At 45.4% G+C, this 70,981-nt stretch overlaps 1 protein-coding gene, 1 long non-coding RNA gene and 2 pseudogenes across 8 annotated transcripts; 1 reads left to right on the forward strand and 3 right to left on the reverse strand.

Moving 5' to 3' along the window:
• Positions 1-1,592: 1,592 nt before the first annotated feature.
• LOC309621703 (uncharacterized protein) lies at positions 1,593-59,209 on the forward strand. 5 transcript variants are annotated; one of them, XR_014240194.1, is made up of 7 exons: positions 1,593-1,877; positions 8,745-8,882; positions 50,869-50,929; positions 52,059-52,400; positions 56,898-57,071; positions 57,229-57,275; positions 57,986-59,209. XR_014240194.1 is itself a non-coding variant. In XM_082409073.1 (7 exons), exons 1-7 carry the CDS (start codon positions 14,478-14,480, stop codon positions 58,051-58,053), a joined length of 603 nt encoding a protein of 200 aa, XP_082265199.1. In that variant the 5' UTR covers positions 14,463-14,477; the 3' UTR covers positions 58,054-59,209. The 5 variants fall into 5 exon arrangements, 1 of the variants encoding a protein (XP_082265199.1); XM_082409073.1 differs by lacking the exons at positions 1,593-1,877; positions 8,745-8,882; positions 52,059-52,400; positions 56,898-57,071 and adding exons at positions 14,463-14,490; positions 26,678-26,815; positions 35,254-35,391; positions 47,939-48,076; XR_014240195.1 differs by lacking the exons at positions 1,593-1,877; positions 8,745-8,882 and adding an exon at positions 49,956-50,688.
• LOC309621706 lies at positions 26,548-35,331 on the reverse strand. The gene is made up of 2 exons (XR_014240199.1): positions 35,267-35,331; positions 26,548-26,690 (listed from the first exon to the last, which is right to left on the reverse strand). It is a non-coding gene; the product is annotated as an uncharacterized lncRNA (long non-coding RNA).
• Positions 37,521-44,402, reverse strand: LOC309621702 (uncharacterized protein C2orf78 pseudogene; annotated as a pseudogene). The gene is made up of 3 exons: positions 44,363-44,402; positions 40,715-41,464; positions 37,521-39,436 (listed from the first exon to the last, which is right to left on the reverse strand). The product of its transcript is annotated as an uncharacterized protein C2orf78 pseudogene (transcript).
• LOC309621704 (RING finger protein 11 pseudogene) lies at positions 52,418-56,898 on the reverse strand (annotated as a pseudogene). The gene has a single exon. The product of its transcript is annotated as an RING finger protein 11 pseudogene (transcript).
• Positions 59,210-70,981: the final 11,772 nt, after the last annotated feature.

A 70,981-nucleotide genomic window follows, 5' to 3' on the forward strand; every position in this document is an offset into this window, starting at 1 on the left:
CAAATGAAAAATCTCAGAATTCAAAAAAAAAAAAACAAAAGAACAGAGCTGGGAGCGCGATTGGCGCTGCCTGCGGGGGAGGAGCGCCGCCGCCGCCGCGAGCTGGGAGCTCGATTGGCGCTCCCTGCGGGGGAGGAGCGCCGCCGCCGCCGCCGCCGCCGCGAGCTGGGAGCTCGACTGGCGCTCCCTGCGGGGGAGGAGCGCCGCCGTCGCCGCCGCGAGCCGGGAGCTCGATTGTCGCTGCCTGCGGGGGAGGAGCGCCGCCGCCGCGAGCTGGGAGCTCGCTTGGCACTGCCTGCGGGGGAGGAGCGCCGCCGCCGCCGCCGCCGCGAGCTGGATTGGCGCTGCCTGCGGGGGAGGAGCGCCGCCGCGGCCGCCGCCGCGAGCTGGGAGCTCGTTTGGCGCTGCCTGCGGGGGAGGAGCGCCGCCGCCGCCGCCGCCGCCGCGAGCTGGGAGCTCCATTGGCGCTGCCTGCGGGGGAGAAGCGCCGCCGCCGCCGCCGCCGCCGCCGCCGCCGCCGCCGCCGCCGCCGCCGCGAGCTGGGAGCTCGACTGGCGCTCCCTGCGGGGGAGGAGCGCCGCCGCCGCCGCCGCCGCGAGCTGGGAGCTCGATTGGCGCTGCCTGTGGGGGAGGAGCGCCGCCGCCGTCGCCGCCGCGAGCTGGGAGCTCGCTTGGCGCTGCCTGCGGGGGAGGAGCGCCGCCGCCGCGAGCTGGGAGCTCGCTTGGCACTGCCTGCGGGGGAGGAGCGCCGCCGCCGCCGCCGCCGCCGCCGCCGCCGCCGCCGCGAGCTGGATTGGCGCTGCCTGCGGGGGAGGAGCGCCGCCGCCGCCGCCGCCGCCGCGAGCTGGGAGCTCGTTTGGCGCTGCCTGCGGGGGAGGAGCGCCGCCGCCGCCGCCGCGAACTGGGAGCTCGATTGGCGCTGCCCTGCGGGGGAGGAGCGCCGCCGCCGCCGCCGCCGCCGCCGCCGCCGCCGCCACGAGCTGGGAGCTCGATTGGCGCTGCCTGCGGGGGAGGAGCGCCGCCGCCGCGAGCTGGGAGCTCGATTGGCGCTGCCTGCGTGGGAGGAGCGCCGCCGCCGTCGCCGCCACGAGCTGGGAGCTCGGTTGGCGCTGCCTGCGGGGGAGGAGCGCCGCCGCCGCCGCCGCGAGCTGGGAGCTCGACTGGCGCTCCCTGCGGGGGAGGAGCGCCGCCGTCGCCGCCGCGAGCCGGGAGCTCGATTGTCGCTGCCTGCGGGGGAGGAGCGCCGCCGCCGCGAGCTGGGAGCTCGCTTGGCACTGCCTGCGGGGGAGGAGCGCCGCCGCCGCCGCCGCCGCCGCCGCCGCGAGCTGGATTGGCGCTGCTTGCGGGGGAGGAGCGCCGCCGCCGCCGCCGCCGCGAGCTGGGAGCTCGATTGGCGCTGCCTGCGGGGGAGGAGCGCCGCCGCGGCCGCGAGCTGGGAGCTCGATTGGCGCTGCCTGCGGGGGAGGAGCGCCGCCGCCGTCGCCGCCGCGAGCTGGGAGCTCGATTGGCGCTCCCTGCGTGGGAGGAGCGCCGCCGCCGTCGCCGCCGCGAGCTGGGAGCTCGATTGGCGCTGCCTGCGTGGGAGGAGCGCCGCCGCCGTCGCCGCCGCGAGCTGGGAGCTCGATTGGCGCTGCCTGCGTGGGAGGAGCGCCGCCGCCGCCGCCGCCCCCGCCGTCGCAGTCGTCGTGAGTGAAGAAGCGCCTCGGTGACGCCTGGTGAGGGCCCTCGCCGACGCCTGGGCTTACCTGCCGCCCGGCCAGCTCCGCTCGTTTCCCGTCCCCCGCGGCCCGGCGCGGGGCAGGCCTGCCAGGGCCATGGAGGACGAGGTGGTCCGCATTGCCAAGAAGATGGACAAGATGGTGCAGAAGAAAAACGCGGTGAGCGCGGCGGGCGGCGCGGGCCGGAGGGAGGCCGGGCGGCGGGCGGGGGCCAGTCGGCCTGAGGGGGCTCCCGGCCCGCGGTGAGCGCGGCGGGTGCTGCGAGACGGCGGCGAGGCCCGCGCTCTGGGGAGGGGTTCCTGGGGAGGGGGGAGCTTCGTGTCCCGCGGCCGCGTCCCGGGCAGGGGTTCTGGGGGGCGTCCTGTCCCGCAGCTGCGTCCCGGGCAGGGGTCTGGGGGGCGTCCTGTCCCGCAGCTGCGTCCCGGGCAGGGGTTCTGGGGGGCGTCCTGTCCCGCGGCCGCGTCCCGGGGAGGGGGTCCTGGGGGGGTCCCGGGGAGGGCGTCCGGTCCCGCGGCCACCGGCGCTGGGATCCGCCCTGGGCGCCCGAGGCCCCTCGTGATTAGCGCAGCCCGGTAAACTCTATGGAGGCATCCTCCTCATTATTTTAAACGTGACGGTGGTAAAGCCTCGCTGGTTTAGCTGAAGAGTGCAGAGAGCCCTCCCTGTTTGAAAGAATTGGTTCTCTTTCCCGGGCTCATTGGCCAGCAGCGAGAAAACAACATCAAACAGAGGTTTGTGATCAGTTTTAGACATGAAACTGTTCAAGCAAAACGTGAATTTCCTGGATCTTATTTTTGAGGAAGGCTGAACATTCCCTTGATTGTCTCAACTCCCCTGCATGTTTGCTTAGCAATTAAAAAAGGTGAACTACGCCAGTGTACTTGGCAAGTTGCTAAACTTTTTGGAAAAAGTGGATCTTGTTAGGCCGCGGAGTGCGGGGAGCTGTGTTTAAGGCATTGCCGCCGACGAGGCTGTGCTGCCGGCTGGATTTGGACACATGTCGTTGCTGGTCCTCTCAGTGGTTTACAGTTGCTACCGGTGGCGTTTTCTGTCACTGATAACGTGTGCACGTGAACGTGGTCTCTTGCGGTTTGTATGAGGTGCTCCAGTTTCTGCATTTCTTTCCACCTGTGTGGGCCACTCTCAGTCCCTTGCTTCCGAGTCGTCTGTATTTTCAGCTAAACTTCTGAAATTCTAAGTCCAACGAATGTGAAGGAGAGAAGGGCTGCTCTGATTTGCACAGCACTTTGGAGTTACAAAGCGTTTGTGCAGAATTCTTTGGGGACTCACGACAGCTGTGTTGCATTCATTTTACAGAATAAGAAACTGAGTCAGACCAAGCAGTTCACCTCCTTAAATGAAGTGTGCGTTGTGGATTAAGCCAGGACCCGAGTTTTCTGCTGGGCAGCATGCAGAAGTAGTGTTAAACACCGAATTCTTAAGACTTCAGACTTGGTGTGCGCCTCTTTTCCTTTAACAGGTGCATTGCCCGGCGTGTAATTTCATACCCTGTTCATCTGTCTTTGCAATTTTGGCTTTTTAAAGGATTTCCTGTTTGTTTTCTGTTGCAGACGTTGCCGGTGCCATTTATTTTTTCTGTTGATACAGGCCTTTCATTCCTCACTGCAAGTGATGAGTTCTGTATATTTGATTGGCTGAACGTTTCTGTTATTCTGTTTAAACTGGCAAGTTTTTTTTCTTTGCCTAGAGAACCCTAGACTCCCCTAGTAGAAGCTGGCTCCTAGGGAAAAAGGCCGTTTCTTGGGTAATTTTTTTCTCGAACTCAGGCTATAAAATGTGTACCTTTTAATCATCTAGTGCACTAGGTGTTTTTGTTTGTTTCCTTTCCTTGAAATAGACGTTTCCTAGAAATGAGGAATTCCTTAGTGAGCAAGTATGGAGAAGACCAGTTTGTATTTATCTGCAGTTCTCAAATTATAAACACATAATGCGTCAGCAGGAGAATGAGGATAAGCTCCACAGATGATCCTCAAGTCTCACTTTTCTTTTCAAATCTTATATTTCTAGTAGTACAGAACTTTACCAATATAAAAACTTGCCCCCCCCCCCCCCAAAAAAAAGAACACAACTGCAGGAAAGAACAAAGAGCACTTAAAGTGTGTGTGTGTCTAATATATACATGTACATATACCCAGGTACATACACCTTTATATTTATATGTTATTTTGTAAATAAGTGACAATAATAATGTCTTGTGGAGATGTAGAACAGAAGTATACAACGAAAGCACAAACAGCAGGAGGGGCAAATGGAGTTAAACTGTTCAACCTCCATGGGATGGTTCCATGGAGGAGGCAGAGAGGGGGATGGGATCCTCGAAGAGCTGCTGAAGACCTTGCATTTTTTGCAGATCTCTTTAGAATGCTACTTGCATATTGTGCTCTCACTGAATGCACCTGGCTGAGCTATGGCACATTAGCACGGTAAACATTTGTCAGATTTGCCCTAGTCAGAAAATTTTCTATACCTGCCATCCTGCTTGGCACTTAAAAAAAAATTTTTTTTTTTTAAGCTCTCTATGATATAGGGATGATGGGTGAAGAAGGTAGGCTGCAGGGTAATATGTAGTATGTATGATCCCATTTTGATGCAGTAAACAGAAAGTATTAAATGCATGCCTGTTTGTATGAGCAGTGAGTTTGCATGGTTATCTCAAGAGGGAGGGAATGGGACGGGTAGAGAAAGAGACTGACCACAGACTATTGTTTTACTTGTTACAAGAGGCATGTGTTGCCTTCATTTCTGATTAAACTTTTTGTGTCCAGATTATTGTAGGTTTACATGCAGTTGTAAGAAATAATAGTGCGATAGCTCCTGTGTGTCCTTTACCCAGTTTTCCCCAATGGTAACATCTTACAGAATCATAGTATACTGTCACAACCTGGGTATTGCCATTGACACAGTCAAGATAGAGAACATTTCCATCCCACAGGATCTCTCCTGATGCCATTTTATAGCCACTGCTGCTCCCCCACTCCCCACCAAATCATAATGATCTGATAGTGCAGTGGATAAAGTTGCAATAAAGTTTTTGTGCAGATGATCAAGGGAAAATACCCCCTGGGGAAGATGGCCCGTCTCCCACTCCCCCGGCCCTATCTGTCCCTGGCAACCTGTCATTTCAAGAATGTTATGTGGGACTTCCCTGGTGGCGCAGCGGTTAAGAATCTGCCTGCCATTGCAGGGGACATGGGTTTGATCCCTTGTCCGGGAAGATCCCACATGCCGCGGAGCAACTAAGCCCATGCCACAACGACTGAGCCTGCGCTTTAGAGCCCGGGAGCCACAACTACTGAGCCCACGTGCCACAACTACTGAAGCCCGCGTGCCTAGAGCCCGTGCTCTGCAACAAGAGAAGCCACCGCAGCGAGAAGCCCGCACACTGCAACAAAGAGTAGCCCCCGCTCGCCGCAACTAGAGAAAGCCCACACGCAGCAACGAAGACCCAACGCAGCCAAAAATAAAATAAATTAACTAATTAATTAAAAAAAAAGAATGTTATGTGAATAAAATCATATAGTGTGTAACCTTTTTTTTTTTTTAAGTAAAAAAAATTTTTTTTTGGCTGCGCTGCCGGTTGTGCGATCTTAGTTCCCCGACCAAGGATTGAACCCAGCCCAGGTAGTGAAAGTGCTGAGTGCTAAACACTGGACCGCCAGGGAATTCCCAGTATGCAACCTTTTGGATTGGCCTTTTTCAATCAGTGTAATTCCCTGGAGAGTCATCCAAATTGCATGAATCAACAGTGCTCCTCTTTTTTAAAAAAAATATTTATTTATTTATTTGGCTGTGCGGGTCTTTAGTTGCAGCATGCGGGATCTAGTTCCCTGACCAGGGATGGAACCTGGGCCCCCTGCATTGAGAGTGCAGAGTCTTAACCGCTGGAACACCAGAGAGGTCCCAGTGCCGCTTTCTTTTTAATTGCTGAGTAGTATTCCATGGTTTGGCTGTACTTCAGTTTGTTTAATCACTTGCCCATTGAAGAACATCTGAGTTTTTTTCCCATTTCCTGACTATTACTGATAGAGATGCTGTGGACATTTGTGTACCTTTTTTTGTGCGAACATGCGTTCTCTGGGATAAATGCCGTAGGGTATGTGTTGCTTTTTTTGTTTTTTTTCCGGCTACGCTGTGCCACATGTGGGATCTTGGTTCCCCAATCAGGGATCGAGCCCGTGCCCCCTGCATTGGGAGCTTGGAGTCTTAACCACTGGACTGCCAGGGAAATTCCTGTATTGCTCCCCCCGCCCCACTTGATTGATTGATTGGTTGATTGGCTGTATTGGGTCTTAGTTGCGGCACGCGGGACCTTCGTTAAGGCATGTGGGATCTTTATTGTCGTTGCGGCGCACGGGCTCTTCGTTGCAGCATGAGAGCTTCTCTCTAGTTGTGGCGTGCGGGTTTTCTCTCTCTAGTTGTGGCACGTGGGCTCTGTAGTTGTGGCGTGCAGGCTCCAGAGCGCGTGGGCTCTGTAGTTTGCTGCACGTGGGCTACCTCATTGAGGTGTGCGAGCTCAGTAGTTTGGTGCGAGGGCTTAGTTGCCCCGCGGCATGTGGGATCTTAGTTCCCCGACCGGGAATCGAACCCGCGTCCCCTGCATTGCAGGACGGATTCTTTACCACTGAACCACCAGGGAAGTCCCTGTATTGCTTTTTTAAATTCAAAAAAAAAAAAAAGGAAAAGCAATTAGAGGTGAAACAACTAATTATATGATGGCCTTTCAAAGTACATATTCAAACCCTACATTCTTGGTGTACATAAGTTATTTATGTTGATTTGTGGTGTTTAGCTCTAGCAACAAGGCAATAATAATAACGCTGTAGTTTTCCTTGTTTCTTTCAACTGATGATCTGTGTATTTATTACAAATATTAATTAACACTCACAAGCTACCAGGAGGCAAGTAATGGTTAGCGCTGGTGTGGTTAACTCCTTTATAGATAGGGAGGTTGAGGCATGGGTATTGTGGAATTTGCCATGTTGAGGCATGGGTATTGTGGAATTTGCCTAAGGTTATATAGCACTGTGTTCTGACTCAGATTCATTCAGATTTATTCCTTCCCTTTCTGTCTCCTGAATTAACGCTTTGTAATTTTGACCTAGGTGTGAGGACACGAAAAGGGTTTTTTTCTGTATCTGAGGTTTAGTGCTTGTTTTATAGAAGCAATATAGTATAGTGGTTAGAGTAGGCACTTTAGCATCTGAGTTTTGTTTTTTTCTTAAGTCTTTAATGAATTTGTTACAATATTGCTTCTGTTTTATGTTTTGCACATGCCGGAAAGGTAATAGGCCTTGGCCCCTGGGCCTGGGCTTCGTCTCTTGTGCTGTCTCCTGTCCCTGTTGCCCCCGCGCGCTGGCCCGTCCGCGCTGTGCCAGGGGGTATTGGCCGTCTCGCGGCTCAGTTCACAGTAGCTGAAAGGGACTGTGTGTGATGGTCTCATTTCTGCCCATCGTTTTCAAAGGGAGGCTCTGGCCATTGCTCCTCGGGTAAAATGCAGAGGGAGTGCTTTTTAAGATGGGACTGTCAGTGTTGGGGACACTCCTTAATTACCAAAACGGAATCCCCTTCAGTTCCTCCAGCTGTGTTGTTTTGGCACAGAAGATGTGAGTAATAGGAACTGGAGCTAAGTTGGAGTGAAAAAACGCACCGGTCCCGCCGAATTTTCCATCGAAACAGTTGATTTGTGTTGTCTGTAGGAATTCTAAAGGGCGTACCGTTGCTTCCTAACCGGAGTCATTTGAGAGATCTACCTCTGTACGTTCAAATGATTAATTTTGAGACTTTGCTCATGTGTGCAGTAAACCCTTTAATTCCCTAAGACCTTCCTTTCCTCCATCTCCTACCCCATTAAGCCCGCTTCAGTTCATCTCCTGAATTTCTTTGGAATCTGTCAGCTCTCCCTCAACACCCTAATACTGAACTTGCCTGTGTGTTGCGATTAGGTCCTAACTAGTGTCCATATATCTTGTTTCCTTCCAATCCATTCTTCACACAAAAAACCTTCAAGGCAAGTTGGAACATTGCTCATAAACATCGCTCACAAACATTGTTTTGAGAATAGAAAACACAGTGTTTGTTGGCCTTTAAGACTCTGCGTGGTCTAGAATCCTCTCTGCTTCTCTAGCCCCATCTTGTGCCACTTGTGCCCTCACTTTCTATGCTTCAGATACACTGAATTAACCTTAGTTCTCACTCATCTGACAGAAGTCAGTTCAGATATTATTTTTCACTGTGATCCCTAGCATTAAGCAAGTTGATTATCACGTTTTGTATGAGGACTAAAACTAAACTGGGAAGTGGAAGAATTGAGTTTCAACTGTTTCAGTCAACACGCATGTATTAATGATACCTACATATTGAACACCGGGCTAGGTTTCATGAGGGATACAGAAGTTCTGGCCATCTCTGGTTTTGGATATCCCTTATTTGTTGAGACCTTTGCGTTGTTTGGTTGCCTTTTGTCTGTTTTCAAGATGGGAAAACAGGAACGAGGGAAGTATAGGTTATTACTAGGTGGGGTTGAACAAGTGGAGCAGCAAACTGCAAGGCAGAAAGAAGAGGGACGTACTATAGAGGGATATGATTTCCATTCTCAAGGCGCCTGCATCCTGTGCAGGGAGACAGCCTAACATAAAATGTGCCTAACAAAAAATATATTGACTTCTTACTAAAAGTCTGCAGTTCATATAACCAAGGGGTTTATAACTTCTCCTTTAAAAGTGATATTCCTGGGACTTCCCTGGTGGTCCAGTGGTGAAGACTCTGCGCTTCCAATGCAGCAGGCGTGGGTTCAATTCCTGGTTGGGGAGCTAAGATCCCACATGCTGCGCAGCCAAAGAAATTTTTTTCAAAAGTTATACTCCTGTATTATTGAATTTAGTGGTTTAGATTTTGTTTTAATGTTAAGAAGATTTCAGTTTATTTACCAGGAACAAACAAAACATAATGTAAAAATAGTTTCCCAGAAACGATTTCCATCATTCTCTTCTTCCCTTTCTCCCGCAGACTGGTGTTTCATCTTTACAAGCTCTCTGTCTTTCCATAGGAAAGCTGTCTGGCTTGGAGGTTGCAATCCCAGGGAATTTTTCATCAGCGGGGAAGTCTCCATCACTACAGAGGGATCAAGGGAGAAGTCAGTCCCTGGTAAGTGAGATGCTCCCCCTAAACACCAACACAGCAGTCGTGTACCTTTTAAGGGGTTCAAGGGCAAGATGGGCTAGGCATTTCTACTAACTCTTCTTAAGGACCATGGACAGTGCCGTAAGCTACGAGGTAAGCGGTGACTGTTGTAATTCTTACTGGTGATCATTTCCTGTCACTGATTCTCGGCTTTCTTTGTATTTCATAGGACTGTTGTCAGTCCAATAGAAAATGAGTCTTATTTTTAAAAAACTGAAATGTTTTACAAAGCCTAGCATTCTCATATAGAGTCCTTTCAATTCTCCCCACTTTCCCAAGAGGCTATGAACGCTTCACACCATGAACTAGGAGAGGGGGTAGAGCCCTTTCTGATGAAATACATCAACAAAGACAGAGTCTTAGCCTGCTTGCTCTCTGGACAGGATCTCGGACTACAAGGTCTTCAATCCTGGTATAAATGAAGGAAGTGAGGACAGTTCAACTGGCACTCTCATAACAAGAGTTGTGAAACACCTTCCAAAGAGACTATAGCAGTAGATGAGGGAAGGGAGTGCTACAGTGTGGTAGTACAGGGGGAATGATCGGCTACAGCAGTGAAAAATGTGGTACCTATTGGTGTGCTCTCGGGGTTCTTGTACATGTAGCATAGATGACCTTTACAGTGGCCCTCTCACCTTCCCACCTGCATTAGGTGTTCTTTTTTTTTTAAATTTATGTTTATTTATTTATTTATTGTTTGAACTTATTTATTCTATGTGTTTATTTTTTTGGCTGCACTGGGTCTTCATTGCTGTGCACGGGCTTTCTCTAGTTGGCGGCTAGCGGGGGCTACTCTTGGTTGCGGTGTGCGGGCGTCTCATCGCGGTGGCGTCTATTGTTGCGGAGCATGCGCTCTAGGCGCGTGGGCTTCGGTAGTTGCGGCTCACGGGCTCTAGAATGCAGGCTCAGTAGTTGTGGCACATGGGCTTAGTTGCTCCACGGCATGTGGGATCTTCGCAGACCAGGGCTCGAACCCGTGTCCCCCGCATTGCATTGGCAGGTGGATTCTTAACCACTGCGCCACCAGGGAAGCCCTATTCTGTATACTTTTAAAATATTTTTTAAAATTTTACTTCTGAGTCCACAGAGTTAAAAATCTTTTATTATTAAACCAAATAATATTTCTCTTTTAAAGGAGTCCTTTCTACCAAGTACCTGTATGTAAAGGTAAGACCGTGAACTGTGGGCTCTATGTAGACCGATCCATTTGATGTCAGAAGAGGTATAAAATACACTTTCACAGTTGGATTTCCTCTCCTGTGCTCTGCCACCAACATGAAAACAGCATACCCAGAGTAGCCTGGGTTTCAGTACAAGGCATGTGGAACAGACCCAAACCGTTTTTGCATCCTGATGCCAAACTCCAACTGACTCATAAGCCCATGAGTGAGGAAAGCAAATGTCTGTTGTTACGAAGCACTGAGATTTTCGAGGTTCTTATACAGTATCACGGTGGCAATAGGTAACTGACACATTAAAGGTGTTCTGTGTGATATTGATTAGACTATACATTTGGGGGGCATAATTTTATATCACAATAAAAATGTATAAGATATATAACCATCTCGGGTTTCCCTGATAGCGCAGTGGTTAAGAATCCGCCTGCCAATGCAGGGGACACGGGTGCCAGCCCTGGTCCGGGAAGATCCCCCATGCCGCGGAGCAACTAAGCCCATGTGCCACAACTACTGAGCCTGCGCTCTAGAGCCCGCGAGCCACAACTACTGAGCCCATGCACCGAAGCCCACGCGCCTAGAGCCCGTGCTCCACCACAAGAGAAGCCACCGCAATGAGAAGCCCGTGCACCGCAACGAAGAGTAGCCCCCGCTCGCCGCAACTAGAGAAAGGCTGCACGCAGCGATGAAGACCCAACACAGCCAAAAATAAAATAAATAAAAGTAAAAAAAAAAAAAAGAAAAGAAATATAACCATTTCAACATATAAATGTATTTATTCAAATTAAATTCAGTGCAATTTACATGTGGAACTAAGCAATTTTCTTTATACATTTAGGCATATTCCATTTATACCTACAGACAGATAAACTTTTTGCACAAGTAGGAAAACTTAAAATATATTTTGAATAGATTTGTACAAACTGTTGAATACTTTAAAATTAGTAATTGAAAGTTCCCACCCTCATTTGGAGGTAGAATGGGAACTTAACTTTCCAGTTACTGGTCTGAAAAAGAAAATAACTTGCTATAATTTTGAATGTTATATAGTATAAGCACTATAAAAATATCACTGTCATGATAGCATAGGAACACTCTAAATGTAGACCTTATGGTAGAAATTGCTAGCTGTTCACCAAAACTCATTTCTTCTTCATCCTGGAAAGCACAGCTAAACTATTCCTAGTCAGTGGAAAGTGATGTGGGCCACACCTAGGCCTAGCCCATAAAAGCCTCCCAACATGTGCTCCTCCATGCTTTTCGTCCCTTCCAGTTGACTATGATGATGAATCCAAGGTTCCATGTTTTAAAGAAAGCAGAGTCACAGTCAACCTGGGTCCCTGCTCAACGTTTCTTGAGCAAGAAATAGACTGGTATTGTGTTTGCTATCTGTTCACTGTATCATGCAAAACAATAGTAAAAGAAACAATGCCAAATAGTTATCTACCTCCCTAAAATTGAACCTCTATAGTTTTTATGTTTTCATGAACTACTTGCATTCTTATGACAAGTATTATGAGTTGAAAATACGTCAGCCACAAGTAGCATGAGTTTCACATAGGTTGTTAACTTCACTAGAAATTGAAGTAAAAACATAATAAATTATATTCTCTTCATAGCTATGTAAATAAAAGATGTTTTAATCATGTACAACCTAATGCTTAAAATTAAAATTAGGTTTTCTAACTAGAAAGACCCAATCAAGAAATTTCTTAGTTAATGACACACAAAAGTTGGTAATGTGACCTAAAATTCTCTTACCATCTGTGCCATGAAGAACAGTAATCTGTTGGACTGAAGATGATGAAGCAAACTTGACAGGAACTTTGCCCAACTTCTGTGTACTGAGGTCTGGAATATCATGTCCACGATCTTCAGCATTAACAAAAATCTCAGATGAAAACATGGTTTTTCCTGGACTCTCTGTTGTTATCTGAGTGACTGCATCAGATGATAATTTTCCAGAGAAGGGAGAAAACGGGGTCTTAATCTCCTTTGGTGATCTGAACAAAAAAGAGAAAGCACACAGCAGGTCATATCCTTGGCTTATCAAATACTGTAATTTCTTTCCAAATGTGGCTTCAATATTTTTTGGAGACACATCCAACTCAAATGGTTAAGTTATTTCTGCAGTACCCTGTGCTTTTTTACATACTTATTACAGGGTGATCATGCATGAGTTTACTTTTACTTATTTTAAAATCTACTTTTATTTTGGATTTAGAATGCTATTATATAAGGAAAGGGTACTTTTCAGTTGAAGTGGAAAGATATCCATTAAAAAATAATTACTGGAAGTCCACTATAAATTAGGGGACTATGCTAAACGCATAGAGTGTACAAAAATAAAAAAGAAACAGAGCCTTTCCTCAAAAAGTTTATATGTCAGTGGGGGAACCAGAGGTTTTTAAGGTTGTAATTATGTATATAGATTATAAAGAATCCATATTAAAACATAATGGAGTAAATAAATGAGTGTATAAATAAATAAATAATAGGAGGGAGGGAGAAGACAAATCTTGCCAACAGAAGAATTCCATATGTAGGTAACCTCCCCCCCGCCCCCCCCCGGCATCCATCTCCTCCCCAAGGAGGTGGAGGTGAAGCTTAATCTTCCCCTTAAGTCCAGTCCTGGGCTGGCCTTAATGATTGAATTCCAGAGACAGTATAAAATGGGAGAAAAAGTAACTTTACAGTGGAGAAACCAAGCAAACACCATGTTATGCAAGTGATGATGTTTCACATCACCAGTGATGTCACGGAGACACTACATACTCTCTGTTATGATGTGATGAGACGGTTACTTCGCTTCTGCGGTATTCTTTGTCAAAACCTATAACTCCAGTCGAATCATGAGAAAAACATCAGCCAAACCCAGACTGAGAACAATTCTACAAAATATCAGACAAATATTCCTCAAGACTGTCAAAATCATGAAAAACAAGGAAGGAATGAGGAACTGTCATAGACCAGAGAAGACTAAGGAGACATGACAACTAACTAAGTGGAATGTGATATACTGGATTGGGTCCTAGAACAGAAAAAGGTCATTAACAGGAAAACTGGTGAAATCCAAAAAAAGTCTTAAGTTTAGTTAATAGTAATGTATAAATGTTGGCTTTTTAATTTTGAAAAATATACTATGGTAGTATAAGATGTTAGCAATAGGAAAAACTGGGAGAGAGGTAAAGGGAACTCTGTTTGTATCTTTTCTGCAGATTTGAAATTATTTGAAAATGAAAAAGGTCATTTTTAAAAAATGGAGTAATACTGTATTGTATTATATCACAGAAGAAGAAGACCTTTTAAAAGGTCTTTTAAATCTCTACCCTCTATATACTATTCACTAATTAAAAGGACAATTATGAGAAAAGAAAATAGGCCCATCTCCCTTATGTATACAGAAGCAAAAATCATACACAAAATGTTAGACAATCAAATGTAGAGTGTGTGAGTGAGTGAATGTGTGTGTGTGTGTGTGTGTGTGTGTGTGTGTGTGTGTGTGTGAATTCCTACCAAGTTGTTTTACTCCAGAAATGCAAGGTGAGTTAACATTCAAATATCAATAAATGTCATGCACCACATCCATAAAATAAAGGAGAAAATGTATATGATCATATCAGTATAGTCAGATAAAGCATTTGATAAAATTCAATAATTATGTATGATTAAAAACTCATAGCAAAGGGAAACTACAAAAAACTTTAGAGCCACCATCCTATTTATAGTGAAATGTGGAGAACGTCCACTGTAAGATTAGGAACAAAATAAGAATGCCAACTCTTACCTTTTCTATTCAACCTATTAGTAAAAGTATTAAATGGCATTAGCAGTAAGGCAGGAAAAAGAAATCAGAAATATAAGGCTAAGAAAGGAAGAAATCATACTGTCACTTTCCATAGTTGATATAATTAAGGATACAGAAAATCCAAAACCATCTACAGATAACTTATTAGAATATCAGTTAGTTTTTAGAAGAGTTGCCAGATAAGAGACCAAACATTAAAAAATTCCACTAACATTTTTCTGTGTCTGAAAAGTTATAAAATTAAAAACTAAAAAATATGCCATCTACATTATCATCAAAACATCATATACCTAATAATAAGTGTAATAAAAAATGTAAGAACCCTATTAGAATAGAAAACTATTGATATATCATAGAGAGAAATTAAAGGTGATCTAAATAGGATTTCTGCTTTGAGGCAGGATGTATAGGCATACCTCACTTTATTGCACTTCACTTTATTGTACCTTGCAGATAATGCTTTTTTTTTTTTTTTTTTTTTTTTTTTTACAAATTGAAGGTTTGTGGCAACCCTGTGTCAAGCAGCTCTACTGGTGGTGCCATTTTTCCAACAGCATTTGCTCACTTCGTGTCTCTATGTCATGTTTTGGTAAGTCTCACAATATTTCAAACTTTTTCACTATTATACTTGTTACATGATCTGTGATCAGTGATCTTTGATGTTACTATTGCAAAAAGATTACAGCTTGCTGAAGGCTCAGATGATGGGTAGCATTCTTAAAGTCTACTTTCAAATTAAGATATGTACTTTTTTTAGACATAATGCTATTGCACACTTAATAGACTACAGTATAGCATAAACATAACTTGTACATGCACTGGGAAACCAAACAACTCGTGTGACTTGCTTTCTTATGATATTCTCCTTATTGTGGTGTCTGGGACCAAAGCCATATCTCCATAATAACATGCCTGCACTAGGTAGGCACAGGCCATCACTCCTGCTGCAACGAGCAAACAAACTTGAATAAAAGATCATCGAGCTAAGGAAGCAATCAAGAAACAATATCAACTAATATGCTAGAGAGGGACATTTAGAGATTTGGAGCAGGGGTTTGGTGTAGGGAGACATACTCCACTGGAAAAGAGAAATCACCATACCTTTTGATGAACTCATTTGCTGGCATGATGGAGTGAAATCTAGCAGAATGTCAAGCCGATTTCCCCCACAGGACATTTCCTTAGTGTCAGGGTGGTATAGGATGATGGGGGACTGAGCCAAGAAAGCAGAGTGAAATTTCCTGCACAGTCATGGCACTAACAAACCAAATCCCGCTAGATAAAGGGGCCTGTGACAATCATTAGGTCTCCTCTTCAAGACATTTGCCAGTTTTTGAACCTATATAAAGCAGGAAGCTAAATACCTAATGCCTGAGGGAGAGAACTTTCCAAAGTGAGGAATTAGAGACCTACCAGACTCACAGTAAAAACCCAGAAGTGCCATCCCCAAGAAGGGGGCTGAGTCAGAAAACGTGAAATCATCTGCAATGTTTCAGTGTTTATGAGACAAATTTTCACTGAGAAAGTGTAACGGCAACAAATACATAGCTGGTCTCTCCTTACATTTGCCATACTCTGAAGCTGTGAGAACTGAGAGCCTAAAGAGCTGAATTCAAACATCTGAAAGACTGAAGTCAATAACTGACTGTATTTATTGAAGAATCAAAGACCTGTCAGGCTCACAGCAAAAATCCAGGGAGGCCACAAATTAGGAAAAATCATAGGTAGGATGAGACAACTAAAGCTCCAACCCAGTTCTGACCTAGTAAAATTCCTGAAATGACTGAAATGATCAGCCACTCTGATTCACAGAGAAAAGGGTAAATCTTCTCTGGTGCAAAGTAATAGCATCTTCAGTCTCTATGAATTTTTTATTCACCACGTCCAGCACACAATCAAAAATTATGAAATTCCTGAAGCAGGAAAAAGTGACTAAAACTTAAGACAAAAAAAAAAAAAAAAAAAAAAAAAAAACCAAGAAAAATTGATTTAGAGGGAATTCAGATTCTGGAGTTAGCACAGAACTTTAAAATGACTATATTGAGAGTAAAAGATGGGGGTTAATAGATTAAAATATGGAGAATCTCAACAGAAAATTGGAATCAATTTTAAAAAATCAAATACAGATAAATGAAAAATAAGAAAACTGATCCCCAGCAGACCTTAGGGAATACTAGAAGAAATTTTTTTGGGCTGAAGTAAAATGGCCCAACATAGAACAGAGCTGGGCTCTCGGTCCCATATTGAACTCGACTTGGAAGAGGCGAGTCCGGTCTCAAAACGGAGGTAAAACCGCCGCCCGGTCGCCCCCAGCCCGACTCCGGCCGCCGCCGCCGCCGGGGGGAGGAGGGCCATGATCCAAAGGAACCAGAACAGTTGAGAAAACTGTTTATTGGTGGTCTGAGCTTTGAAACTACAGACGATAGCTTAAGAGAACATTTTGAGAAATGGGGCACACTTACAGATTGTGTGGTGATGAGAGACCCCCAGACAAACCGTTCCAGGGGCTTTGGTTTTGTGACTTACTCTTGGGTTGAAGAGGTGGATGCAGCAATGTGTGCTCGACCACACAAGGTTGATGGGCGTGTAGTGGAACCAAAGAGAGCTGTTTCTAGAGAGGATTCTGTAAAGCCTGGTGCCCGTCTAACAGTGAAGAAAATTTTTGTTGGTGGTATTAAAGAAGATACAGAAGAATGTAATTCGAGAGACTACTTTGAAAAGTATGGCAAGATTGAAACCATAGGAGTTATGGAAGACAGGCAGAGTGGAAAAAAGAGAGGATTTGCTTTTGTAACTTTTGATGATCATGATACAGTTGATAAAATTGTTGTTCAGAAATACCACACTATTAATGGGCATAATTGTAAGTGAAAAAGGCCCTTTCTAAACAAGAAATGCAATCTGCTGGATCACAGAGAGGTCGTGGAGGTGGATCTGGCAACTTTATGGGTCGTGGAGGAAACTTTGGAGGTGGTGGAGGTAACTTTGGCCGTGGTGGAAACTTTGGTGGAAGAGGAGGCTATGGTGGTGGAGGTGGTGGCAGCAGAGGTAGTTATGGAGGAGGTGATGGTGGATAAAACGGATTTGGAGGCGACGGTGGTAACGATGGTGGTGGTCCTGGTTACAGTAGTAGAGGAGGCTATGGTGGTGGTGGACCAGGATATGGAAACCAAGATGGTGGATATGGTGGCGGTGGTGGAGGATATGATGCTTACAATGAAGGAGGAAATTTTGGAGGTAACTATGGTGGTGGTGGTGGGAGCTATAATGATTTTGGAAATTATAGTGGACAACAGCAATCAAATTATGGACCCATGAAGGGGGGCAGTTTTGGTGGAAGAAGCTCGGGAAGTCCCTATGGTGGTGGTTATGGATCTGGTGGTGGAAGTGGTGGATATGGTAGCAGAAGGTTCTCAAAACTCAGAAGAAAAGGGCTACAGTTCTTAGCAGGAGAGAGAGCGAGGAGTTGTCAGGAAAGCTGCAGGTTACTTTGAGACAGTCGTCCCAAATGCATTAGAGGAACTGTAAAAACCTGCCGCAGAAGGAACGATGATCCATAGTCAGAAAAGTTACTGCAGCTTAAACAGGAAACCCTTCTTGTTCAGGACTGTCCTAGCCACAGTTTGCAAAAAGTGCAGCTATTGATTCATGCAACGGAGGGTCAATTAGATGTACATTCCTGAGGTCTTTTATCTGTTGTAGCTTTGTCTTTTTCTTTTCATTACATCAGGTATATTGCCCTGTAAATTGTGGTAGTGGTACCAGGAATAAAAAATTAAGGAATTTTAAACTTTTCAATATTTGTGTAGTTCAGTTTTTCTACATTTTAGTACAGAAACTTTAACAAAATGCAGTTTTGAAGGTGTTTCCTTGTGAGTTAACAAGTAAAGAAGATCATTGTTCATTAATATTTTGTATGAATTTTGCTAAAGTTAACTGTAAAGAAACACCTGCTGACTTGCAGTTTAAGGGGATCTATTCTCCCCATTTCCAAACCATGAAATGAATGGGCTCTGACATGTGGAGAGAATAGATATTTGTATGTTTGCAATGTGTGTTTTAGATAATAGAATTGGGTATTTAAATTAGCATATTTGTGAATTTAATAGCTTTAAGATTTACTTCAAATGAAAAATCTCAGAATTCAAAAAAAAAAAAACAAAAGAACAGAGCTGGGAGCGCGATTGGCGCTGCCTGCGGGGGAGGAGCGCCGCCGCCGCCGCGAGCTGGGAGCTCGATTGGCGCTCCCTGCGGGGGAGGAGCGCCGCCGCCGCCGCCGCCGCCGCGAGCTGGGAGCTCGACTGGCGCTCCCTGCGGGGGAGGAGCGCCGCCGTCGCCGCCGCGAGCCGGGAGCTCGATTGTCGCTGCCTGCGGGGGAGGAGCGCCGCCGCCGCGAGCTGGGAGCTCGCTTGGCACTGCCTGCGGGGGAGGAGCGCCGCCGCCGCCGCCGCCGCGAGCTGGATTGGCGCTGCCTGCGGGGGAGGAGCGCCGCCGCGGCCGCCGCCGCGAGCTGGGAGCTCGTTTGGCGCTGCCTGCGGGGGAGGAGCGCCGCCGCCGCCGCCGCCGCCGCGAGCTGGGAGCTCCATTGGCGCTGCCTGCGGGGGAGAAGCGCCGCCGCCGCCGCCGCCGCCGCCGCCGCCGCCGCCGCCGCCGCCGCGAGCTGGGAGCTCGACTGGCGCTCCCTGCGGGGGAGGAGCGCCGCCGCCGCCGCCGCCGCGAGCTGGGAGCTCGATTGGCGCTGCCTGTGGGGGAGGAGCGCCGCCGCCGTCGCCGCCGCGAGCTGGGAGCTCGCTTGGCGCTGCCTGCGGGGGAGGAGCGCCGCCGCCGCGAGCTGGGAGCTCGCTTGGCACTGCCTGCGGGGGAGGAGCGCCGCCGCCGCCGCCGCCGCCGCGAGCTGGATTGGCGCTGCCTGCGGGGGAGGAGCGCCGCCGCCGCCGCCGCCGCGAGCTGGGAGCTCGTTTGGCGCTGCCTGCGGGGGAGGAGCGCCGCCGCCGCCGCCGCGAACTGGGAGCTCGATTGGCGCTGCCCTGCGGGGGAGGAGCGCCGCCGCCGCCGCCGCCGCCGCCGCCGCCGCCGCCGCCGCCGCCGCCGCCGCCGCCACGAGCTGGGAGCTCGATTGGCGCTGCCTGCGGGGGAGGAGCGCCGCCGCCGCGAGCTGGGAGCTCGATTGGCGCTGCCTGCGTGGGAGGAGCGCCGCCGCCGTCGCCGCCACGAGCTGGGAGCTCGGTTGGCGCTGCCTGCGGGGGAGGAGCGCCGCCGCCGCCGCCGCGAGCTGGGAGCTCGACTGGCGCTCCCTGCGGGGGAGGAGCGCCGCCGTCGCCGCCGCGAGCCGGGAGCTCGATTGTCGCTGCCTGCGGGGGAGGAGCGCCGCCGCCGCGAGCTGGGAGCTCGCTTGGCACTGCCTGCGGGGGAGGAGCGCCGCCGCCGCCGCCGCCGCCGCCGCCGCGAGCTGGATTGGCGCTGCTTGCGGGGGAGGAGCGCCGCCGCCGCCGCCGCCGCGAGCTGGGAGCTCGATTGGCGCTGCCTGCGGGGGAGGAGCGCCGCCGCGGCCGCGAGCTGGGAGCTCGATTGGCGCTGCCTGCGGGGGAGGAGCGCCGCCGCCGTCGCCGCCGCGAGCTGGGAGCTCGATTGGCGCTCCCTGCGTGGGAGGAGCGCCGCCGCCGTCGCCGCCGCGAGCTGGGAGCTCGATTGGCGCTGCCTGCGTGGGAGGAGCGCCGCCGCCGTCGCCGCCGCGAGCTGGGAGCTCGATTGGCGCTGCCTGCGTGGGAGGAGCGCCGCCGCCGCCGCCGCCCCCGCCGTCGCAGTCGTCGTGAGTGAAGAAGCGCCTCGGTGACGCCTGGTGAGGGCCCTCGCCGACGCCTGGGCTTACCTGCCGCCCGGCCAGCTCCGCTCGTTTCCCGTCCCCCGCGGCCCGGCGCGGGGCAGGCCTGCCAGGGCCATGGAGGACGAGGTGGTCCGCATTGCCAAGAAGATGGACAAGATGGTGCAGAAGAAAAACGCGGTGAGCGCGGCGGGCGGCGCGGGCCGGAGGGAGGCCGGGCGGCGGGCGGGGGCCAGTCGGCCTGAGGGGGCTCCCGGCCCGCGGTGAGCGCGGCGGGTGCTGCGAGACGGCGGCGAGGCCCGCGCTCTGGGGAGGGGTTCCTGGGGAGGGGGGAGCTTCGTGTCCCGCGGCCGCGTCCCGGGCAGGGGTTCTGGGGGGCGTCCTGTCCCGCAGCTGCGTCCCGGGCAGGGGTCTGGGGGGCGTCCTGTCCCGCAGCTGCGTCCCGGGCAGGGGTTCTGGGGGGCGTCCTGTCCCGCGGCCGCGTCCCGGGGAGGGGGTCCTGGGGGGGTCCCGGGGAGGGCGTCCGGTCCCGCGGCCACCGGCGCTGGGATCCGCCCTGGGCGCCCGAGGCCCCTCGTGATTAGCGCAGCCCGGTAAACTCTATGGAGGCATCCTCCTCATTATTTTAAACGTGACGGTGGTAAAGCCTCGCTGGTTTAGCTGAAGAGTGCAGAGAGCCCTCCCTGTTTGAAAGAATTGGTTCTCTTTCCCGGGCTCATTGGCCAGCAGCGAGAAAACAACATCAAACAGAGGTTTGTGATCAGTTTTAGACATGAAACTGTTCAAGCAAAACGTGAATTTCCTGGATCTTATTTTTGAGGAAGGCTGAACATTCCCTTGATTGTCTCAACTCCCCTGCATGTTTGCTTAGCAATTAAAAAAGGTGAACTACGCCAGTGTACTTGGCAAGTTGCTAAACTTTTTGGAAAAAGTGGATCTTGTTAGGCCGCGGAGTGCGGGGAGCTGTGTTTAAGGCATTGCCGCCGACGAGGCTGTGCTGCCGGCTGGATTTGGACACATGTCGTTGCTGGTCCTCTCAGTGGTTTACAGTTGCTACCGGTGGCGTTTTCTGTCACTGATAACGTGTGCACGTGAACGTGGTCTCTTGCGGTTTGTATGAGGTGCTCCAGTTTCTGCATTTCTTTCCACCTGTGTGGGCCACTCTCAGTCCCTTGCTTCCGAGTCGTCTGTATTTTCAGCTAAACTTCTGAAATTCTAAGTCCAACGAATGTGAAGGAGAGAAGGGCTGCTCTGATTTGCACAGCACTTTGGAGTTACAAAGCGTTTGTGCAGAATTCTTTGGGGACTCACGACAGCTGTGTTGCATTCATTTTACAGAATAAGAAACTGAGTCAGACCAAGCAGTTCACCTCCTTAAATGAAGTGTGCGTTGTGGATTAAGCCAGGACCCGAGTTTTCTGCTGGGCAGCATGCAGAAGTAGTGTTAAACACCGAATTCTTAAGACTTCAGACTTGGTGTGCGCCTCTTTTCCTTTAACAGGTGCATTGCCCGGCGTGTAATTTCATACCCTGTTCATCTGTCTTTGCAATTTTGGCTTTTTAAAGGATTTCCTGTTTGTTTTCTGTTGCAGACGTTGCCGGTGCCATTTATTTTTTCTGTTGATACAGGCCTTTCATTCCTCACTGCAAGTGATGAGTTCTGTATATTTGATTGGCTGAACGTTTCTGTTATTCTGTTTAAACTGGCAAGTTTTTTTTCTTTGCCTAGAGAACCCTAGACTCCCCTAGTAGAAGCTGGCTCCTAGGGAAAAAGGCCGTTTCTTGGGTAATTTTTTTCTCGAACTCAGGCTATAAAATGTGTACCTTTTAATCATCTAGTGCACTAGGTGTTTTTGTTTGTTTCCTTTCCTTGAAATAGACGTTTCCTAGAAATGAGGAATTCCTTAGTGAGCAAGTATGGAGAAGACCAGTTTGTATTTATCTGCAGTTCTCAAATTATAAACACATAATGCGTCAGCAGGAGAATGAGGATAAGCTCCACAGACGATCCTCAAGTCTCACTTTTCTTTTCAAATCTTATATTTCTAGTAGTACAGAACTTTACCAATATAAAAACTTGCCCCCCCCCCCCCCAAAAAAAAGAACACAACTGCAGGAAAGAACAAAGAGCACTTAAAGTGTGTGTGTGTCTAATATATACATGTACATATACCCAGGTACATACACCTTTATATTTATATGTTATTTTGTAAATAAGTGACAATAATAATGTCTTGTGGAGATGTAGAACAGAAGTATACAACGAAAGCACAAACAGCAGGAGGGGCAAATGGAGTTAAACTGTTCAACCTCCATGGGATGGTTCCATGGAGGAGGCAGAGAGGGGGATGGGATCCTCGAAGAGCTGCTGAAGACCTTGCATTTTTTGCAGATCTCTTTAGAATGCTACTTGCATATTGTGCTCTCACTGAATGCACCTGGCTGAGCTATGGCACATTAGCACGGTAAACATTTGTCAGATTTGCCCTAGTCAGAAAATTTTCTATACCTGCCATCCTGCTTGGCACTTAAAAAAAAATTTTTTTTTTTTAAGCTCTCTATGATATAGGGATGATGGGTGAAGAAGGTAGGCTGCAGGGTAATATGTAGTATGTATGATCCCATTTTGATGCAGTAAACAGAAAGTATTAAATGCATGCCTGTTTGTATGAGCAGTGAGTTTGCATGGTTATCTCAAGAGGGAGGGAATGGGACGGGTAGAGAAAGAGACTGACCACAGACTATTGTTTTACTTGTTACAAGAGGCATGTGTTGCCTTCATTTCTGATTAAACTTTTTGTGTCCAGATTATTGTAGGTTTACATGCAGTTGTAAGAAATAATAGTGCGATAGCTCCTGTGTGTCCTTTACCCAGTTTTCCCCAATGGTAACATCTTACAGAATCATAGTATACTGTCACAACCTGGGTATTGCCATTGACACAGTCAAGATAGAGAACATTTCCATCCCACAGGATCTCTCCTGATGCCATTTTATAGCCACTGCTGCTCCCCCACTCCCCACCAAATCATAATGATCTGATAGTGCAGTGGATAAAGTTGCAATAAAGTTTTTGTGCAGATGATCAAGGGAAAATACCCCCTGGGGAAGATGGCCCGTCTCCCACTCCCCCGGCCCTATCTGTCCCTGGCAACCTGTCATTTCAAGAATGTTATGTGGGACTTCCCTGGTGGCGCAGCGGTTAAGAATCTGCCTGCCATTGCAGGGGACATGGGTTTGATCCCTTGTCCGGGAAGATCCCACATGCCGCGGAGCAACTAAGCCCATGCCACAACGACTGAGCCTGCGCTTTAGAGCCCGGGAGCCACAACTACTGAGCCCACGTGCCACAACTACTGAAGCCCGCGTGCCTAGAGCCCGTGCTCTGCAACAAGAGAAGCCACCGCAGCGAGAAGCCCGCACACTGCAACAAAGAGTAGCCCCCGCTCGCCGCAACTAGAGAAAGCCCACACGCAGCAACGAAGACCCAACGCAGCCAAAAATAAAATAAATTAACTAATTAATTAAAAAAAAAGAATGTTATGTGAATAAAATCATATAGTGTGTAACCTTTTTTTTTTTTTAAGTAAAAAAAATTTTTTTTTGGCTGCGCTGCCGGTTGTGCGATCTTAGTTCCCCGACCAAGGATTGAACCCAGCCCAGGTAGTGAAAGTGCTGAGTGCTAAACACTGGACCGCCAGGGAATTCCCAGTATGCAACCTTTTGGATTGGCCTTTTTCAATCAGTGTAATTCCCTGGAGAGTCATCCAAATTGCATGAATCAACAGTGCTCCTCTTTTTTAAAAAAAATATTTATTTATTTATTTGGCTGTGCGGGTCTTTAGTTGCAGCATGCGGGATCTAGTTCCCTGACCAGGGATGGAACCTGGGCCCCCTGCATTGAGAGTGCAGAGTCTTAACCGCTGGAACACCAGAGAGGTCCCAGTGCCGCTTTCTTTTTAATTGCTGAGTAGTATTCCATGGTTTGGCTGTACTTCAGTTTGTTTAATCACTTGCCCATTGAAGAACATCTGAGTTTTTTTCCCATTTCCTGACTATTACTGATAGAGATGCTGTGGACATTTGTGTACCTTTTTTTGTGCGAACATGCGTTCTCTGGGATAAATGCCGTAGGGTATGTGTTGCTTTTTTTGTTTTTTTTCCGGCTACGCTGTGCCACATGTGGGATCTTGGTTCCCCAATCAGGGATCGAGCCCGTGCCCCCTGCATTGGGAGCTTGGAGTCTTAACCACTGGACTGCCAGGGAAATTCCTGTATTGCTCCCCCCGCCCCACTTGATTGATTGATTGGTTGATTGGCTGTATTGGGTCTTAGTTGCGGCACGCGGGACCTTCGTTAAGGCATGTGGGATCTTTATTGTCGTTGCGGCGCACGGGCTCTTCGTTGCAGCATGAGAGCTTCTCTCTAGTTGTGGCGTGCGGGTTTTCTCTCTCTAGTTGTGGCACGTGGGCTCTGTAGTTGTGGCGTGCAGGCTCCAGAGCGCGTGGGCTCTGTAGTTTGCTGCACGTGGGCTACCTCATTGAGGTGTGCGAGCTCAGTAGTTTGGTGCGAGGGCTTAGTTGCCCCGCGGCATGTGGGATCTTAGTTCCCCGACCGGGAATCGAACCCGCGTCCCCTGCATTGCAGGACGGATTCTTTACCACTGAACCACCAGGGAAGTCCCTGTATTGCTTTTTTAAATTAAAAAAAAAAAAAAAGGAAAAGCAATTAGAGGTGAAACAACTAATTATATGATGGCCTTTCAAAGTACATATTCAAACCCTACATTCTTGGTGTACATAAGTTATTTATGTTGATTTGTGGTGTTTAGCTCTAGCAACAAGGCAATAATAATAACGCTGTAGTTTTCCTTGTTTCTTTCAACTGATGATCTGTGTATTTATTACAAATATTAATTAACACTCACAAGCTACCAGGAGGCAAGTAATGGTTAGCGCTGGTGTGGTTAACTCCTTTATAGATAGGGAGGTTGAGGCATGGGTATTGTGGAATTTGCCATGTTGAGGCATGGGTATTGTGGAATTTGCCTAAGGTTATATAGCACTGTGTTCTGACTCAGATTCATTCAGATTTATTCCTTCCCTTTCTGTCTCCTGAATTAACGCTTTGTAATTTTGACCTAGGTGTGAGGACACGAAAAGGGTTTTTTTCTGTATCTGAGGTTTAGTGCTTGTTTTATAGAAGCAATATAGTATAGTGGTTAGAGTAGGCACTTTAGCATCTGAGTTTTGTTTTTTTCTTAAGTCTTTAATGAATTTGTTACAATATTGCTTCTGTTTTATGTTTTGCACATGCCGGAAAGGTAATAGGCCTTGGCCCCTGGGCCTGGGCTTCGTCTCTTGTGCTGTCTCCTGTCCCTGTTGCCCCCGCGCGCTGGCCCGTCCGCGCTGTGCCAGGGGGTATTGGTCGTCTCGCGGCTCAGTTCACAGTAGCTGAAAGGGACTGTGTGTGATGGTCTCATTTCTGCCCATCGTTTTCAAAGGGAGGCTCTGGCCATTGCTCCTCGGGTAAAATGCAGAGGGAGTGCTTTTTAAGATGGGACTGTCAGTGTTGGGGACACTCCTTAATTACCAAAACGGAATCCCCTTCAGTTCCTCCAGCTGTGTTGTTTTGGCACAGAAGATGTGAGTAATAGGAACTGGAGCTAAGTTGGAGTGAAAAAACGCACCGGTCCCGCCGAATTTTCCATCGAAACAGTTGATTTGTGTTGTCTCTAGGAATTCTAAAGGGCGTACCGTTGCTTCCTAACCGGAGTCATTTGAGAGATCTACCTCTGTACGTTCAAATGATTAATTTTGAGACTTTGCTCATGTGTGCAGTAAACCCTTTAATTCCCTAAGACCTTCCTTTCCTCCATCTCCTACCCCATTAAGCCCGCTTCAGTTCATCTCCTGAATTTCTTTGGAATCTGTCAGCTCTCCCTCAACACCCTAATACTGAACTTGCCTGTGTGTTGTGATTAGGTCCTAACTAGTGTCCATATATCTTGTTTCCTTCCAATCCATTCTTCACACAAAAAACCTTCAAGGCAAGTTGGAACATTGCTCATAAACATCGCTCACAAACATTGTTTTGAGAATAGAAAACACAGTGTTTGTTGGCCTTTAAGACTCTGCGTGGTCTAGAATCCTCTCTGCTTCTCTAGCCCCATCTTGTGCCACTTGTGCCCTCACTTTCTATGCTTCAGATACACTGAATTAACCTTAGTTCTCACTCATCTGACAGAAGTCAGTTCAGATACTATTTTTCACTGTGATTCCTAGCATTAAGGAATTTGATTATCAGGTTTTGTATGAGGACTATTTCATCAGGGGTACAGAAGTTCTGGCCATCTCTGGTTTTGGATATCCCTTATTTGTTGAGACCTTTGCGTTGTTTGGTTGCCTTTTGTCTGTTTTCCAGATGGGAAAACAGGAACAAGGGAAGTATAGGTTATTACTAGGTGGGGTTGAGCAAGTGGAGCAGCAAACTGCAAAGCAGAAAGAAGAGGGACGTACTATAGAGGGATATGACTTCCATTCTCAAGGCGCCTGCATCCTGTGCAGGGAGACAGCCTAACATAAAATGTGCCTAACAACAAATATATTGACTTCTTACTAAAAGTCTGCAGTTCATATAACCAAGGGGTTTATAACTTCTCCTTTAAAAGTGATATTCCTGGGACTTCCCTGGTGGTCCAGTGGTGAAGACTCTGCGCTTCCAATGCAGCAGGCGTGGGTTCAATTCCTGGTTGGGGAGCTAAGATCCCACATGCTGCGCAGCCAAAGAAATTTTTTTCAAAAGTTATACTCCTGTATTATTGAATTTAGTGGTTTAGATTTTGTTTTAATGTTAAGAAGATTTCAGTTTATTTACCAGGAACAAACAAAACATAATGTAAAAATAGTTTCCCAGAAACGATTTCCATCATTCTCTTCTTCCCTTTCTCCCGCAGACTGGTGTTTCATCTTTACAAGCTCTCTGTCTTTCCATAGGAAAGCTGTCTGGCTTGGAGGTTGCAATCCCAGGGAATTTTTCATCAGCGGGGAAGTCTCCATCACTACAGAGGAATCAAGGGAGAAGTCAGTCCCTGGTAAGTGAGATGCTCCCCCTAAACACCAACACAGCAGTCGTGTACCTTTCAAGGGGTTCAGGGGCAAGATGGGCAAGGCATTTCTACTAACTCTTCTTAAGGATCACGGACAGTGCCCTATGCTACGAGGTAAGCGGTGACTGCTGTAGTTCTTACTGGTGATCCTTTCCTGTCACTGATTCTCGGCTTTCTTTGTATTTCATAGGACTGTTGTCAGTCCAATACAAAATGAGTCTTATTTTTAAAAACCTGAAATGTTTTACAGAGCCTAGCATTCTCATATAGGGTCCTTTCCATTCTCCCCACTTTCCCGAGAGGCCAAGAACACGTCACACCATGAACTAGGAGAGGGGGTAGAGCCCTTGCTGATGAAATACATCAACAAAGACAGAGTCATAGCCTGCTTGCTCTCTGGACAGGATCTCGGACCACAAGGTCTTCAATCCTGGTATAAATGAAGGAAGTGAGGACAGTTCAACTGGCACTCTCATAACAAGAGTTCTGAAACACCTTCCGAAGAGACTATAGCAGTAGATGAGGGAAGGGAGTGCTACAGTGTGGCAGTACAGGGGGAACGATCGGCTACAGCAGTGAAAAGTGTGGTACCGATTGGTGTGCTCTCGGGGTTCTTGTACATGTAGCATAGATGACCTCTACGGTGGCCCTCCCACCTTCCCACCTGCATTAGGTGTTCTTTTTTTTTGTAATTTATGTTTATGTATTTATTTACTGTTTGAACTTATTTATTCTACGTATTTATGTTTTTGGCTGCACTGGGTCTCTCATTGCTGTGCACGGGCTTTCTCTAGTTGGCGGCTAGCGGGGGCTACTCTCGGTTGCGGTGTGCGGGCATCTCATCGCGGTGGCTTCTCTTGTTGCGGAGCATGGGCTGTAGGCACGTGGGCTTCGGTAGTTGAGGCTCACGGGCTCTAGAATGCAGGCTCCGTCGTCGTGGCACATGCGCTTAGTTGCTGCACGGCATGTGGGATCTTCGCAGACCAGGGCTCGAACCCGTGTCCCCTGCATTGGCAGGCGCCACCAGGGAAGCCCTAGGTGTTCTCATATAGAGTCTAAAAACAGAGAGCACTGAGAGAAGGTAGTGGTTATTAAAGGCTCAGGATCTAAATTCTACCTGTCTCTACACCCCTTCCCAGCTGTCGATTTGACCCCATTTTTGAATGCTGACCTCATTGTTCAACTTTTCTCTGCCGTCTGTATACTCACCTTGAAAACTTGTTTCTGTGATGCGTTGAGCAGACACAGGGTGGCAGACTGCAGAGGTGGAAGCTGGTGGTCGGATATTTGTGGGCTGAATCTCCTTCAGTCCCATTCCCATTTCTGGTTGCCCAGAGGCCCGACTTCCTGTGTATGACGCCGAGCCATAGGATTGCGGGCAGGAGCCAAGTTCTCCATACAGTAAAGACCCCAGTGTGCCTTGGTTATAGTAATATACCTGGCTCCCTTCCTGGCAGGGAAGTGGCAGGCGGCTCTGCCCCTGATTTGGAATCTGAGATGGTGTTCCCTGAGCAAGGCTGGCAGAAAGCGATGGATGTAGAGGGACCATGTTCTTGGCGTCTGAAGTTTTATCATACTGGGCTGCCAGAAACATGGAGGAGGCAGCTGTGTGGCGGTCAGTGAGTGCCAGAGTAAAGTCTCCGAGTGAAGAAGAATTCTTTTCAGTGCTTGCTGTGATGTCCCACTCAAGAACACCTGGATAGGAAGCAGCTGAAGTGGAGATCTGGCTGTGGTCAGTAACTCCAGATAACATAGTCGTGCTAGAATGTTGGTAAAGGTAGGCACTACCCATGAGTGTCTGGAAAGGGGTACCAGTAGCCGATGCCGAACTGACGGCAGGGGCAGAGACTCTGGAGAAGTTGCAGACACTTCGTGTTAGGGAAGTTGCATTGCTCACCACAGGAGGAGAATGCTGCAGAGAATTTAGAGTTCCAAGTAGAGATGGATGTTGGAAATTTTCTGTAAGAACAAGAGGGTCATGAAAAACTCAGGGAGGTTGAGAAATTCTCACTACGTTTGAGGAACGGCATCATCTGAAGGTTCTTGCTATCAGGACACCTCTACTATCACTACTTCCTGAGAAACCCAAAATCAGACAGTTAATGATGGCTGTAAGGACTGAGCAGTTTTCCACTCTTCTCTATTCACTGCCTGTGCTCCCATCTTGGGCACAGACGGGCAGAAGAGCCAAGTGGTGTGGTTCAGAGATTGTTCTCTAGGCTGGAAGCAACCTTCTCCCTGCCCTGTCTTTCCCTTCAGCCTGCACTCGTATTGACTTCTATGCTATTTCCTAGACTGGAAGCATTTTAGAACTAGGAGGCCCTTAGAGAACTTCGATGTTCTCAGTCTCATTTCGTGAGTAAGGAAACTGAGGCTCAGAGAGGTCGGGTTGACTTGTTCAAGTTCTCTCATTATGTTAGTATCATTACCAGGTTTCAGAACCTAAGTATCCTGACTTCCTTGCCAGGACTCCACTCTGAGCATGATACTGCCAGAAAGCAGGAGAAATAGAACTTATAATATAGGCATTTTTTTTGTCCATTAGAAAACAGTACGGCTGTTACCATTGTCGTCTTCAGTGTCTCCCTTTGCTTGTGCAGTTCCCACGCTATTACCTAGAGGTGACGTACAGCTCAGTCCAACTGGTGAATTGAAAGAGTCATTTTTGCCCTCTTCAAGCCTGGTTTCTCATCCTACCTCAAAATGATTACCCGAAAGTGGATTTCTTAAGTGCTTTTGGAAAGGGAAGAGTTATCTGATTACTTCAGATTCCTCATCTGTAAAGTGGTTATAACACCACCACCAATAATAATAGCAGTAATAATTAATAGATGAATAAGCTGATCTATTGCGTATGATTTATATGGAGGAAGATACAATAAGTTCTAGAAAGACAAAGAAAAATCATGACAAGCATATTACGTTAACGAAAAAGAAATCCATAGATATTAATGAAAACTGGGGTATGTGGCAAGTATCGAAGCCTAATGAATTTACTAACAAATGGCATTCTGTACTATCCATGCAATATTATGAAAGTGAATTTTGCCCACTCTATTTTAGTGAATACTATTAACCAGAAGACACGATGGAGGTGATAGAGGTGAATGAATTCCTAGCCAATGCATACAGACAGAGAAGGTATGTCAGTAAAAAATGCATAACAAGCAACAGAATGCAATAAATGTGCATGTATAGGTAGCCACAACACATATAGACAAGTATTTCAATGAAAACCGGTACGAAGCAGACAGCAAAATAATAAGTGTAAAAGAGTTTCATTATTGTGCTCCTTCATATTTTTACCCAGCAAGTAAGAGGTATTAAGCCTAGGAGAAATATATATTTCAATGAATATAGCTTATATAATAAGCAGAAAGGAAGCTTAAAATGTATCAGGAAGGTTTTTGGATTTATCCTAGAACTTAGATTAGAATCATCTTCAGCATCCAAGAAGATGGCATCCCAAAACCTCAAAAAACCATCATGCCTAGAATCCAATTAAAAAAGATTTTCAAATGTAAGAAAATCCACAGGACTCCACAATATGGTTTTCGATAAACGTGGATGTTTGTTTGTTTTGTTTCTTTGGCCGCGCCGCGTGGCCCTGGCCGTGAAAGCACCGAGTCCTAAGCACTGGACCGCCAGGGAATTCCCTAAGTGGGGGGGGGAATTAGAGATGTGGGGCTTGACTTTTTCTTCTTCTTCTTCGGTAGCTAAGCTCTACAAGCGAACGATGGCTGTTGATCAATGTGCTCTCTGTGTTAGGAAGGAAATAACTGTAAAAATGAAAAGCAGCCTTGCCTTAGAACCTACATATCACACCAAGGAAAATAGTCCTTCTGATTCAATTTAGAAGATATCACTTAAAATGTTGAATTGGTGAAATGTCTACCTAGTTTAAAAATTAGAAAGAATAAAACACTGAAAAGCAGCCCCCTAGATAACCACTGTGGTTGCTTGTTTATAGGAGGCATCATTTCTAAAACGTATTTCTAAAATGTTTATATTCAAAACTGTCAAGTGGCCAACTGTATTCAGAGAGGCAATAAAAGAAAGAAAACGGAGTATGACTTTTCTGATAAGCTGCCTTTCCTGGTGATCCCCTGTTCTGGCCTTACTTTCCTTCTTAGTCTGTTAATGTAAGGGTTTGCTACCATCAACTTGGTTTTGCCCTGCTCTGAGCAGGTTTCCCTCTGTGCTGTTTCTGCTTTAATTGAAAATCTTTGGTTCCCATCAGCATTCCATTGCAAACTCCGTTTTTCTTGAGAGCTCCTCTATGCTTTCCCTCTTCATTCTTACATTTTCTCCCATCTCTTGGTGCCTGTTGGCCTGTGCTAATGAAAACCATCCTAAACTTCCTTACGCTCGACTCTGTGCCTCCCTGTAGAGCCCAGTACTCTCCATCCTCTCTCCCTATTCTCTCTTTTCAACTAGTCGAAATCCTAGTGGAGGGAGACCATTAGAGATGAAACATCTTGGTATATATTGCTAGTTTTCTATGTCCCCTGACTTTTCTATGTTTCTGTTGAAACACTCTTGAGAAGTGTCTGATTTCGTTTTCTACATGGGTACCCTTTAAGGCTCAATACTGGAAAAGAAGGGGATCAGAGTGATCAACCCAACGTGGTATCCTAACGTAACAGTTAAGGAAAGCAACAGGCTTTGTGAGACAGCCAGTGATTTGTCCAAAGTCACACAGATAGTAAACGTCAAAGTCAAAACTGAAATTAGGTCTCCAGACGTGTAGTTCAATACTTTCCCTCATTATTCCATGCTATTTTGAATCTCCTACTCAATTTAGGGGCAAAAGAAATCGAACGCAAAACTTTCCAAAGTTTCTTTTCTTACCTGACATGGTCAGAGAAGAGGAAGCATCCACTGCAGGTACCAGGGATGAGGAGACAACACTAGAGGATGTCCGAGTGGCTGCAGCTGAACGGCGCACGTGTCCAGTACAGAGGTCACTGGTTACTGGTCCAAACAGCTCCACGGAAACCCCAAGACTCTACCAAGTGGTAGTAGGTTTGGTAGGAGAGTGATGTCACAAAGCAGGCAGTTGAAAGGTATGAGAGAGCCAATAGGGAGGTCCGATCCCCAACAGGAAGGCGGGCTTGGGTGAAGAGAGTGTAGGAGAGCTAAAACAACACCTGAGTTTCTGAGCTCTGGGGAGGAAATCCTAGAAGACAGATTTACCTCCCCCAGGCTCTTCCATTAGGGAAATCATTGCCACATTTCTTACAGACGTTCATTAATACACTGAACTAAGAGTTACTTATATTCTACAGAGTATTCTATTTTATGTATCATATACTTAGAGCTATATAGATCTTCTTTAATTAATAATCCTTAGGAAGGAAAGAGCCATCTAGTTTGAACTATTACAGTTGTTCTGAAATCATATGTGTCTAATGAGTGAACTGATAGCAGCTTTTAAGGAGCCAAAGTAGGGATTAAGAAGCTCTCTTTGTAACTTGGTTCAAGAGTAGGGTGAAGTTTCTTGAGTGTACCTTGTGGAGAATGTTGTGGTCCAAGGCTCTTCTCTTTTAGTTTCTTCTCCTTGACTCCTACCTTCCTTGGGCTGGGCTAGGCTGGGGGCCAGGTTGGACTTGCGACTTAACATTTCACTTCCGCTTTCTCTTTTTTTTTTCTCTTCCATTATGGGCATTGCTTCGAGGACAAGCCTTGATCTTGCATTGGACGTTACTTCCTGTCAACTTCCAGCAGCAGGAGTCTTCTTTTCAGTGCTTGATGCTTCACGAAATAGACTCTGCCCGTTGGCAGCAAATACCAGAGAGCTAGGAGACAGAGCTGGTTGCAGACCTTTCCTCTTCCAGCCTTTGGTTGCAATTGTTTGGCCCATAATTTGCTAGCTCTAGTTCCTTGGGCCACACAGGTATCCTGCCATCTCCAGCTCTTGTTATATGTGAGAGACATTCTGAACACTGTCCCTTTTTCTTTGCACAGAAGTATATACAGTGTGGCAGTTACTGTAATCTCCTCCGCCTTGCAAACAGCCACTCTAGAATCTTGGACCTCTAGGACTCTCTGTCTTGCATGCTTGGGGGCAAGGCCAAGCAAAATGAAGAGGAGAATAATTAGAGAAAGAGGAGGACGTTGGTGGAGAATTGGGAGCAGGTAAGGTGAAAGGGCACAGGAGAAAAGAGATGCATGTAGACTTTTTGGTTTCTGTGGGAAACAGGTTGACACACTTGGGCCTCATTTGGTATTAACAGAACAGAGAGTTAAAGATCTAAGTAGCTAGATAGTGTGCAGCAACTGCCATGAAGTCTGTACACTGAAGAGAACAGTCTCACATCTAGTTTTCATTTTGTTTTATGTCATAGTACCTTATTTATAGCATTCACTGGTGTGTTTGTAGAATACAGATGTTTTCAAATGCTCTGGTTTTGTCTACATGGTTATCTCCTTGTCCTGTTTGTAAGGAATCCAACATTGTAAGACATATTGCATGTTTTTCTCTTGACGATTGTTGACCTTGAAGCGTCATGAACTAACTTGAGCTGTTGGATTCTGTGGAGAAACGTTCAAAAGGGTCTGTGAAAAAGGCACTGTGGTGAGTCGCATTATGCACCCGAGCGTAAGGAGCAAGATATCTGCCACCAGCCCAGCTTGGCCTGGATTGCCTCTGTTTTAGTTCCCCTGGTTAGTGCTTTTCTCCCTAACCACTCTTGTGACTGTGATAATGTGAGTAAGGGCGGAGTTGCTAATGATCTATGTGTGAGGTAAGCTGGTTTGAGGGAGGAAATCTATGGACCTAGTCATTTTCCTTGGTGGTAAGCTTTCAGGGGTGCAGAGATGGATCTTCCTGGGGCCTTTTCTGGTCCCAGGAAGATATCGCATAGATGGGACCTCCCAAGACACACATTGAATCTTTAGGCCTGTTTTTCCTATTATGAGGTACGAGTTTCTTCACTGATGGGGATGATGCTTATCTGAGAAGAAATTGTGAAAGGTGGTGTAGTGTAGAGGTGTGGCTTAAGCTTTTAAGTTTTCCTCCAGGTTTTTCCCCTAAGCTTCCTACTTCGGACGGCCTACTTACATGATACTAGTAGGTGATGTCCGGCTAACAGCTTCCTAAATATACCTGCAAGCCAGATCAGTGTCTCTTTTCTCTGTATTCCCATGGAAATCAAGAGTCCCGCCGAATTTTCCATCGAAACAGTTGATTTGTGTTGTCTCTAGGAATTCTAAAGGGCGTACCGTTGCTTCCTAACCGGTGTCATTTGGGAGATCCGCCTCTGTACGTTCAAATGATTAATTTTGAGACTTTGCTCATGTGTGCAGTAAACCCTTGAATTCCCTAAGACCTTCCTTTCCTCCATCTCCTACCCCATTAAGCCCGCTTCAGTTCATCTCCTGAATTTCTTTGGAATCTGTCAGCCAGCTCTTCCTCAACTTCCTAATACTGAACTTGCCTGTCTGTTGCGATTAGGTCCTAACTAGTGTCCATATATCTTGTTTCCTTCCAATCCACTCTTCACACAAGAAACCTTCAAAGCAAGTTGGAACGTTGCTCATAAACATCGCTCACAAACATTGTTTTGAGAATAGAAAACACACTGTTGGCCTTTAAGACTCTGCGTGGTCTAGAATCCTCTCTGCTTCTCTAGCCCCATCTTGTGCCACTTTTGCCCTCACTTTCTATGCTTCAGATACACTGAATTAACCTTAGTTCTCACTCATCTGACAGAAGTCAGTTCAGATACTATTTTTCACTGTGATTCCTAGCATTAAGGAATTTGATTATCAGGTTTTGTATGAGGACTATTTCATCAGGGGTACAGAAGTTCTGGCCATCTCTGGTTTTGGATATCCCTTATTTGTTGAGACCTTTGCGTTGTTTGGTTGCCTTTTGTCTGTTTTCCAGATGGGAAAACAGGAACAAGGGAAGTATAGGTTATTACTAGGTGGGGTTGAACAAGTGGAGCAGCAAACTGCAAAGCAGAAAGAAGAGGGACGTACTATAGAGGGATATGACTTCCATTCTCAAGGCGCCTGCATCCTGTGCAGGGAGACAGCCTAACATAAAATGTGCCTAACAACAAATATATTGACTTCTTACTAAAAATCTCCAGTTCATAGAACCGAGGGGTTTGTACCTTCTCCTTTAAAAGTGATAGTCCTGGGACTTCCCCGGTGGTCCCGTGGTGAAGACTCTGCGCTTCCAACGCAGCAGGCGTGGGTTCAATCCCTGGTTGGGGAGCTAAGATCCCACATGCTGCGCAGCCAAAGAAATTTTTGTCGAACGTTATACTCCTGTATTGTTGGCTTTAGTGGTTTAGATTTTGTTGTACTGTTAAGAAGATTTCAGTTTATTTACCGGGAACAAACAACACATAATGTAAAAATAGTTTCCCAGAAACGATTTCCATCATTCTCTTCCTCCCTTTCTCCCGCAGACTGGTGTTTCACCTTGACAAGTTCTCTGTCATTCCATAGGAAAGCTGTCTGGCTTGGAGGTTGCAATCCCAGGGAATTTTTCATCAGCGGGGAAGTCTCCATCACTACAGAGGAATCAAGGGAGAAGTCAGTCCCTGGTAAGTGAGATGCTCCCCCTAAACACCAACACAGCAGTCGTGTACCTTTCAAGGGGTTCAGGGGCAAGATGGGCAAGGCATTTCTACTAACTCTTCTTAAGGATCACGGACAGTGCCCTATGCTACGAGGTAAGCGGTGACTGCTGTAGTTCTTACTGGTGATCCTTTCCTGTCACTGATTCTCGGCCTTCTTTGTATTTCATAGGACTGTTGTCAGTCCAATACAAAATGAGTCTTATTTTTAAAAACCTGAAATGTTTTACAGAGCCTAGCATTCTCATATAGGGTCCTTTCCATTCTCCCCACTTTCCCGAGAGGCCAAGAACACTTCACACCATGAACTAGGAGAGGGGGTAGAGCCCTTTCTGATGAAATACATCAACAAAGACAGAGCCTTAGCCTGCTTGCTCTCTGGACAGGATCTCGGACCACAAGGTCTTCAATCCTGGTATAAATGAAGGAAGTGAGGACAGTTCAACTGGCACTCTGATAACAAGAGTTCGGAAACACCTTCCAAAGAGACTATAGCAGTAGATGAGGGAAGGGAGTGCTACAGTGTGGCAGTACAGGGGGAATGATCGGCTACAGCAGTGAAAAGTGTGGTACCGATTGGTGTGCTCTCGGGGTTCTTGTACATGTAGCATAGATGACCTCTACAGTGGCCCTCCCACCTTCCCACCTGCATTAGGTGTTCTTTTTTTTTGTAATTTATGTTTATGTATTTATTTACTGTTTGAACTTATTTATTCTACGTATTTATTTTTTTGGCTGCACTGGGTCTCTCATTGCTGTGCACGGGCTTTCTCTAGTTGGCGGCTAGCGGGGGCTACTCTCGGTTGCGGTGTGCGGGCATCTCATCGCGGTGGCTTCTCTTGTTGCGGAGCATGGGCTGTAGGCACGTGGGCTTCGGTAGTTGAGGCTCACGGGCTCTAGAATGCAGGCTCCGTCGTTGTGGCACATGCGCTTAGTTGCTGCACGGCATGTGGGATCTTCGCAGACCAGGGCTCGAACCCGTGTCCCCTGCATTGGCAGGCGCCACCAGGGAAGCCCTAGGTGTTCTCATATAGAGTCTAAAAACAGAGAGCACTGAGAGAAGGTAGTGGTTATTAAAGGCTCAGGATCTAAATTCTACCTGTCTCTACACCCCTTCCCAGCTGTCGATTTGACCCCATTTTTGAATGCTGACCTCATTGTTCAACTTTTCTCTGCCGTCTGTATACTCACCTTGAAAACTTGTTTCTGTGATGCGTTGAGCAGACACAGGGTGGCAGATTGCAGAGGTGGAAGCTGGTGGTCGGATATTTGTGGGCTGAATCTCCTTCAGTCCCATTCCCATTTCTGGTTGCCCAGAGGCCCTACTTCCTGTGTGTGACGCCGAGCCGTAGGATTGCGGGCAGGAGCCAAGTTCTCCATACAGTAAAGACCCCAGTGTGCCTTGGTTATAGTAATATACCTGGCTTCCTTCCTGGCAGGGAAGTGACAGGCGGCTATGCCCCTGCTTTGTTCGTGGGCCTCCTGATCCAGCAGTTCCCTTGGCTCTGCCCCTGTCGTCAGCTGCCCCTAGGATAACTCTGAGCCCTAGCCACTTCTCTGGTAGATTTCCCTATTCCCCCACTACAGTCACACCTGAATAAGGCAACTCAGACCTTTCAGAGATGTGTCCTGAACCTCTTGTTTTCTGAAATACCTATCTGGTGGTTGTGAGACTTAAGGCCAGCGTCCCCGAGAGACTTTTTCTATTTCTCCTAGTAAACCTAGACTCATCTTCTGTCACCTTCAACTCTACTCCAATTGTGTTCTTTCAACCCAGACCTCTGACCCTGCTTTTTACTTCTGCCATTTCATCCTCGCTCCTGCTTCCTTTCCTAAATCCATACGTCTCTTTTGGCCTTCCTAGCCCTGGGCCAAGTTCCTTCCTCTTTGCTCAGTTTTTACCCCTTTCCTTCATTCTCCCATCCAACTTTCAGTCCTTCCTTTCTCACGCCCCAGTTAGCAGCATCTGAAAATTCGAAAGGTTTGTTACTCGTCTATTAATTGTATTCCATTTACTTATTCAGTTCTATACCTGTCTTACCTGTGTATGGAAGAACAGCTGGTAGCCAAGGTGGCACCAAGAATCCTAGCAGCTCTCACTTGACGTATCCGTAGTAGTCGGCAATTTCCATTTCGTTTTCCCTCTCGGTGAAAAATTGCAGCTTGCCCGAAGAGGTGTATCTGGCAGCATTCTCCCGTTGTTGTTGAGCCCGCCTCTTCATGGCCTCTCGCTCTGGCCTCTGCTCTTGTTCGATGGGCTTTGACATGACTGGCTCAGGCACGTTGGGTTCCCTCCATGGAACTCGTTGCTTGCTGAAGTCTTGGAGTAGAAAGTGGGTTTGGAGCTTGGGTGGGGACTGGCGCTTATTCACAGCAGGGGGAACAGGCTCCCGCTGGAGAGGAGCGCCAGATGAAGTTTTGGAGGGTGCAGGCCTAGGAGCAGCAGACTGAGGGACACGAGGCTGGGTATGGTTGGGCCAAGCCGGTTGGGTTGGGTTGGTCACAGTTGGCTGAGCTGGTTTGGCGGGGCCTGGCAAAGAGGCAGGAGCTGGCTGGGATGAATTGGCTGCAGCAGGTTGAGCTGAGTCAGTAGAACCAGGCTGGGCACGGTAAGCCCCAGCAGGCCGATGTGAGGCCAGAGACTGTGGCCTCCGAGGAGCGGGTCGAGCTTGAGGCTTGTCCCAGGCAGAAAAAGGCAGAGGTATCAACTTGACCTTCCCAGGAGGAGGCCGCTCATACTGGGCTGGAGACGGACACTCTGTTTCAGCACTGCTGTCTGGTTTCTGGGCTTGGACTTGCGTTTTCTCAGGACCCTTCCCCTCACGTGGGGTATGCCGCCATGGCTGGATAGCTGGGGGTGGCTGGGGGTCTTTGGGGTTGCTTGACTTTCCCAAGAGCCGACAGGAAGAGAGCCCAGTTTTCGTCTCATTCTTCTTCCCCAGCGCATGAAGAACCTTCACAGACTCCAGCATGCGCACGCCAAGGGAGGTTCGAGGCTTTTGAAAGCTCTGTTGGAGAAGCTCAGTTTGGTGTTCCTTTCGCTTCGTGTGGGGGATTGCTGGCTTCTCTTCTGCCTTGACTTTGTTCCCTGACTGCTTGTTCTCCTCAGCCTTGTTTCTCCCTCTGGTCCTTTTGGTCTTTTCCTGCCCGTGGCTCTTAGTTTTGCTGATCTTTCTGGATGCAGCTTTCTGAGGTTTGCCTTGAGAGTGCTTGGCCGTGTTCACAGGAGCCCTGTCACTGACTGCAGCGTGGCATGTAACCACTTCTCCCCCTAACGGGCACTCTGGATTCTTTGGCTGGATTTTGGCCTTGGGAGCGCCACTGATAGGCTCAGAGGCTTTCTGTTTGTTCTTCCTGGGTTGATCAGAGGGAACCTTTATGACACTTGGCTTTTCCTGCACCTGATTCACCTTAATGGCTCTGGTGTCTTTAGCTTTGATCACGTTGGGACCTTGGGATTGATCAAGATCTTTCAAAGGATTAAAGAGCTGGGGAAGGTGAATATCCTCCGCCAGTGTAGTAATGTCTGCAAGACCACTGCTAGGTTCAATCCCATTTTCAAGTGTCCCTAGGTCCTGACGACTCCGGCTGTTCTCTCCCAGATCAGCATTTTCAGAACCAGGCTGCTCCTCTTGGCTGAGGGGATCGGTGCAGGCCAGCGGCTGGTGAATATCAGGGATTCCTAAAGGGAGTAGTGGAGGATCTTGGTTCTCTGTTGGGATCTGGTAGGCATCCAGAGGCTTTGAAAGCTTGGTTTTGATATCATCCACGTGCTTACTCTCTATTTGTCCCTGGCTTGGAGCTGGAGGCAGGGCCAGGAGACGCCTGGCACTCTGGACTGGAGCTGTCACTGAAATGTCCCCAAGTTCAGATGGTGGGTTACTCTCAAGTATGTGGCTGTTTCTGCTACTGCAGGACTTGGGGAGTTCTTGACTTTGTGTCACACAAAACGTCTGGCTTGGAGGTTGCAATCCCAGGGAATTTTTCATCACCAGGGGGGAGGTCTCCATCCCTACAAAGGGATCAAGGGAGAAGTCAGTCCCTGGTAAGTGAGATGCTCCCCCTAAACACCAACACAGCAGTCGTGTACCTTTCAAGGGGTTCAGGGGCAAGATGGGCAAGGCATTTCTACTAACTCTTCTTAAGGATCACGGACAGTGCCCTATGCTACGAGGTAAGCGGTGACTGTTGTAATTCTTACTGGTGAGCCTTTCCTGTCGCTGATTCTCGGCTCGCTTTGTATTTCATAGGACTGTTATAAGTCCAATACAAAATGAGTCTTATTTTTAAAAACCTGAAATGTTTTACAAAGCCTAGCATTCTCATATAGGGTCCTTTCCATTCTCCCCACTTTCCCGAGAGGCCAAGAACACGTCACACCATGAACTAGGAGAGGGGGTAGAGCCCTTGCTGATGAAATACATCAACAAAGACAGAGTCTTAGCCTGCTTGCTCTCTGGACAGGATCTCGGACCACAAGGTCTTCAATCCTGGTATAAATGAAGGAAGTGAGGACAGTTCAACTGGCACTCACATAACAAGAGTTCTGAAACACCTTCCGAAGAGACTATAGCAGTAGATGAGGGAAGGGAGTGCTACAGTGTGGCAGTACAGGGGGAACGATCGGCTACAGCAGTGAAAAGTGTGGTACCGATTGGTGTGCTCTCGGCGTTCTTGTACATGTAGCATAGATGACCTCTACAGTGGCCCTCCCACCTTCCCACCTGCATTAGGTGTTCTTTTTTTTGTAATTTATGTTTATGTATTTATTTACTGTTTGAACTTATTTATTCTACGTATTTATTTTTTTGGCTGCACTGGGTCTCTCATTGCTGTGCACGGGCTTTCTCTAGTTGGCGGCTAGCGGGGGCTACTCTCGGTTGCGGTGTGCGGGCTTCTCATCGCGGTGGCTTCTCTTGTTGCGGAGCATGGGCTGTAGGCACGTGGGCTTCGGTAGTTGAGGCTCACGGGCTCTAGAATGCAGGCTCCGTCGTTGTGGCACATGCGCTTAGTTGCTGCACGGCATGTGGGATCTTCGCAGACCAGGGCTCGAACCCGTGTCCCCCGCATTGCATTGGCAGGCGGATTCTTAACCACGGCGCCACCAGGGAAGCCCTAGGTGTTCTCATATAGAGTCTAAAAACAGAGGGCACTGAGCGAAGGTAGTGGTTATTAAAGGCTCAGGATCTAAATTCTACCTGCCTCTACACCCCTTCCCAGCTGTCGATTTGACCCCATTTTTGAATGCCGACCTCATTCTTCAACTTTCTCTGGCGTTTGTTATACTCACCTTGAAAACTTGTTTCTGTGATGCGTTGAGCAGACACAGGGTGGCAGACTGCAGAGGTGGAAGCTGGTGGTCGGATATTTGTGGGCTGAATCTCCTTCAGTCCCATTCCCATTTCTGGTTGCCCAGAGGCCCGACTTCCTGTGTATGACGCCGAGCCGTAGGATTGCGGGCAGGAGCCAAGTTCTCCATACAGTAAAGACCCCAGTGTGCCTTGGTTATAGTAATATACCTGGCTTCCGTCCTGGCAGGGAAGTGACAGGCGGCTCTGCCCCTGATTTGGAATCTGAGATGGTGTTCCCTGAGCAAGGCTGGCAGAAAGCGATGGATGTAGAGGGACCATGTTCTTGGCGTCTGAAGTTTTATCATACTGGGCTGCCAGAAACATGGAGGAGGCAGCTGTGTGGCGGTCAGTGAGTGCCAGAGTAAAGTCTCCGAGTGAAGAAGAATTCTTTTCAGTGCTTGCTGTGATGTCCCACTCAAGAACACCTGGATAGGAAGCAGCTGAAGTGGAGATCTGGCTGTGGTCAGTAACTCCAGATAACATAGTCGTGCTAGAATGTTGGTAAAGGTAGGCACTACCCATGAGTGTCTGGAAAGGGGTACCAGTAGCCGATGCCGAACTGACGGCAGGGGCAGAGACTCTGGAGAAGTTGCAGACACTTCGTGTTAGGGAAGTTGCATTGCTCACCACAGGAGGAGAATGCTGCAGAGAATTTAGAGTTCCAAGTAGAGATGGATGTTGGAAATTTTCTGTAAGAACAAGAGGGTCATGAAAAACTCAGGGAGGTTGAGAAATTCTCACTACGTTTGAGGAACGGCATCATCTGAAGGTTCTTGCTATCAGGACACCTCTACTATCACTACTTCCTGAGAAACCCAAAATCAGACAGTTAATGATGGCTGTAAGGACTGAGCAGTTTTCCACTCTTCTCTATTAACTGCCTGTGCTCCCATCTTGGGCACAGACGGGCAGAAGAGCCAAGTGGTGTGGTTCAGAGATTGTTCTCTAGGCTGGAAGCAACCTTCTCCCTGCCCTGTCTTTCCCTTCAGCCTGCACTCGTATTGACTTCTATGCTATTTCCTAGACTGGAAGCATTTTAGAACTAGGAGGCCCTTAGAGAACTTCGATGTTCTCAGTCTCATTTCGTGAGTAAGGAAACTGAGGCTCAGAGAGGTCGGGTTGACTTGTTCAAGTTCTCTCATTATGTTAGTATCATTACCAGGTTTCAGAACCTAAGTATCCTGACTTCCTTGCCAGGACTCCACTCTGAGCATGATACTGCCAGAAAGCAGGAGAAATAGAACTTATAATATAGGCATTTTTTTTGTCCATTAGAAAACAGTACGGCTGTTACCATTGTCGTCTTCAGTGTCTCCCTTTGCTTGTGCAGTTCCCACGCTATTACCTAGAGGTGACGTACAGCTCAGTCCAACTGGTGAATTGAAAGAGTCATTTTTGCCCTCTTCAAGCCTGGTTTCTCATCCTACCTCAAAATGATTACCCGAAAGTGGATTTCTTAAGTGCTTTTGGAAAGGGAAGAGTTATCTGATTACTTCAGATTCCTCACCTGTAAAGTGGTTATAACACCACCACCAATAATAATAGCAGTAATAATTAATAGATGAATAAGCTGATCTATTGCGTATGATTTATATGGAGGAAGATACAATAAGTTCTAGAAAGACAAAGAAAAATCATGACAAGCATATTACGTTAACGAAAAAGAAATCCATAGATATTAATGAAAACTGGGGTATGTGGCAAGTATCGAAGCCTAATGAATTTACTAACAAATGGCATTCTGTACTATCCATGCAATATTATGAAAGTGAATTTTGCCCACTCTATTTTAGTGAATACTATTAACCAGAAAACACGATGGAGGTGATAGAGGTGAATGAATTCCTAGCCAATGCATACAGACAGAGAAGGTATGTCAGTAAAAAATGCATAACAAGCAACAGAATGCAATAAATGTGCATGTATAGGTAGCCACAACACATATAGACAAGTATTTCAATGAAAACCGGTACGAAGCAGACAGCAAAATAATAAGTGTAAAAGAGTTTCATTATTGTGCTCCTTCATATTTTTACCCAGCAAGTAAGAGGTATTAAGCCTAGGAGAAATATATATTTCAATGAATATAGCTTATATAATAAGCAGAAAGGAAGCTTAAAATGTATCAGGAAGGTTTTTGGATTTATCCTAGAACTTAGATTAGAATCATCTTCAGCATCCAAGAAGATGGCATCCCAAAACCTCAAAAAACCATCATGCCTAGAATCCAATTAAAAAAGATTTTCAAATGTAAGAAAATCCACAGGACTCCACAATATGGTTTTCGATAAATGTGGATGTTTGTTTGTTTTGTTTCTTTGGCCGCGCCGCGTGGCCCTGGCCGTGAAAGCACCGAGTCCTAAGCACTGGACCGCCAGGGAATTCCCTAAGTGGGGGGAATTAGAGATGTGGGGCTTGACTTTTTCTTCTTCTTCTTCTTCTTCTTCGGTAGCTAAGATCTACAAGCGAACGATGGCTGTTGATCAATGTGCTCTCTGTGTTAGGAAGGAAATAACTGTAAAAATGAAAAGCAGCCTTGCCTTAGAACCTACATATCACACCAAGGAAAATAGTCCTTCTGATTCAATTTAGAAGATATCACTTAAAATGTTGAATTGGTGAAATGTCTACCTAGTTTAAAAATTAGAAAGAATAAAACACTGAAAAGCAGCCCCCTAGATAACCACTGTGGTTGCTTGTTTATAGGAGGCATCATTTCTAAAACGTATTTCTAAAATGTTTATATTCAAAACTGTCAAGTGGCCAACTGTATTCAGAGAGGCAATAAAAGAAAGAAAACGGAGTATGACTTTTCTGATAAGCTGCCTTTCCTGGTGATCCCCTGTTCTGGCCTTACTTTCCTTCTTAGTCTGTTAATGTAAGGGTTTGCTACCATCAACTTGGTTTTGCCCTGCTCTGAGCAGGTTTCCCTCTGTGCTGTTTCTGCTTTAATTGAAAATCTTTGGTTCCCATCAGCATTCCATTGCAAACTCCGTTTTTCTTGAGAGCTCCTCTATGCTTTCCCTCTTCATTCTTACATTTTCTCCCATCTCTTGGTGCCTGTTGGCCTGTGCTAATGAAAACCATCCTAAACTTCCTTACGCTCGACTCTGTGCCTCCCTGTAGAGCCCAGTACTCTCCATCCTCTCTCCCTATTCTCTCTTTTCAACTAGTCGAAATCCTAGTGGAGGGAGACCATTAGAGATGAAACATCTTGGTATATATTGCTAGTTTTCTATGTCCCCTGGCTTTTCTATGTTTCTGTTGAAACACTCTTGAGAAGTGTCTGATTTCGTTTTCTACATGGGTACCCTTTAAGGCTCAATACTGGAAAAGAAGGGGATCAGAGTGATCAACCCAACGTGGTATCCTAACGTAACAGTTAAGGAAAGCAACAGGCTTTGTGAGACAGCCAGTGATTTGTCCAAAGTCACACAGATAGTAAACGTCAAAGTCAAAAGTGAAATTAGGTCTCCAGACGTGTAGTTCAATACTTTCCCTCATTATTCCATGCTATTTTGAATCTCCTACTCAATTTAGGGGCAAAAGAAATCGAACGCAAAACTTTCCAAAGTTTCTTTTCTTACCTGACATGGTCAGAGAAGAGGAAGCATCCACTGCAGGTACAAGGGATGAGGAGACAACACTAGAGGATGTCTGAGTGGCTGCAGCTGAACGGCGCACGTGTCCAGTACAGAGGTCACTGGTTACTGGTCCAAACAGCTCCACGGAAACCCCAAGACTCTACCAAGTGGTAGTAGGTTTGGTAGGAGAGTGATGTCACAAAGCAGGCAGTTGAAAGGTATGAGAGAGCCAATAGGGAGGTCCGATCCCCAACAGGAAGGCGGGCTTGGGTGAAGAGAGTGTAGGAGAGCTAAAACAACACCTGAGTTTCTGAGCTCTGGGGAGGAAATCCTAGAAGACAGATTTACCTCCCCCAGGCTCTTCCATTAGGGAAATCATTGCAACATTTCTTACAGACGTTCATTAATACACTGAACTAAGAGTTACTTATATTCTACAGAGTATTCTATTTTATGTATCATATACTTAGAGCTATATAGATCTTCTTTAATTAATAATCCTTAGGAAGGAAAGAGCCATCTAGTTTGAACTATTACAGTTGTTCTGAAATCATATGTGTCTAATGAGTGAACTGATAGCAGCTTTTAAGGAGCCAAAGTAGGGATTAAGAAGCTCTCTTTGTAACTTGGTTCAAGAGTAGGGTGAAGTTTGTTGAGTGTACCTTGTGGAGAATGTTGTGGTCCAAGGCTCTTCTCTTTTAGTTTCTTCTCCTTGACTCCTACCTTCCTTGGGCTGGGCTAGGCTGGGGGCCAGGTTGGACTTGCGACTTAACATTTCTCTTCCGCTTTCTCTTTTTTTTTTTTCTTCCATTATGGGCATTGCTTCGAGGACAAGCCTTGATCTTGCATTGGACGTTACTTCCTGTCACCTTCCAGCAGCAGGAGTCTTCTTTTCAGTGCTTGATGCTTCACGAAATAGACTCTGCCCGTTGGCAGCAAATACCAGAGAGCTAGGAGACAGAGCTGGTTGCAGACCTTTCCTCTTCCAGCCTTTGGTTGCAATTGTTTGGCCCATAATTTGCTAGCTCTAGTTCCTTGGGCCACACAGGTATCCTGCCATCTCCAGCTCTTGTTATATGTGAGAGACATTCTGAACACTGTCCCTTTTTCTTTGCACAGAAGTATATACAGTGTGGCAGTTACTGTAATCTCCTCCGCCTTGCAAACAGCCACTCTAGAATCTTGGACCTCTAGGACTCTCTGTCTTGCATGCTTGGGGGCAAGGCCAAGCAAAATGAAGAGGAGAATAATTAGAGAAAGAGGAGGACGTTGGTGGAGAATTGGGAGCAGGTAAGGTGAAAGGGCACAGGAGAAAAGAGATGCATGTAGACTTTTTGGTTTCTGTGGGAAACAGGTTGACACACTTGGGCCTCATTTGGTATTAACAGAACAGAGAGTTAAAGATCTAAGTAGCTAGATAGTGTGCAGCAACTGCCATGAAGTCTGTACACTGAAGAGAACAGTCTCACATCTAGTTTTCATTTTGTTTTATGTCATAGTACCTTATTTATAGCATTCACTGGTGTGTTTGTAGAATACAGATGTTTTCAAATGCTCTGGTTTTGTCTACATGGTTATCTCCTTGTCCTGTTTGTAAGGAATCCAACATTGTAAGACATATTGCATGTTTTTCTCTTGACGATTGTTGACCTTGAAGCGTCATGAACTAACTTGAGCTGTTGGATTCTGTGGAGAAACGTTCAAAAGGGTCTGTGAAAAAGGCACTGTGGTGAGTCGCATTATGCACCCGAGCGTAAGGAGCAAGATATCTGCCACCAGCCCAGCTTGGCCTGGATTGCCTCTGTTTTAGTTCCCCTGGTTAGTGCTTTTCTCCCTAACCACTCTTGTGACTGTGATAATGTGAGTAAGGGCGGAGTTGCTAATGATCTATGTGTGAGGTAAGCTGGTTTGAGGGAGGAAATCTATGGACCTAGTCATTTTCCTTGGTGGTAAGCTTTCAGGGGTGCAGAGATGGATCTTCCTGGGGCCTTTTCTGGTCCCAGGAAGATATCGCATAGATGGGACCTCCCAAGACACACATTGAATCTTTAGGCCTGTTTTTCCTATTATGAGGTACGAACGAGTTTCTTCACTGATGGGGATGATGCTTATCTGAGAAGAAATTGTGAAAGGTGGTGTAGTGTAGAGGTGTGGCTTAAGCTTTTAAGTTTTCCTCCAGGTTTTTCCCCTAAGCTTCCTACTTCGGACGGCCTACTTACATGATACTAGTAGGTGATGTCCGGCTAACAACTTCCTAAATATACCTGCAAGCCAGATCAGTGTCTCTTTTCTCTGTATTCCCATGGAAATCAAGAGTCCCGCCGAATTTTCCATCGAAACAGTTGATTTGTGTTGTCTCTAGGAATTCTAAAGGGCGTACCGTTGCTTCCTAACCGGTGTCATTTGGGAGATCCGCCTCTGTACGTTCAAATGATTAATTTTGAGACTTTGCTCATGTGTGCAGTAAACCCTTGAATTCCCTAAGACCTTCCTTTCCTCCATCTCCTACCCCATTAAGCCCGCTTCAGTTCATCTCCTGAATTTCTTTGGAATCTGTCAGCCAGCTCTTCCTCAACTTCCTAATACTGAACTTGCCTGTCTGTTGCGATTAGGTCCTAACTGGTGTCCATATATCTTGTTTCCTTCCAATCCACTCTTCACACAAGAAACCTTCAAAGCAAGTTGGAACGTTGCTCATAAACATCGCTCACAAGCATTGTTTTGAGAATAGAAAACACACTGTTGGCCTTTAAGACTCTGCGTGGTCTAGAATCCTCTCTGCTTCTCTAGCCCCATCTTGTGCCACTTTTGCCCTCACTTTCTATGCTTCAGATACACTGAATTAACCTTAGTTCTCACTCATCTGACAGAAGTCAGTTCAGATACTATTTTTCACTGTGATTCCTAGCATTAAGGAATTTGATTATCAGGTTTTGTATGAGGACTATTTCATCAGGGGTACAGAAGTTCTGGCCATCTCTGGTTTTGGATATCCCTTATTTGTTGAGACCTTTGCGTTGTTTGGTTGCCTTTTGTCTGTTTTCCAGATGGGAAAACAGGAACAAGGGAAGTATAGGTTATTACTAGGTGGGGTTGAGCAAGTGGAGCAGCAAACTGCAAAGCAGAAAGAAGAGGGACGTACTATAGAGGGATATGACTTCCATCCTCAAGGCGCCTGCATCCTGTGCAGGGAGACAGCCTAACATAAAATGAGCCTAACAACAAATATATTGACTTCTTACTAAAAATCTCCAGTTCATAGAACCGAGGGGTTTGTACCTTCTCCTTTAAAAGTGATAGTCCTGGGACTTCCCCGGTGGTCCCGTGGTGAAGACTCTGCGCTTCCAATGCAGCAGGCGTGGGTTCAATCCCTGGTTGGGGAGCTAAGATCCCACATGCTGCGCAGCCAAAGAAATTTTTTTCAAAAGTTATACTCCTGTATTATTGGCTTTAGTGGTTTAGATTTTGTTTTACTGTTAAGAAGATTTCAGTTTATTTACCGGGAACAAACAACACATAATGTAAGAATAGTTTCCCAGAAACGATTTCCATCATTCTCTTCCTCCCTTTCTCCCGCAGACTGGTGTTTCACCTTGACAAGTTCTCTGTCATTCCATAGGAAAGCTGTCTGGCTTGGAGGTTGCAATCCCAGGGAATTTTTCATCAGCGGGGAAGTCTCCATCACTACAGAGGAATCAAGGGAGAAGTCAGTCCCTGGTAAGTGAGATGCTCCCCCTAAACACCAACACAGCAGTCGTGTACCTTTCAAGGGGTTCAGGGGCAAGATGGGCAAGGCATTTCTACTAACTCTTCTTAAGGATCACGGACAGTGCCCTATGCTACGAGGTAAGCGGTGACTGCTGTAGTTCTTACTGGTGATCCTTTCCTGTCACTGATTCTCGGCTTTCTTTGTATTTCATAGGACTGTTGTCAGTCCAATACAAAATGAGTCTTATTTTTAAAAACCTGAAATGTTTTACAGAGCCTAGCATTCTCATATAGGGTCCTTTCCATTCTCCCCACTTTCCCGAGAGGCCAAGAACACTTCACACCATGAACTAGGAGAGGGGGTAGAGCCCTTTCTGATGAAATACATCAACAAAGACAGAGCCTTAGCCTGCTTGCTCTCTGGACAGGATCTCGGACCACAAGGTCTTCAATCCTGGTATAAATGAAGGAAGTGAGGACAGTTCAACTGGCACTCTCATAACAAGAGTTCTGAAACACCTTCCGAAGAGACTATAGCAGTAGATGAGGGAAGGGAGTGCTACAGTGTGGCAGTACAGGGGGAACGATCGGCTACAGCAGTGAAAAGTGTGGTACCGATTGGTGTGCTCTCGGGGTTCTTGTACATGTAGCATAGATGACCTCTACGGTGGCCCTCCCACCTTCCCACCTGCATTAGGTGTTCTTTTTTTTGTAATTTATGTTTATGTATTTATTTATTGTTTGAACTTATTTATTCTACGTATTTATTTTTTTGGCTGCACTGCGTCTCTCATTGCTGTGCACGGGCTTTCTCTAGTTGGCGGCTAGCGGGGTCTACTCTTGGTTGTGGTGTGCGGGCTTCTCCTCGCGGTGGCGTCTCTTGTTGCGGAGCATGCGCTCTAGGCGCGTGGGCTTCGGTAGTTGCGGCTCACGGGCTCTAGGATGCAGGGTCAGTCGTTGTGGCACATGGGCTTAGTTGCTCCACGGCATGTGGGATCTTCCCAGACCAGGGCTCGAACCCGTGTCCCCCGCATTGCATTGGCAGGCGGATTCTTAACCACGGCGCCACCAGGGAAGCCCTAGGTGTTCTTACATAGAGTCTAAAAACAGAGAGCACTGAGAGAAGGTAGTGGTTATTAAAGGCTCAGGATCTAAATTCTACCTGTCTCTACACCCCTTCCCAGCTGTCGATTTGACCCCATTTTTGAATGCCGACCTCATTCTTCAACTTTCTCTGCCGTTTGTGTACTCACCTTGAAAACTTGTTTCTGTGATGCGTTGAGCAGACACAGGGTGGCAGATTGCAGAGGTGGAAGCTGGTGGTCGGATATTTGTGGGCTGAATCTCCTTCAGTCCCATTCCCATTTCTGGTTGCACAGAGGCCCTACTTCCTGTGTATGACACAGAGCCATAGGATTGCGGGCAGGAGCCAAGTTCTCCATATAGTAAAGACCCCAGTGTGCCTTGGTTATAGTAATATACCTGGCTTCCTTCCTGGTAGGTAAGTGACAGGTGGCTCTGCCCCTGATTTGGAATCTGAGATGGTGTTCCCTGAGCAAGGCTGGCAGAAAGCGATGGATGTAGAGGGACCATGTTATTGGCGTCTGAAGTTTTATCATACTGGGCTGCCAGAAACATGGAGGAAGCAGCTGTATGCCGGTCAGTGAGTGCCAGAGTAAAGTCTCCGAGTGAAGAAGAATTCTTTTCAGTGCTTGCTGTGATGTCCCACTCAAGAACACCTGGATAGGAAGCAGCTGAAGTGGAGATCTGGCTGTGGTCCGTAACTCCAGGTAACATAGTCGTGCTAGAATGTTGGTAAAGGTAGGCACTACCCATGAGTGTCTGGAAAGGGGTACCAGTAGCCGATGCCGAACTGACGGCAGGGGCAGAGACTCTGGAGAAGTTGCAGACGCTTCGTGTTAGGGAAGTTGCATTGCTACAACAGATTTTTAAGCAACAGAGCAATCCAGCCAAGTTTATATTTTAGAGAGAGAACATCTTCCATGTGGAGGATCAGTTGAAATAGAAGAGATTGTTAGAATTGTAGGGCGGTAGTATTCCAGGCAGGAGATGACGAATGCCAGACACCACCTAGTCACAGACATAGCTTTTGCAGAGATCAGCTACATGTTGTTGTTTTTTATTTACTCTCTCATATAATTTTTTTTAAGTCCTGGACCACAAAATACTGTGGCATCGTTGGAAAAATCTGAGACTCGATTCTAGTCTTTTTTCTGTTTGCCTGCTCTGCAGCTTGGGCTTACGTTCTCAAGCCTTACTTTTTCATTGTGAAATAAGAACGGTGCTACTTAACCCGAGAACTCCCCAGGCACATAGACCCGTGGCGTGTGAGGAGCAGTGAAGGAGAGAAGGAATGGAAGTGCTTTGGGGACCCCAAGAGCCCTTCAGAAACCGTTTGTTCTTTTTAATATTGAGCATTAAAAGTGAAGGCATTCCATTTGTTTCACTCAAAAACAAATTCTGTTCTTCTGATAGCCTGTTTTTTTTTTCCACTCCCTTTTTCTATAGTCAGATCAGTTCCTGATGGGCATTCTCCAGTCCACACTATTGCATCTGATTGGAGGCTATGCAAAATTTCCCAGAGACAATGAATTTTGACTGTATAGTAGTTAATTCTTTATAGTACGTTCCTGCAAAAACACTCTTTTCTTCAGAGTTTTTCCTTTTCAGGATAGTGGTAGTGTTGTGGTAACTAATAAAGGCTACTCTTCAGAAAATTGTATAACTCGTTTTTAGTGTATCTACTTCGCTTACTTAATTCCATATTCCCTGTTTTCTAGACAGACTTCTTGGTGTCCACTGTACCCATGGTTTCAACAGGACTGGCTACCTCATGTGCAGGTGAGTTGCCAACCCCAAGAGGCAGAGCATGTTTAAATTGTTCTGTTTACAATAGTAATGTAAGCTAATGTAAGCTGAATGCAAAAAATGCAGTCAGAGAAGTGTATGAAGTGGAAGGCAATTTTGCCCCCTACTCAGATGTTACCACCAGTAATAATTTAGCACATATTTTTTCAGACGTAAAAAATGCAGATATAAGCATATACAATGGTCCCTTGGTATCTGCAGGGGGATTGGTTTTAGGACTCCCCATGGATCCGAAAATCCTCGGATGCTCAAGTCCCGTATGTAAAATGGTGTAGTACAGTCGGGCTTCCATATCTGCAGGTTATGGAACCGTTGGATATACAGAACTGACTGTACCTGTGATTTAATGGTATAGTGTTTTAGACATTCTGGTTTATAATTTAATATATGGAGGACATCTTCGTCTGACAATATTTGGAGACCTCATTCTTATTTATTTATTATTCTTTTTTTTCCTCCAAATTTGCTTTATGTAGTTGGATATAAATAAATGAGCACAAACTTAAGCAAGATACATGTAACAATTTAATAGAACCTGATACTCTTAATTCTTTCAGTGTTTCTCCAACTCATCATGGGGCTCGTAAGAAAAGTAACCAACATGGATACTACTACAGTTGAATGTCAAATCTTTAAGTGCTTAGGACATACTAAATCCTTGTATAATGCACTTATGAGGAACCCTTCAAGAGACTTGTGTTTTGTATGTAGCAAAAAGTGTTAAGAGTCAAATATTCAACTCAGTATAAAATAATAAGAAACACTTCTGATTTGTTAGGTTGAGATTGCTTCTCCTTTTACTAATGAATGATTGTTTTAGCTGTAATATCACTGAGCTGAACAAATATGTCACCTTGGAGTACATAAGGAAAAATAAACACATGCTAAATGGGTAAAACATTACAACTACATCTTTACTAGACCATCTCTACTAACGCTTCAGAAACTTAGAGATTTAGAGTGTTCTTACGTTAATTGCAAGAAAAATAGAAAGAGAGAAATTCCTTCTTTTTTGAGATCACAGCTGTGAAGTCGTGATTATACAAATTCTTCATTTGTGTGCAAAACATGAAACACATTTCTCTTAATTCTCCCTGCTTAGAATTGTCAGTCAACTAGCAGGACTTTCCTTCCAAGAAACAAGAGACTGAGATGTGTTTTATATAACTTCAATAACCTCAGCACTACAGTAAGAAGACATGCAGTATCCTTTTGCTGTGCTTCAAGACAACAGGGAAGGAGGTCACAGGAAAGAAGAAATCAAAATGGTTACAACTGAGAAACTTTTCTCAGTGTAACCATGGTGCCACTTTCATTTTTACATAAGCATGGTGGCATAATTCAAGCTCAATACATCAGAATTCTTAATATTTAAAATTTACCTTGACTTTTAATTATCACCATGTTAACAACCAAAATAATTTGACGAAACTCATAAGAAAGGGTAATGTTAATAAACCCCACTTTACTAGAGTTAGTTTCTGGACACATTAGCTCATTTTTTTTATAGAAGAGGGACAGTGAATCTCAGTTGGCTTACAAGCTAGGAGATCACTTTGAATTCTGCATTTCTTAACTGCAAACAGATATAGCACTTGTAACAGGTTATAACTGGTTTTCAGCTGGTTTTCAAGCACAGAGCCAGCCCCAACAGTAATAGTACACTATTGAAAAAGACCTAAGGCAATGAATTCCATTTCCAGTGGAAAGAAAGAATCGTATGGTCTTGGACAAACAATTCTGATGGTTTACTTAACAGTCACTTAGTAGTTCTTCCTTGCTCATAGAGCTTTATGACTTTTTTGAGGAGTGAAGCATTCAGCTTGAGTGGATAAATCCTTGTTAGGCTAAGACAATCATTATCATATCCCTCTTTGCCATGAATTGTCTTACGAATGGTCATATCAGTCTGTTTTGGCAAATGAGTAATTAAGGGAAGGCTGTTATTGTGCTTATGAGAATGATATTTTTCTCTGAGAAAAGATAAATAGGCATTAGGAAAATGACCATTTGGGCTCTTTTTCTGCTTCCTCCTTGTTTTGTGAGAATATGATATTTGGTTTTACAGCAGCCATCTTGTGACCCTGAGATGATCATATGCCAATAATGACAAATGGTAGATTAGAAAGAACCAGCAAAGACAGAAAACAGCAACATCAATAGTAACAACAATCACAGCAAAAGAACAATGGGACCTTAACTTGTGGAGTTCCTATAAAGTAAAAAATATAAGTGCTCTATGTTTATTCTAAAACAAAAAAAGAACTATGCAAACCAGCTTAAAACTCCTTTTTTTGTGCCAGTGTTCTAAAATGTGGCTTTTCATAAAACCTTGACCCAAATGCCAGCAACTTCAGAAAAGAATTTGGGTAGGGGGAAGAAGAAAGTTATCTCACTTAGGAAAAACAACCACTATCTTTATCCTAATCTTTGGCACACAGTTGAAACATATATAGCTGCTGTAACACTTTACACAATTCCTATGTACTGGAGGAATAACAAGATCTAAATAACAATTATATTTTTCAACACTGGGTGAAGGCTTTACATAAAAATACCATCCTCCTTTTTCCCCCTAAATTTCTAAAATATCACGTGCTTTTCCCCAACATCTGCAGCCGTTCAGGAATTTTTAGGAAACTTTCATGCATGATCTTAATTCCTAATCCCTGGCTCTTTGGGCTCAACCACAAAAGATCAAAACCACCAAAAATGATGGTTCACTTGAAGTCAGGTGAGAGACACTGGCTCAGTTAGTCTCGTAGGACAAAAGCAGTGCTGCATCAACTGTCTCCATGCAGGAGGGGCACGTGAAGGATCTCATCAGCCAGTCATCTGTACAGCCCAGGTGATCTGCATACACAGCAGAAATCAAATTGGGTTCTCATAAACAAAGTGCATCATACAGATCACACACTCCCCGATCTTTTTTTTAAATATTTGTTTTATTTTATTTATTCATTTATTTGGTTGCGCCGGGTCTTAATTGCAGTCGGTGGGCTCCTTAGTTGTGGCATGCAAACTCTTAGTTGCGGCATGCATGTGGGATCTAGTTCCCTGACCGGGGAACGAACCCGGGCCCCCTGCGTTGGGAGTGTGGAGTCTTTAGCCGCTGCACCACCAGGGAAGTCCCCCGGATCCTTTTTTCTGATCCATTTCTTCCAGGGTCATAAACTCCTTCAGGCTGATGCTGTATGAGGCCTATTCTTTGAGCTATCCTAATTTGCTCCTCTCAGCTGAGGTGCTAGGCGAGTCTGACTAGGTGTTGGATGAGAGACCAAAACTGGAACTTGATCCAGATATGGCAGCAGCAGCTCCTGATCCAGCTCCGTCCCCTTGCCAAAGCTAGCCCAGTCGGATTGAGACTTCTGAGGCAGGGAGATGTCATCCGAAGTGGGGGACTTAAGGCAGTTCCCCATCTTCCGGGGCTTGAGTGTGTGATCTGTGTGCTGTTTTGACAGTCTCCCAACCTCATTCTTTTTTTTTTTTTTTTTTTTTTTAATTAGTTTATTTATTTATTTATTTTTGAATTTAAAAAATTTATTTATTTTTTATACAGCAGGTTCTTATTAGTTATCTATTTTATACATATTAGTGTATATATGTCAATCCCAATCTCCCAATTCATCTCACCACCACCGACCCCCGCCCTGCCCCGCTTTCCCCCCTTGATGTCCATACGTTTGTTCTCTACATCTGTGTCTCTATTTCTGCCTTGCAAACCGGTTCTTCTGTACCACTTTTCTAGATTCCACATATATGCATTAATATATAATATTTGTTTTTCTCTTTCTGACTGACTTCACTCTGTATGACAGTCTCGAGGTCCATCCACGTCTCTACAAATGACCCAAGTTCGTTCTTTTTTATCGCTGAGTAATATTCCATTGTATATGCGTACCACATCTTCTTTGTCCGTGCACCTGTCGATGGGCGTTTAGGTTGCTTCCGTGACCTAGCTATTGTGAATAGTGCTGCAGTGAACATTGGGGTGCATATGTCTTTTTGAATTATGGTTTTCTCTGGGTATATGCCCAGTAGTGGGATTACTGGGTCATATGGTAATTCTATTTTTAGTTTTTAAGGAACCTGCATACTGTTCTCCATAGTGGCTGTATCAGTTTACATTCCCACCAGCAGTGCAAGAGGGTTCCCTTTCCTCACATCCTCTCCAGCATTTGCTGTTTGTAGATTTTCTGATGATGCCCATTCTAAGCGGTGTGAGGTGATACCTCATTGTAGTTTTGATTTGCATTTCTTTAATAATTAGTGATGTTGAGCAGCTTTTCGTGTGCTTCTTGGCCATCTGTATGTCTTCTTTGGAGAAATGTCTATTTAGGTCTTCTGCCCATTTTTTGATTGGGTTGTTTGTGTTTTTAATAGTGAGCTGCATGACCTATTGATATATTTTGGAGATTAATCCTTTGTTGATCGGTTTATTTTTTTTTTTAAGGCTGCATTGTTCCTTTGCTTACTGATGAACATGTACAAGTCAGAAGTTTTTGATATTATAAAACATCAAAGTAATGAACATTCCTGTGTGAACATCTTTGAATATATATGCTTTGTCTCAGTTAACTTCACTCAGAATGGGACTTCTGCATCAAGGAGTTTATGCCCTTATGCTTTTTGTGGGTGTTGCTACACTGTACCAATGTATGGTTGTTCATGCAGGAAATACGTATTGAGCATCTGTTATGTTTAAGCACTGTGCTGGGTGCTAGCAAAAAGACTTGAGAAATTTTGTGAGTGAGGAGACTTGACCTGCCTGCCCTTTGTGAATTCTAGCAGTCCAGAGAGGGAATAGCTATTCAAGAATCACACTCTGCATGTAGAATTACAACTCTGACAGGTGCCAAGGAGAGGGACATGGTACCATGAGAGCATATTTTAGGGAGGATTTGATCTCATCATGGAGATTAGAGAAGGTTTAGGGATGTTTCAGCTGATATCTGAAGGATGAGTAGGTATTAACCAGATAGGGACGTTGGGGAGAGATTTCTGAGCATAAGGAATAGCAAAAGACCCTCTAAGAGGAAAGCATATGCTGTGTTGGAGGAACTGGCCAGGAAGGTGGGGCCGTTGGGGGAGCATGTCATTATAATGGAGCTGCAAGTGTGGGTAGGAGCTCGATCGTGCAGGCTTATGTTTAAGGTTTCAGACTTGAAGAGTAATAGAAAACCATTGAACTATTTTTGTTGAAGGTGAGTGTGTGGAACATACCCAATTGCATTTTCAACCTATCGTTTTGCTACCGAGTGGAGAATACACTGCAGGGAGAAAGAGTGGAAGCGAGGAAGCAAGTTAGGAGACTTGTGTAGAAATTGGGCATAATGGTGGCTTGGACCAGGGTATGGTGGTCATTTTGGTGGAAAGATGTGGACAGATTCTAGAGGTATGTAGGCAGTATCATTGTCAGCACTGGTGGTGGGTTGAGGATGAGGGTGAGGGAGAAATAGCTGTCAGTGATGGTGATTCCTAAGTTTCTGGCTCCTGTGGTTGGTTAGATAGGGTTTTTTAGATATGATGTTAATATTTGTCCTAATTTGTCTTTTGTTATTTGTTGGTTCTTGATGAATACTCTTGTCATATTAAGTCTCCTGTTTTTAGTGTACAAAGCATTTTGACCGAAACTGACCGTTGTATGTTATCAGATAACTTTTTAACATCTGCCAGTTTGGTCCTGTATTTTATTCTCTTTCATTTATTGATTAAATTGTTGTATTAATGTAAATAACTATATTAATAGATTTTCTAAAGTTGCGTTATCCTTGCATCCTTGGTCCTTGGAATAAAGCCTGTTTTTTTTTTTTTTTTTTTTTTTTTTTGGCTGTGTTGGGTCTTTGTTTCTATGCGAGCGCTTTCCCTAGTTGCGGCAAGCGGGGGCCACTGTTCATCGCGGTGGGCGGGCCTCTCACTATCGCGGCCTCTCTTGTTGCAGAGCACGGGCTCCAGACGCGCAGGCTCAGTAGTTGTGGCTCACGGACCCAGTCGCTCCGGGGCATGTGCGATCTTCCCAGACCAGAGCTCGAATCCGTGTCCCGTGCATTGGCAGGCAGATTCTCAACACTGCGCCACCAGGGAAACTCCGGAATAAAGCCTTTTTGTAGTCATGGTATATATCATGCTTTAATAATTATTGATTAGATATGCTGATATTTTCTTAGGATTTTTCTATCTGTATTTGTAAAGCACAATTGGACCTTTTTTTGCAAAAACTTGATTTTCTTTCCTTTTTATTTACAAATGACTCGAATTTTGTTGTTTTGTAGATATTTGATTGATGTAGAAGGCATGTGGCCAGATGATGCAATTGAATGTAAGTATAAGGGTTGTCACTACTTTTCCCTTGTTATAAAATTTGAAGGGAGAAATGTAAGGGAATTTCTCAAATTTTGGAAAAATAGAAAAGTCTGTAATTCATTTGTTCTGACATACGATAACCTTTTACCAAAAGTTTATAAAGGGATGTATCTGGAAATAGCAAGATATAATAGCCTGAATAATTAGTCAGTGGATTTCAGCATTTTTTTTTTCTTTTTAAAATTTATTTAATTAATTAATTTACTTTTGATATTATATCCACTGCCCCACCAAGGAAGTCCCTTTTTCTTCCTTCCTTCTTTCCTTCCTCCCTTCCTTCCTTCCTTCCTTTAAAGCTCCAAGTCATTTAAAATACATGACTTCTTACTAAAAATCTCCAGTTCATAGAACCAAGGGGTTTATAACTTCTCCTTTAAAAGTGATATTCCTGGGACTTCCCTGGTGGTCCCGTGGTGAAGACTCTGCGCTTCCAATGCAGCAGGCGTGGGTTCAACCCCTGGTTGGGGAGCTAAGATCCCACATGCTGCGCAGCCAAAGAACTTTTTTTCAAAAGTTATATTCCTGTATTATTGACTTTAGTGGTTTAGATTTTTTTTTTAATGTTTAGAAGATTTCAGTTTCTTTACCAGGAACAAACAAAACGTAATGTAAAACTAGTTTTGCAGAAACGATTTCCATCATTCTCTTCTTCCCTTTCTCCTGCAGACTGGTGTTTTATCTTTACAAGTTCTCCGTCATTCCATAAGAAAGCTGCTCGTCTTCTGGTTTCATAAGAGATGGTGAACAGTGGTAAAATATCCAGTTGACCGAAATTTCTAGAGTACACTTCAGGGAGCGAATGATGGGGTGGAATGTTGGGGCAGAGTGAGAGATACAGATTCTGGTGAGACTGAGAGTCATGCACAAAAATTACTGGGCTGTGGTGAAGGGAGAACAAAACTAAATCAGGTTCCTGCTGGTGGACAGGAAGCCAAGATGAAGAAGAATGGTGCGTAGCTAGGCAGTGTAATTAGGCCCCTAAGTGCTGTGTCTCCTGATAGTAATTATGAACAGAAACCAAATAATAGTTACTAATAACATGGAGGTGACCAATCCTTGAGAGCTGAGGCAGAGAGAAGGAAAGATGGCATTATGCCTTGTCTCTGGTGCCTTGAGTTTCCCAGGCTGGTTTGTGACCAATCTTGGGTGAAATCATAACTAAGTCATTTCTGCTAAGGTGATCAGCTTTCGTGGGGTCCTTTCTCTGCACTCTGTCCAATGGTAAAGCCCACTGGTTTATGCCTCCTGGAAAACAGTTATTCCAAAGCAGTATAAGTGAAGCATTGATGAAACAGCCATGAAGAACATGTTTCCACATGGCCTCGCACCACCTTTTCAAAGTGCTGTAAAACTTTTTTCATCCAAAAATCAGTAACAGAAAAGGATTGGGATCAAATCCCGTACAGAGGTAGTGTAAGAAAAAAGAGAATAAGGAGCAGAATAGCATGTCTTCAGACAATAAAATCAAGTTGGAAAAGACAGGTCCACAAAACAGATCAAAACTGTAACCTATTATTTCAAAGTGGGCTAAAAGATGTTAGGAAAAACAATGCGAAAGATGAAAGAACATGGATCGAGGAGGGAATGGGAAGTTATTGTTTAGTGGCTATAGAGTCTCTGTTTGGGATGGTGGAAAAGTTCTGGAAATGGTAAATGCTGATAAATGCCACCTATGGGTGTTTGGTTTTAGTTGATCTTCTTCCATGAAAGGGTTTGGAGAGATTCAGAAGCTATGCTGCTGCCTCCATCTTTCTGATGTCCTGCTCAATCTTTTGACATAATTATTTTGAATTTGCACAGTGGTGATGGTTGCACAGCATTGTGAATGTATTTAATGTCACTGAATTGTATACTTGAAAATGGTTGAAATAATAAATTTTGTTTTATGTATATTTTACCATAATAAAAAAAAGATGAAAGAACAGCATAAACCAGAATTAGGTAAGATGATAGAACTCAAGACAGAATTCAAAATAAAAGAAAAAAGTTTCAGAAATGAGGACTAAATTTAAAATAATACAAGAGTGGGGACTTCCCTGGTTGTCCAGTGGTTAAGAATCCACCTTGCAGTGCAGGGGATGCAGGTTCGGTCCCTGGTTGGGGAACTGAGATCCCACATGCTGCAGGGCAACTAAGCCCGCACGCCGCAACTACTGAGCCCACGTGCTCTGGAGCCCACGCGCCACAACTGGAGAGCCCACGAGCCGCAAGGAAGAGCCCACGCACTGCAACAAAGAGCCCACGTGCTGCAACTAATACCCGACACCTCCAAAAATAAATAAGTTAATTAATTAAATAAATTAAATAAAATAATACGAGTGAATGAACATAATGGATAATGCCTTAAGAGAAACAAACAAGAAGAGGAAAAAATTTTTTTAAATCAAAAAGAAGATAAAAAGAATTTTAGAGAAATGGCAAACATAACAGATAGGCAAGAAAGAGTCAGGACAGCTCTGAAAAGAGAAATATAAATACGTATAAGGGGCTTTCCTGGTGGTGCAGTGGTTAAAAATCCTCCTGCCAATGCAGGGGATATGGGTTCGATCCCTGGCCCAGGAAGATCCCACATGCCATGGAGAAGCTAAGCCCGTGAGACACAACTACTGAGCCTGTGTGCCACAACTACTGAAGCCCACGCGCCTAGAGCCCGTGCTCGGCAACACGAGGAGCCACCGCAATGAGAAGCCCGCTTGCCGCAACTAGAGAAAGCCTGCGCACAGCAACAAAGACCCAAAGCAGCCAAAAATAAATAAATAAATACATTAAAATATATATACGTATAAGAATCTGTTATACCATAAAAGTGACATTTCAAATCAGTGGGACAGATTAGTCAATAAGTTGTGATACATAAATGTTGGGGTATAAATATTTCTCTGGAAGGATCCACAGCACGGCCAAAGCAGATGTCTCTGAGGAGGGAAATGTGTGGCTGGGGAACGTGGGGAAAAGGGTCACTTTTCATTGAATACCCTTGTGTACCTTTTCTAGTGTTCTGTCATGTGAATCTATTACCTCTGAAGTTTGCCTGAGTTCAAACCCCAGTTCCCCCAATTGCTAGCTCTTAATCTAGGGCAAACTCTTCACACTCTCCAAGCCTCTTAATCTGTGAAGTAAGGTCAGTAACTCAGCCTGGTGCTGCCTGGCACAGAATAAACTCTCAAAAAATGGACATTATTAGTGAAAAAAACCCAAATGCCCATCAGTGGATGAATGGATTTTTTTAAATGTGGTGGATATGTGAAATATTATACAGCCATAAAAAGGAATGAAGTACTAACACATGCTACAACATGGACGAACTTGAAAACATTATGCTAAGTGAAAGAAGCCAGAGACAGCGGTCACATTTGTATTATTTCATGAAATGTCCAGAAAAGGCAAAACCATAGCAACAGAAAGCAAATTAATGGTTGCCAGGGCTGAAGGAAGAGGGGATGAAGAGTGCCTGCTGATGCTTAAGGGGGCTTCTTTTTGGGGTGATGAAAACGTGATGGGTTAGATGCCGGTGATGGTTGCATAGGCTTGTGGATGTACTAAATGACACTGAATTTGCAGTTTCAGAAGGTGAATTTTATGGCATGTGAATGACATCTCAAAAAAATAATTTTGAAAATGAAAATTGCCCATTTTCCCATAGTCACTATCCACTGTCTCCATCTCTCCCTTCTCCCCACTGCATTCCTTTTCACGCCCAGCCCTGCCGCTCTCTCCCATCGTCACTCCCTCGAGCTGCCCCACGAGGCCTCCCAGGGAGCCTCTGAACCCCTGGGCGCCTGCGTCCTGTGGCTGTTGGAGCTGCTGCCCAGTGCGCGTGCCCCCACCACTCTCACCCGTGAGAGTGGACGCTTCCGTCGGATTTTTTCTCATGCGTTTCAGTAGATGGTGATGTTTACAAAAGGCGGCACGTGCCCTGCTCAATGGAGGAAGCCCCTCAAGTTAATATTTAGGCGCGTGCAGAAGTTTGATCTCGTCCACCAGTAACCTCAGGATGCTGTGCTCTGAAAGCCAGGTTGGCCGCCTACGGGCATCTGCAAATACAGAGGACTTCAGAGGCATTTGGGCCTCAAATTGAGTCCTTGTACCTCCACATGGGATGTGACCTCAGCCCTTTGCTGCACCTCTGTAAGTGAAGTGGCACAGGAATACCGGCCTTGCCTGTCTTTGCCAAGGTTAACTGAAGAGCGCATTCGCTCCCCTCGTGCTTAGGTGTTGAGTACATCGTGATTTACATACCAGGCCCTATTCGTGGGCCTCCTGATGCAGCAGTTCCCTTGGCTCTGCCCCTGTCGTCAGCTGCCCCTAGGATAACTCTGAGCCCTAGCCACTTCTCTGGTAGATTTCCCTATTCCCCCACTATAGTCACACCTGAATAAGGCAACTCAGACCTTTCAGAGATGTGTCCTGAACCTCTTGTTTTCTGAAATACCTATCTGGTGGTTGTGAGACTTAAGGCCAGCGTCCCCGAGAGACTTTTTCTATTTCTCCTAGTAAACCTAGACTCATCTTCTGTCACCTTCAACTCTACTCCAATTGTGTTCTTTCAACCCAGACCTCTGACCCTGCTTTTTACTTCTGCCATTTCATCCTCACTCCTGCTTCCTTTCCTAAATCCATACGTCTCTTTTGGCCTTCCTAGCCCTGGGCCAAGTTCCTTCCTCTTTGCTCAGTTTTTACCCCTTTCCTTCATTCTCCCATCCAACTTTCAGTCCTTCCTTTCTCACGCCCCAGTTAGCAGCATCTCAAAATTCTTAAGGTTTATTACTCATCTATTAATTGTATTCCATTTACTTATTCAGTTCTATACCTATCTTACCTATGTATGGAAGAACAGCTGGTAGCCAAGGTGGCACCAAGAATCCTAGCAGCTCTCACTTGACGTATCCGTAGTAGACAGCAATTTCCATTTCTTTTTCCCTCTCAGTGAAAAATTGCAGCTTCCCCGAAGAGGTGTATCTGGCAGCATTCTCACGTTGTTGAGCCCGCCTCTTCATGGCCTCTCGCTCTGGCCTCTGCTCTTGTTCGATGGGCTTTGACATGACTGGCTCAGGCACGTTGGGTTCCCTCCATGGAACTCGTTGCTTGCTGAAGTCTTGGCATAGAAGTTGGGTTTGGAGCTTGGATGGGGACTGGCGCTTAGTCACAGCAGGGGGAACAGGCTTCCCGCTGGAGAGAAGCGCCAGATGAAGTTTTGTAGGGTGCAGGCCTAAGAGCAGCAGACTGAGGGGACACGAGGCTGGGTATGGTTGGTCCAAGCCGGTTGGGTTGGGTTGGTCACAGTTGGCTGAGCTGGTTTGGCGGGACCTGGCAGAGAGGCAGGAACTGGCTGGGATGAATTGACTGCAGCAGGTTGAGCTGAGTCAGTAGAACCAGGCTGGGCACGGTAAGCCCCAGCAGGCCGATGTGAGGCCAGAGACTGTGGCCTCCGAGGAGCGGGTCGAGCTTGAGGCTTGTCCCAGGCAGAAAAAGGCAGAGGTATCAACTTGACCTTCCCAGGAGGAGGCCGCTCATACTGGGATGAGGATAGACACTCTGTTTCAGCACTGCTGACTGGTTTCTGGGCTTCGACTTGAGTTTTCTCAGCACTCTTACCCTCATGTGGGGTATGCCGCCATGGCCGGATGGCTGGGGGTCTTTGGGGTTGCTTGAATTTCCCAAGAGCCGACAGGAAGAGAGCCCAGTTTTCTTATCATCCTTCTTCCCCAGCGCATGAAGAACCTTCACAGACTCCAGCATGCGCATGCCTAGGGAGGTTCGAGGCTTTTTAAAGCTCAGTTTGGTGTTTTTTTCGCTTCGTCTCGGGAATTGTTGGCTTCTCTTCTGCCTTGACTTTGTTCCCTGACTGCTTGTTCTCTTCAGCCTTGTTTCTTCCTCTGGTCCTTTTGGTCTTTTCCTGCCCGTGGCTCTTAGTTTTGCTGATCTTTCTGGATGCAGCTTTCTGAGGTTTGCCTTGAGAGTGCTTGGCCGTGTTCACAGGAGCCCTGTCACTGACTGCAGCGTGGCATATAACCACTTCTCCCCCTAACAGGCACTCTGGATTCTTTGGCTGGATTTTGGCCTTGGGAGCGCCACTGATAGGCTCAGAGGCTTTCTGTTTGTTCTTCCTGGGTTGATCAGAGGGAACCTTTATGACACTTGGCTTTTCCTGCACCTGATTCACCTTAAAGGCTCTGGCATCTTTGGCTTTGATCCCGTTGGGACCTTGGGATTGATCAAGATCTTTCAAAGAACTAAAGAGCTGGGGAAGGTGAATATCCTCCGCCAGTGTAGTAATGTCTGCAAGACCACTGCTGGATTCGATCCCATTTTCGAGTGTCCCTAGGTCCTCACGACTCAGGCTGTTCTTTCCCAGATCAGCATTTTCAGAACCAGGCTGCTCCTCTTGGCTGAGGGGATCGGTGCAGGCCAGCGGCTGGTGAATATCAGGGATTCCTAAAGGGAGTAGTGGAGGATCTTGGTTTTCTTTTGGGATGTGTTAGGCATCCAGAATCTTTGAAAGCTTGGTTTTAATATCATCCACGTTCTTACTCTCTATTTGTCCCTGGCTTGGAGCTGGAGGCAGGGCCAGGAGACGCCTGGCACTCTGGACTGGAGCTGTCACTGAAATGTCCCCAAGTTCAGATGCTGGGTTACTCTCAAATATGTGACTGTTTCTGCTACTGCAGGACTTGGGGAGTTCTTGAGTTTGTGTCACACAAAATGTCTGGCTTGGAGGTTGCAATCCCAGGGAATTTTTCATCACCAGGGATGTCTCCGTCACTACAAAGGAATCAAGGTAAAAGTCCAGTCCCTGGTAAGTGAGATGCTCCCGCTAAACTCCAACACAGCAATCATGTACCGTTCAAGGTACATGATTGCTGTGTTGGTGTTTAGGGGCAGGATGGGCGAGGCATTTCTAGTAACTCTTCTTAAGGATCATGGACAATGCCCTGTGCTACGAGATAAGCGGTGACTGTTGTAGTTCTTACTGGTGATCATTTCATGTCACTGATTCTTGGCTTTCTTTGTATTTCATAGGATTGTTATAAGTCCAATACAAAATGAGTCTTATTTTTAAAAAACTAAAGTGTTTTACAAAGCCTAGCATTCTCATGTAGAGTCTTTCCAATTCTCCCCACTTTCCTGAGAGGCTAAGAACACTTCACACCATGAACTAGGAGAGGGGGTAGAGCCCTTGCTGATGAAATACATCAACAAAGACAGAGTCTTAGCCTGCTTGCTCTCTGGACAGGATCTCGGACCACAAGGTCTTCAATCCTGGTATAAATGAAGGAAGTGAGGACAGTTCAACTGGTACTCTCATAACAAGAGTTCTGAAACACCTTCCAAAGAGACTGTAGCAGTAGATCAGGGAAGGGAATGCTACAGTGTGGTAGTACAGGGGGAATGATCGGCTACAGCAGTGAAAAATGTGGTACCTATTGGTGTGCTCTCGGGGTTCTTGTACATGTAGCATAGATGACCTTTACAGTGTCCCTCCCACCTTCCCACCTGCATTAGGTGTTCTGTTTTTTTTTTTTAATTTGTTTATTTTTTGAACTTATTTATTTTATGTATTAATTTTTTTGGCTGCACTGGGTCTTCATTGCTGTGCACGGGCTTTCTCTAGTTGCGGCTAGCGGGGGCTACTCTTGGTTGCGGTGTGCGGGTTTCTCATCGCAGTGGCTTCTCTTGTTGCGGAGTATGGGCTCTAGGCGCATGGGCTTCAGTAGTTGTGGCTCCCGGGCTCTAGAATGCAGGCTCAGTAGCTGTGGCACATGCGCTTAGTCGCTCCACTGCATCTGGGATCTTCCCTGACCAGGCCTCGAACCCGTGTCCCCTGCCTTGGCAGGCGGATTCTTAACCACGGCGCCACCAGGGAAGCCCTAGGTGTTCTCATATAGAGTCTAAAAACAGAGAGCACTGAGCGAAGGTAGTGCTTATTAAAGGCTCAGGATCTAAATTCTACCTGTCTGTACACCACTTCCCAGCTGTAGATTTGACCCCATTTTTGAATGCTGACCTCATTCTTCAACTTTCTTGCTGTTTGTGGGGCTTGCACTTTGGCATTTTCTTAAAAGCTAAACATAAACTTACCATATGACCCAGCAATTCCAGTCCTGCGTATATATGCAAAAGAAATGAAAACCTATGTCCACAGAAAAACTTTTACAAAAATGTTCATAGCAGCATGATTCACGTTATCCGGAAAAAAAAAAAAAAAATGAAACAATCCAAATGTCCAACAACTGGCAACTGGATAAACAAAATGTGGTAGAGCCATACAATGGAATACTAACCAGCAATAAAAAGGAGTACTGGTACACACTATAACAAGGATGAATCTTGAAAACATCATGCTAAGAAGCTAGATGCAAAGACTAGATATTATATAATTCTATTTACATGAAATGTGCAGAAAAGGAAAAAGGCAGATTGGAGGTTGTCTGGGGCTGGGAATGTGGATTGATTGCAAACAGGTATAAGGGACTTTTCTGGGTAACAGAAGTGTTCTAAAACTGGATTGTGGTGATGATTGCACAGCTCTGTAAATTTACTAAAAATAATTGAATTGTATACTTAAAATGGATGTATTTTATGGTATGTAAATTAAACTTCTATAAAGTGTTTTAAAAATCTCTGTAAAGATATGCCAGAACAAGTCACACTGAGTAGCTCTGGAAAGGAAAGATGGGTGCCTGGGAAACGGGAGAGGGAAGACACTGTATCAAATACTCCTTTCTATATTTTTAATTTTGTACCATGTATTGTCAGTTTAAGAAATGAGAATAAACAAAACAAAAACTTACAAGGAAGAGTGTGGCAATAAAGGTTTAATGGCTTTGGTGAGTTCAATAGGAGTAAAACATATGTTAGGCCATAGAAATGTTCTAGCTTACAGAAAGGAAGATGATAAATCCTCTGTCACCATCTGAAGCACAACATGCTTAGTTCAAAGGGACATGCTTAAAAACAGGATGTCAACAAATAGACCCAGAAGCTGTCAACTTAGGAAAGGGGAGTAGAAAGGATGACCTGTGAGAAACGGTTCAAAGAGTGAAGACCTGAGGGAAAATACTTCAGGGAAGGAAGTGGGGACCTGAGAGGTAGAAGATTAGGTCTCTTTTGTGCCTTCAGAGAGCAGAACTGGAAGCAGAGCCAGGAAATCTAGTACAGGCAGATTTTGGATCTTTTTAAGTTTTAAAACCTTTGCCAGCTGGAGCCTTAGACAAATGGAACAAGTTGCCAATGAGCGGCAAGTGAGTGGTGGAGCTGTTGAAGCAGAGGCTGGAGCACCCTGTGGAGCAGAGGCAGCGGAAGTGTTGACGGTCCCTTCCGAGAACGAGTCTGAGAACCTCTGGCACTTCCAGAGGACATGGTATGCACCGCTGGGTGTAAAGCACACACGTTTACATCTGATTAAATGAGGGAGGAGCCTTGGTGTGTGTGTTTCTGCTTCTAGTTTCAATCTTTCTGATTAAGTTCATTCCTGCCTATAAAACGGTAAACATTTAAAAATAGAAAATAGTCTAAAAATAAATTCTTTCTCAACAAAATGTATCTAGTTAGCCCTCTAGGATGGTGAAAATCAAAAGGACAGACGCCAACAAGTGTTTTCAAGGATGTGGAGAAATGGGAACCTTCATACATTGCTGCTAGGAATGCAAAATGGTAACAATACTTTGCATAACAGTCTGGTAGTTCCCCAAATGGTTAAATATAGAGTTAACTGTATTATCCAGAGTATATCCATTCATCGGCATATGCCCAAAAGAAATGTAAAATACGTCCACACAAAAACTTGTACATGGATGTTCACAGCAGCTTTGTTAATAGTAGCCAAGCAGTGGAAGAAATGCAAATGTCCAGTAACTGATGAATAGATAAGTGAAATATGTGCATTCATACAGTGGAATATGATTTGGCCATAAAAAGGAATGAATACATGCTACAGTGTAGATGAACTCTGAAAATATTAAGTGAAAGAAGCCAGTCACAAAAGATCACATGTTGTATGATTCCATTTACATGAAATGTCCAGAATAATGAAATCTATAGAGACAGAAAGCAGATTAGTAACCACAGCCGGGGCAGGGGCTGGGGCAGGGGTGGGAGATTGGGAGAAATGAGTGACTGCTAATGTACATAGGGTGTTTATGGTAGGTGTTGAAAATGTCTTAAAATTAAACTGGGGTGACGGTTGCACAGCTCGGTGAATACACTGAAACACACTTAACTGTACGCTTTAAATAGGTGACTTTTATGGTATGTTAAGGATCTCAAGAAAGCTATAACAATGTGTTTATTCATGTACGCAAACTAAAATACATGTCGATTATGAAGCCTTATTTGGAGAAAAAAGCTTCTCGGGCTCTCTGTTCTTACATCTTCTGTTACTGAATCAGGGGTACAAGAACAATGGAAGGTGACCAACAGCGTCATTTCCATTTAACAGTGGACAGTCCCAACAAAAATGTGGGCGCTGGGTATTGTACGTTTGGTGCAGTGCTACACACACTACGGCTAGCACTAAGTGCAAACCGTCAGAACCGTGCCGTCACGCTAATTTGACTTCCACAGATTCAATCAATAACCACAATTCACAGGTCTGCACTGTGTGTGACAATTTGTGCTGAGGACCCACCATGGGATAGAACATAGAACTGTTGCTGAATTCATTTACAGATGCCGTCGGTAAACCACAACAATCCACTTTCCTTAGTCCGTGGGAGAGTCTCAGGCATTTCCTCTAATGATCTCATCATCCCTTAGCGCCTGGATGTGAATCAACCCACTCTGTTCTCTGCAACTGGGCTTACGCATAAAGATTGAAGTGACTACAAGTCAACTCACATTATCAGCTACCATGATTTAAGCTTTCTGTTGCAGAGAGTCTTGAAAGGAGATACACACTGGCTGGCTTCTTCTGTTATAATTTCTATTATTGTGAGAGTAAACTCACCTGTTAATGCCTTATTACAACTGGGGAAAAAGTAACTGCCACCATCTCAGAGATGTTTCAGGCTTTTTGTAGTACTTTTTAGTTTAATTAAAATCTAGGTGAAATTCATTCCCGTGTTCATTGATCAGACAAACCATCATAGAGACCCAGGGGGGGAAAAAGAAAAGCTTTTCAATTAAATAATGACTTTTTAGGTGGAAACTGAACTTAGGAAAACATCTCTAATATAGGAAAAAGGCTGTATTTTCTTACATCACCTTATACAGCTATTCTTCATGTATGAAGATTGTTATTGCTGACCTTCTGCCGGCAAGGTGCCTGCTGAAAGATGCTTTTCTTTCAGAAAAATGGGTTTATGCTCATTTATTTATAACCACTAAAGTTTAGGACCAGAGATACACATTGATAAGACAGAGTCAAAATTAGAAATACAGTCGATGGCACCAAAAGACAGTCTTTTCTTGTGAAAAGTTTTTAGATATGCACCGTTCAAACTGGCAACTGGCGTTTCAGTACGAAAACGTACTAGCTCGTCTGCCCCCAAAATAACATTTTGACGTAGATTTAATTCTGAAAGGCAAGATTAGAACTTCTAAAAGCAGGAACTAAGGTGATAACTGTCTAGTAGTCACCATCAGAAAATCAGAACTGGTCAATTACTTCTGCAAGTATGGTAGATGATAACTCTAATATATCCTCCCCCTCAAATCAAAAATGCATTGCGCCTGCAGAATGGTCCTCAGAAAATTTCTTTTCATACATGAATGAGTAAAGATTGCAGAGACATAACGAATCTGAATAATGCCAAAATTCCAGGCCATGAGACTGTAGAGTTAAAATGTAATGGAAGTACTTGTCATTAGAACCGAGGTCAAGAAACTAACAGGATGGTAAGGTTCCCAGATAGTGGCTGGGTTTGGGGTAGAAAAGAAAGAAAATCAAGAGCTAAAGCCCTCAATATACAGGAAAAACTGGAAGGTTAGCAAATGATCATTAAAATCTTGTAGAGGGTGGTAGAGCTAGATGACTTAAGTCCCAAAGGATTTTCTATCAGGTTTGAAAAATTATGGTCTGGAAGTGACCCTCTCACTCTCTGCTTCTCTGCATTCTCTGAAATCTTTCCTCTTAGCTTTAGTATTTGTGAGGATTATGATCACCTTTTTTACATGGATGGCTCTAAAATCTTTATTCCACTCATGACATACTCATGAGGTCATACGTAGCTATGTTTTTAGATAGTTTCACTTGGATGTTTTGATCTAACTTCAACTTTAATCAATAAAACTCCTTCATATTTCAGTCAGAATTAGTTTCCTCTTCCAATCTCTCCATTTTGATAAGGTGTTTGCATAGTATTTTAGTTGCTTTGGGTAGAAATTTCAAAAGAACCACGGCTATTAATTACCAAGTCCAAGTGATGAGAGTCCAGCTTAGTTTCTTCTCATAAATTAATTGATGAATATCACTTTCTTATTTAAAAATCTCTGCTGACAATTAGCTAAACATTTGGCAATAAAATTATATCTAGACACACAAAATAAATTCCATGTGGATTAAGTGTTTAAATGCATTGCCCTCCACCCTAAATAAGTATTAAAAAAAAAAAAAAAAAAGGAGAATACTTTTTTATAATCTTGTGGTTGGGGACATCTTTCTTAGCATGGAAAAAAGAAATAAAGAAGTTGAGTACACAACAATGCTATTACACTATTAATACAATATCAATAATGCTCAAGAATTAATAAGAAAAATTCTTCAGAGAAAAATGGGCAAAGGATATAAGCAGCTAATTCTCAAAACAAGAAATGTAAAGAGCAATCTCTGAAACCTAATATTTAAAAAATGCAATTTAAAGCAATGAGTTTTTTCACACATTAGATTAGCAAATATTAAAAAGACTGATACTACCCATAGTTGGCAAAGGAATGAAGAAACACATCCTCTCATACTTTTGGTGGGCACATATATTTGTACAAAATTCCCGGAGGGCACATAGTTAGAGGTGGGGAGGTCTACAGATTACTGACAGTCTTTTAAATTTCTATTATTAATGATCTACTTAGGATTTAAAACTTCTTGGTCAACTCTGTTAATTTATATTTTCTTAGAAAATCACCCATCTAATTTCGGTTTTAAAATATATCAGCCTAGGGCTTCCCTGGTGGCGCAGTGGTTGAGAATCTGCCTGCCAATGCAGGGGACACGGGTTCGAGCCCTGGTCTGGGAGGATCCCACATGCCGCGGAGCAACTAGGCCCGTGAGCCACAACTACTGAGCCTGCGCGTCTGGAGCCTGTGCCCCGCAACAAGAGAGGCCACGACAGTGAAAACCCCGCGCACCGCGATGAAGAGTGGCCCCCGCTTGCCACAACTAGAGAAAGCCCTCGCGTAGAAACGAAGACCCAACACAGCCAAAAAAATAAAATAAATAAATAAATAAAATCCAGCCATTCATATTAAAAAAAAAAAAAAAAAGGAAAAAAATATATATATATCAGCTTAAAGTTGCATACAGTAATCTTTTTAAAAAAAACACTTCTTTGACTGTGGTTATACCCTTCCATACTATTAGTGTTGATCCTTTTCTCATGGTCAGAATAACCAGAGATTTGGTCTATTTTTTTTTTGAAAGAACCAGATCTTGGTTATATCGATCAATTCTGGGGACTGATTTATAGAATGCTTATTTCAATTGTTTCCTAGTTGAGTTTGTTGAAC

This window comes from Balaenoptera borealis (genome assembly GCF_965194805.1).
Source record: "Balaenoptera borealis genome assembly, contig: HAP1_SCAFFOLD_905, whole genome shotgun sequence".
NCBI classification, from domain to species: Eukaryota; Metazoa; Chordata; class Mammalia; order Artiodactyla; family Balaenopteridae; genus Balaenoptera; species Balaenoptera borealis.

Coding starts and splice junctions, on each gene's coding strand:
- LOC309621703 (XM_082409073.1), top strand. Junction 48,077..50,868: donor AAGGGAGAAGTCAGTCCCTG/GTAAGTGAGATG, acceptor CCTGTTTTCTAG/ACAGACTTCTTGGTGTCCAC. Junction 57,276..57,985: donor GCCAGATGATGCAATTGAAT/GTAAGTATAAGG, acceptor TTTCTCCTGCAG/ACTGGTGTTTTATCTTTACA.